We start from the raw sequence: 72089 nt of genomic DNA on the forward strand, positions 1-72089 counted from the left end.
TCTGTTTAAACAGATGTTGTAGACTCCGGTGATCGGTGTAGACCTCACAATGGACACCGTACAAATAATGCCGCCAAATCTTCAAGGCATGAACAATAGCTGCTAACTCAAGGTCATGGACCGGATAATTCTTCTCATGTACCTTTAACTGTCGGGACGCGTAGGCAATCACCCTACCGTCTTACATCAACACTGCGCTGAGACCAATACGCGATGCATCACAATACACAGTATGAGACCATGAACCTGTAGGTAATACCAACATTGGAGCTGTAGTCAAAGCTGTCTTGAGCTTTTGGAAGCTCTCCTCACATTCCTCGGCCCATATGAACGGAGCACCCTTCTGGGTCAATCTGGTCTTAATAGTTGTTCATAATCAATTACAAAATCGTCAATTATCTTCATGTTAACAAAAATCTCGTTTTAAACCTTCATAATACTGATAACGAGATACGAGGCATGAAGACCTCATAATTATTTACCCGAGTTAATGAGTCACATTTAACGTCGCCTGGGCGGGAACCTATCTCGTAGGTTAAAACTCCATAATTACAACACAAAATTGGCAAGTATGCACAGAGAATTTCATATAGAATTTTCAAATAAGCCTAACAGGAATGACTCCCTATTAGTACTATAGTACAAATTTAATTTCACAAGGGAGAACTTAAACACAAGAATTTTCCTTATAAGGATCTCGTCCTTATATAACTTTCACCGCAGCTCGTAGCCCGGTTTAACCATATCAGTTTATTTTAAAATACAAGGATCTCATCCTCAGTTCTGAATCACAAGTAATATGCACATTGTTCCAATCGAAGCTTTCCATTTGCTCCTTCTAAATAATTTCCGTTAAACAAAATCACAACACATAATGAACCCCACACAATATGAGCAGCTTAACCCGCAAAGGGGTTGTTATGAATACGGTGATACTAGGCATATCATGAGAAAAAAATTATCAAAAAATTAGGAGAGACTTATTTCATCAAAGCACTCAGGCTGCGTACCCCATTGCAGTTACTACACCACCCACACGACCAGTTAGGGGTGGAGGACAGGCGGGTAGAAGGCCTCCTAGAGGTGGAGACCTAGCCGTTGATATATATATTTTATGGTATGGCGGAGGTCGCTACATCAGTTGGTTTCGTTACAGATACGACCTTGATATAATATAAAGGAATAATTTTCTTAACTTGATTCGGTTCTCAGTATCGAAACGAGTCCTTCTATGGTGCTCCACTTATGAGTGAGCTTCGTAATTCTATAATCTACTTATGTGTTTACTCCTGTTGGGAGATTCTATGGGGTTCGATCCTGGACCTCGATCATGGGAGTCCGATCATGGGGAGTCCGATTAAGGGGAGTCCGATCATGCTCCTCGGTCATGGCCTTCGATCACGGCCCTCGACCCTGGGGCTCGATCACAGCCATCAATCCTGGTTATCGATCATGGCTTCGATCTTTATGGCCTTCGATCGCTGGCCTTGGTCATAGCTCTCGATCCTGGGCCTTCGATCAGTGGCCTTCGATCATGTCTCTCGAGCCTGCCATCGATCATGGATTTCGAGCCTGCCATCGATCACGGATCTCGAGCCTACCTTCGATTCTCAGGAAGTTCGATTATGACAGCATTTCCAACAGAAAATTGCAGCAGCTTTTGCAACAGCTGTTTAAGTCCCGTTTTTGATCCGTTAACCATCCGAAACTCACCCGAGGCCCTCGGAACCTTAACCCAATACACCAACAAGTCCTAAAACATCATACGAACTTATTTGAAACCTCAAATCACATCAAACAACGCTAAAATCACGAATCACACATAGATTCAAGCCTAATGAACTTTGAAACTTTTAATTTCTACAAACAATACCGGAACCTATCAAATCAAGTCCGATTGACCTCAAATTTTGCACGCAAGTCATAAATGACATAACTGAGCTATGAAAATTTTCAGAATCGGATTTTGACCCCGATATCAAAAAGTCAACCCCTCGGTCAAACTTTCCAAAAATTTAACTTTCGGCATTTCAAGCCTAATTTCACTACCGACTTCCAAATAAAATTCCGATCACGCTCCTAAGTCCAAAATCACCATACGGAGCTGTTGGAATCATCAAAATTCTATTCTGGGGTCATTTGCACATAATTCGACATCCGGTCACTATTCGAACTTAAACTTTAAATTTTTCATCAAAATTCCATATCTCGGGCTAGGGACCTCGGAATTTGGTTTCGGGCGTACGCCAAGTCCCAATTCACGATACGGACCTATCGGAACTGTCAAAATACTGATCCGAGTCCGTTTGCTCAAAATGTTAACCAGAGTCAACTCAGTTGTGTTTTAAACATCTAATTCACATTTTAATCCATTCTTCACCTGAAAACTTTCCGGAAAATTTTTACGGACTGCACACGCAAGTCGAGTAATGATAAATAGTGCTTAGATCACATAATTAATTATTAAATTTAAAGATGATATTTTGGGTCATCACAGCTCCACATCCTTCAAAACTTCCATCTGTTTCTATAATTAAGTAGCCTGTTTAGGTCAGGAATATTTTTTATTTTTTCTTTAATTTTTTATACTATTTTTATATCTTCTGAATTAAAATATTTTTGTGTTGTAGATCTTGTCTTAACATATAAAGGTCCTGCTATTTTTCCTAAATCTTTTATGAAATTTCTTGCATAATTTACTATTCCTAAAAACTTCTGTAATTCTTTAATATTATCTAATTTATCTGGCATTTTTAAAGCTTTTTTTTAGATATGTGGGGTTATAATTTAATTTTTTCATCCCCTAATACTACTCCTAAAAAATTTATATAATTCTTACATAGTTTCATTTTCTTTTTACTAATTATTATTCCATTATCGACAAATAATCTAAAGACTGTTTGTAAATGTCCTAAATGTTCTTTAATATCTTTGCTAAATACTAATATATCGTCTACGTATACTAAAATAAATCTTTTATATTCTCCAAATATACTATCCATTTTTCTTTGAAAAATAGGTGGTGCTGTCTTTAGTCTAAATGGCATTACTAGCCATTCAAAATGCCCTTCAGGACAAGTGAATGATGTCCATTCTATACTCTCTTCATGCATTTTTATTTGCCAATATCCTGATTTACAATTAAATTTACTAAATATCTTTTTTTCTTGTATTCTATTTATTAGTTCTATTTTATCGGGTAATTTATATCCATCTGTTTTGGTATTATCATTAAGTCTTTTATAATTTATTACCATTCTTGCTTTTCCTCTTACTATTTCGCTATGATTTCTTACCATAAAAACGGCTGACCTATGTTTAGATGTAGATCGTCTAATTACACCTAAATTCATAAGTTCTTTTATTTGGATTTTAAAGTCTTCTAGATCTTGGTTTGTGGCTTCTATTGAGGCTGTTTTAATTATATATTCTGGGTTTATTATATCTAATTTACACATAACTTTATTATTTTTTCAATATTTTAAGGGTTTTTCTCCTATTATTTCTATTTCGTCTAATATTTTTATTATGTTATCTAAATCTTTTTGATTTTTTATTATTCTTATTTTTCTCTATTCCTGATCTAAAATTATATAAATCTGTTTCAACATCTATTAAATTATAATCTTTTTCTAATATATCTTGATTATCTTCTAATATTAGGTCTTTAGATTCTTCTTCTATCTTACAACATGTATTTTTGTCTCTACTTCTTTGCAACATTCTTTTTGCTTTTCTTGTAGATTTTTCTGATCTGTTTTTAGTCTTGTTCTTATATTAGTTCTTGTATTTATTGTTTGTAATGGGGTATGGGTAATATTCTTAAAAACTATTACACCATCTCTACTAATTAAACAATTACCATTATTTTGTAGTATAAAACTTAATCCTAATACAAAGTCTACATTTATATTTAAGTCTCTTACCCATATTTTATCTAACTTATAGCTAGGCTTATAGAAATCTAAACATGTATTTTCAAAACTAATTTGTGATTTATCTATATAATATTTATATATATTATGTGTCCCATCCATTTGCATTGCTGCGACTGGTTTATGTAAAGTTTTAATTAATTCTTGTGGAACTATTCTTTTATTTATTATACATCTCGTACATCCAGAATCTACTATTGCCATTGTTTCTATCTCATAGTCTTCTATTTTAATTCGTGCAACTATTTTTATCGTACTTAATTTTTTATCTTCATTATATATTAATACACCGTGATCTTCTACACTCATTAGTTCTTGATCTTCTTGATCCTGTTCTTTAGTTTCTTCTAGTATTTTTTTCTCTTTTTCTAATCTTTGTATTCTTTTTTCTAATTCATTTATCCTTATTTCTAATGTCATTATTCTTAGATTGAATGTAGAATCTAAGTTTGGATTACCTATTTATTTATCTTTTTTTATAATTTTATTTTATATTCTTTTTCTATGCATATGATACATCCTTCTAGATAACATAATTTACACTTAGCCCTTTTACTTTTACTGGGGTACCATTTACATATACAACATTGAATACTATCTAATCCTTTATTCCGTTCAAACTCATGATTACACTCTTCAGATATATTTACTAATGTACTTGCTTGTATTTCTTCTAAATCCAAATTTTTCATTCCTATTTCATTTATTAATTCTTCTTCCTCTGAATCGGATGAATCTATATTATTTTGTTCTTCTATATCAATGCTTACTATAGAATATATACTTTCATTATCTGACATATATTCGTCTACATGTATTAATGTTTCTTGAAAATCTTCTATTAATTGTGAATTTCTTATCTTGCTATTAATCCTTTTTGGATAAGTATTTGCCAAATGTTCTATACTTCCACAAATGAAACATTCTAGTTTATTTTTATAATTTCTTTCCGTTCTATATTTTCTAACATGTCTATTTTTATCTAGATAAGGTTTCCAAGCTGATAATTTTCTAAGATAATAGCCCTTTCTATTATATCCTTTATTGTAATGAGGCCTATATTTTTTATATTTCTTCCTTTTATATTTGTCTTTATCATAACTTTGAGTTGTATATATAACATTTTTACAAAAATCCATGTCATTTTGTTTTAATTGTTTTTGTTTTTGTATATGTGTACATTTTTCTTGTAATATTTCCATTATATGTTGTATTTTATGTCCAATTGACCATTTTGAATTTGGATTTTGTATTACTCCATCTCTTTTATACCATCTATCTTCTATTTCTCTACCTAAAACTCTTGGTAATTTATTGAATAATTTTTTACCTAAGTCTTGGTCAAACGCATCTTCACTAATAGTACAATAATAAAAATACTCATTTAAAAATTTATTTATATGATGCCAACTACTTATACTTAATTGTTCTAGTTTTATTAATGCATTCTTTTGTAATATAACTAATCCACTATTTGGATCTTCTCCTATTATTAAACTATGTATTTTATTTGTAAAATTATAAGGGTTTGGTCCCATTGCTATTAAAGCTTGGAATTCTTGTTGAAATTCTGACTTATATGCTTCCCATAATCCTTTTGTTAATTCTCCTAAGAAAGTTCCCATGTATTTATATATTATTTCTGCATCTGTCTCATTATATATTTTTAGATAGTCGGCTACTACTATCCCCTTCTAAAGATCTAATACTGAATTCCACATTTGTGGATCATGAGCTACTATATTTAAAAATTTTCCTTTATTACCTCTTTCTTATAATTGGATAGGTTCTTCTATAGGCATTCTTTTTCCTACTAGTTTTACGTTTTCTGTTTCTATTTCTTGTGCTATTCTGTATACTCTTTTTCTAGGTACATTTCCTGTACTATTGTCTATATTATATTGTTGAGTTGTTCTTTGAAAAGGACTAGGGCTAGAACTGGTTGATTCAATTAATTCATTTTGACTTATAAAGGAGTCTATTTCTTCAGTGTCATAACTATCCTGCAATTCTTCTAAAAAAAATTAAAATTTTCTAGTTTCTTTTCTGCTATTACTTCATCTTTATATCCTTTATTATATGTTCTTAATTTACATTTTTTAAAATGTTCTTCAGTCTCTTTTAAAGTTAATTTTCCTAATTTACATCCTTTACATTGGAAAGTTTTATTTTTATTCTTCTTTGTGAGTTCTCTTGCTTTTTCTAATGCTAAATCTACATCAAAATCATTTTGTGTTATTTCTACATTCATAAGTTCATTATTTTCTATTGTACTTTCTGTTTCATCATCTAATTCTTTTTTATTAGTATAATTGTAGTCTGTAAATCTAATTGACGTTTCTCTTTTAGCATTTGTATACATTAAGTGGGATTCTGATTTTAGTATTCTGGGTTTTGTAAATTTTTTTAATTTCCACTCTAGTCCTACATATTCTTCTGGGTCTATTTTTATAGGTTTGATTAATTTTATTCCTTTATTTCCCATTACTTCTAGTACATCATCTACCTTAATTTTAAATCTTGTATTGCGATTTGTTGCCATTTTTTCTATAAATCCTATGCATATTAATAAATTATTTTCATTATTCATTTCTTCATATCCTTTAGTTTGTATTACTATCTTAATATTTTTTCCAAATTCTGCTAAATTTATCATATAATCTGGACTTATATAAAATATTCCTCCATTATTTGTCATGTCTACTTCGGTTAAACCTATTATAGATTTTTTCAAATCTAACCATCTATCATCATATACTACTATTAATACCTTAGTTCCTAATTTTTTTCTAGTTAAACCTTTTAATCTTATTACTATTAATCTCATATGCATTAAATTTCTTTTATAATTTCTCATTTGTCGTATTGATTCAGGATGAATTAAATTTATAGTTGCAACATTGTCTCCTATAGCTGATAATTGTTCTTCTCTATAATGTCTATATAATTGTGAGTTATTTGAGAAATATCCTATATTATAAAAAGTTTTTGGATTGAGTAATCTTAATTGATTTTGCTGAAAAATTTGTATATCTTTATCTATATCTATTATTTCATCTAGCTGTTGATTTTCTTCTTGTCTTCTTCTATTTATTATTCGTGATAACATATTATTACCTATTCTATTATCTGAGAAACTTATTCTTGGTCTTTCTTCGGTTGTTCTGGTCCTACTTGGAAAAAGGTCCATTTTTGAGGTTTTCTTACTAATTTTTATCTTTGAGGTGTTATTTCTACTCTTTTTAGTTGTTCGATTAAATCTTCTACTTTTGGGATTTCTATTTCTGATTTTACTGATTTGTCTTTAATAATTATATCTAACTTTTTATTAACTTCTAGAAGTAATGCTATTATAGTATTATTTTGTTTAATTTTTATCTGATCAGTTTTTCCGTGAGGAATATGATCTGTGAATTCTTCTGGGTTAGGCTGAAATTTTATTGTAAAATTTAAGGCTTTATCATATATTGGGTATATATCTAAATTGTTCATGAAAGAGAGATTTCTTTTAGTGTCTCTATCGTGTCTTTTAATGTACCTATATCACTTGTCAATGATTCTAGTTTATGAATTATCTTTTCTATTAACTTAGTAGTTTGAATTTCTAGTTCTTTAGGTTTTTCTGTAATAGTTTTGACTGATTTTCCTATCTCGGTTTTTGTAGGTATCTTTTCTAGGTTGAATTTATTATTTAAGAACTATATTTTTCTATCTATCTCTAGTTCTTGTGACTTTAAAAAATTAAAATTATGTTCTAATTTTTCTAAAACTCTTCTTTGTTTACTTTGTAACGCTTCTATTATATCTAAAGTTCTTGTTATGTTTTTATTATTTTCTTGTGATTTTTCACTAAAATTAATTATTAGATCTACTATAGTATTATATTGTTTATCTTCTGTGTGTAATATATGTTCTCCGTTACTAAAATTACACTTTATAACCGAATTGTCTTTTAATATTCTATATTTCTTTTCTGGATATATTCTTAAGTCTAAATATTCTAGATTCTTTAATTTATCTATTGTCGTTAATTATCCAAGTGGTATCCAAATTTTTCTATGTTTGAAGAATTTTATCCTTTGTTCTTGATAATTTATATCACCTTCTAATCCTTGTATTTCCCAATCTAATGCAGATATGTTTTCTTCACTAATAATATTTGCTACTATTTGACTTGATGTTATCTGAAATCTAGATTCGGATTCTTTTCTTTGTTTAGCTAATTCTAAAGTTGCGTTTAAGAGTTTTTTAACCTTTTGTACTAATTTTATCAGTTCTATTTTTTTTTTGCTATTTTTCTATTTAAAATTCAATAATTATTAGATATTTGTTTAGTCAAAGGATGTTGTCTCATGTATATATTTTTATCCTAACGGAATATGTGCTATTTTTCTTTTAATTTCTTTTATATATTCTCTTTCTTGTTTTATTCTTTTATTAACTCTAAGAATTTCTTGTATAATAAAAGTTCTATAATCTACTCCTCTTAAACTATTTGCTATCCCTAAATCAACTTCTTCTAGACTATTTAAATATTCTAATAACTCTTCTTTATATGCTATTATGCCTTGAATTATATCAAAAGTAGAATAGATTATCTGCTGGTGAATACTTATATATTTCGCAAAATTTTGTTGTCTCATAAATTTTTGTGGTCCTAAAATCTTCTAGCTCTGATACCAAATAGAAATTATTATTAAACAAACATTGAAGAAGTTTTTTCAAGACAAAGATAAGCAAGACAAACATATTATTAAAAATCCTAGCCCAGAAAGAAACAGTCCAAGAAACAGTCCAAGTCTCAGTCCAAAAATATCCCAAAGATCAGGAGAAGATAGTAATTACGAAGACGAAAACTATTATCAAGATGCGCAAGATCCAAACGAACATTCAGAGATGAGCTTTGATTCAAGCACTACACAATCTTGACACATAAAAATACAAGAAGTGCTATCTGATATAAGAATACCATAATACAACTAGCAAAACGAGAAATGACAAAAAGTAAGTAATACAGAGACATGTGAAAAAGAAGACTGAAAATAGCTTAAGAAGACTTGACTTGCAACAAAGCTGAAAGAGACTTGCAACAAACTTTGAAAATAATCAGCGAATGGAAAAAATAATTGCAATATATATGATGTAAATAAGTTGTTACATGTAAATAGTTTAAATTGCACCCTTTATACTGAGAATATGGTTCACTGATTGTTGTATCATATATTGTTGTGATTCTAATTTTAGTTGTTAATCCTATCAGTTATTTACTCTGACATATTCCAAGGGGTGTGGTGGGATGGCAGAGATCCTGCTCCCTTGACCAAAAGTCTCGAGTTTTATGTTAGGATATGGAAAATTTTTGGGGTGGACCCCCCTTCTTAATGTATTTTTCTCCAGCTTCCTTGGCTAGAAGTCTTGGGTTTTAATAGTTTGTTTAGTCAAGCTTCTCCAAAAAATATTTTTTTCCCAAAGTTGAAGTATTTGACAAGTTTTTAGAAGAAAAAAAGTGCTTTTGAGTAGAAGGAGAATCAGTTTTGGAGAAATATAAAAGAGTAGCTTCTTTCCAGAAGCACTTTTTGAGAAACACTATTGAGAAAAATACACTTAGAATCACTTTTTAAAAGTTTGATCAAACACTTATTGCTGCTTAAAAATATTTTTCAAATTAATTAGCCAAACACAAACTGGTTCTTATCAAAAGTACTTTTAAAAAAAATACTTCTCAAAATAAGCTGATTGTTCCAGCTTGGCCAAATATGCTATAAGTCTAGGATATGAAAAACCTTTAGGGAGGGAGCAAACCCCCCCCCCCCCCCTCCAGTGAGCTTTTCCCTATGAATCTGGATTAGTTACACCAGTAGTTTCGGATACTAGATACTTGGAGCGAAAAAAAAGTTTGACATGCTGTGAATCTAGCTCTTCAGGTCTTATCATGCACTTCTTATGCGTCATTGATTGGTTAATTTACTATTGTTTTTCATCAATCATTTTGGTGCCCCTTTTTTCTTTTCTGAAGAAGTCCGCAGTCTAGATCTAGGGTGTTTTTGGTATGGCTCGGAGATATTTCCCTTGATGAGATAAATTCCATGTGTTTGGTTACCTTAAGTTACGGATAACATTTTTCACGAAAAGGGGAGGAAATTGACTTCCATCACTTACGGACGAATTCATCTTTCTATACAAATATAAGATAGCTATTCCTCAATCCCAAACTAGTTGGGATCGGTTGTATGAATCTTTATTATCATAAATGCTATGCTTGGGTCCGTAGTATCTCAATATTCCGTACATAAGGATTATCTAACACTAGGGGTTCTCAAATATAATCTAGTGCTTATAGTTTTCCCCGTACCAAATGCACCCCCTATAGTTTGAAGCAAGTATAGTTGCCTGGCTAAATGCCATAGTACCTGGATGTGCTTTGACAGTGCGAAATTCTAAACAATCTCATGGATCTCAGTGCAGCTGTGTTGTTCATAAGAAATGACATGAATTAATTGCCAGTTGGAATTGTGATCCGCAAATAATCTTAAGATACTCCAGAAAAAAATATCTGTAAGATATACTAACTTAAATCTTGGAACATTGTCAAGAGAGACTTTACATGCCTATGGTCCAGTAATCCTCTGTACTACTCCATTTTTTGTTACAGATTTTACTTTGTTCCTTCAACAGTTACAAAATAGGAATCTGGCAGTTGTAATGGCACCAAGATGGAAAGGAAAGGGTGCTGCAGCCAAAGCTCTTGCGGATCCGATTTCAGATATAGTTTCCCAGCTTCAATCTTCTCTAATCCAATCAAATTCTCGAGGGCTGCTTTCCGGTATGAGTATACTTCTTAAAGCAGATGTTGTACAAACTGACCTCCTGAATCGCGCATGTTTTGGTAGGCCAAGGGTAACAGCATAAAATAATGAACAATGGTTTCAACTCTGTATGGAGGAAGCTTTTTACCTATACTATTCTCTAAACTGCATCAAGATTGTAGACGACAACAACCGTGAACAAAACAGTGATGAGTTATGGAATTATATGACATCCAAGAGGGAAAATTTTCCTGTTTTATATAAAGCTTATTCTCACTTAAGAAGTAAAAATTGGGTGGTCAGATTGGGATCTCAGTATGGAGTGGACTTTGTCGCGTATCGTCATCATCCAGCTTTAGTTCATTCTGAGTATGCTGTGCTTGTTTTATCAGCACAAAATGGTAATACCAATGGTCGTTTGAGGGTTTGGTCTGGCTTCAAGTGCACTCTTCGACTATGTGGAAGTGTAGCGAAAACGTTGCTTGTTTTTAATATTGTCGAAACAAAAGTCCTGCAGCTTCTCCATCTTGCTTGGATAGTTATGGTGTTGAAGAGAGAACAATCACAAGATGGAGTCCAGAGCAATGTCGTGAAGGTAAGACAATTTAAATCTGACCCAACTTCACAATAGATTGACTGACACAATATAATGTAGAATTATAGATTGAGTAAGAGAACGACACGGGACAATGAGGATTCATATAGCTGACTCTTGCTTGGAACTGAGCGCAGTTGTTGTTTGTAGTTGATAAGTATCAAGAATTTTAAGTTTTACTTAAAATTGAAGTCGAAAAGATTATCTCGACAGTATTATAATTTTGACTCTCAAAATTTGGCACGGATATGCTAATCTTTTTTGCCCTTCTTTTGTCCTTTCTCTTTTACATGTCCATTATCAGAAAGTTTAAACTACTATTATAGACGTTAGTTTTAGTCTGGTGTTAGTTTTAATCTGGTATGTGAATCAGTTAGTGCTCACCTCAACTATTTCATTGAATACATGTTACTTCCTACCGGTACATGTATCGGGCCGGGGTAACTTTATCATCCAACGCTTTGGTAGTTAGAAAAAAATCACTCCTAATATGAATTTTGGTCTCCCGTGATTTTTCACCCATTTCATTGACCAACATGCGGACCAAGCAACACTCTTGGATGCAAGATGTTAGTTTTAACTTAATTAATTTGATCTTTTTCATTATTTATTTAGGTATTAGTTATTTGTAGACTAAATGACCCAGTTTGCAAACTTGAAGGAGCGTTAGTGTCCAAGATTATTTATTATGGATCAAAATGGATGTACACCTATACTTCAGGGACTATTGTAGTGTTTTTCTCCTGTACTGATTAAAATCCTCACCCTTTTAGCCAATTCCTCCATAAAAGACTTGTTGAAAAGTGCTAGATTTCATTCTTGAGTGCTGAAATGACCAAAACGGCTATATTTTTCCAGAGCTTTTTTGTTAAAGGTAATTTAGTAGGCGTTTGGATATAAAAATTAGTATAATTTTTTAAAAAAATAGTATTTGGAGTTGTTTACCCGAAAAATCGGATAACGTTAAATTTAGATATGGTTTTAAGTGTATGCAAATTTCTTTGATACAAAATGACGATACAGGTATTTTTGCTATGAAAATGGAAAATGATGGAAGGGAAGACTGAAAAATATTAGAAGAACAAGCACAATGAAATCTTCATCTTTTTTTTCCCTATTGCAGTCTATCTCTCTTTTTATGGTAGAGGGTCACTACTTTATTTGTAATAACATAAAATAATACATATAGTAGAGAACCCATGATGGTTTGTCTCTCCCTTGATTCTCGCCAAGATTCTCTCCCTTGGTGTGGTTGTAACGGTTCTTGTCTGCGAGCTTGGCACTGACTCGAGCTTGGTGCTAGATCGAATCCCCAGTCTTAGTTCGAGCTCGGTTCTGCCTTGGAGCACCGATATTCGGGGTCTATATCGGTCGTCGTTAACCCGTAGTCTGATTCAGACGCGGGCTCGATAATGATATCGAGTTTTGCGGTTGATTGGTCTTATAGCTCGAAACTCGATATCCCTACTTCGGAATTCGTCCGAGCTCGCCATGTGGATACCCTTCGATTGAAACGTCATTGTCTCGACCGGTCTTTATGACTGAGAACCGGTTTTGACCGTACACAGATAGTCCCCTCGTTTCTCGGAAAGGATGTGGTGAGGAACGATATGATTTCCCTGCGGCTCAATCGAATTTATGCCGACATTTCTATCGAACTCGATCTCGACGTATGTGATGGCTGTCCCATCAGCTCGGTTTTACCGAGGCATTTAATGTGTTTCAGACGGTGGTCGGCCACCGCTGATACCGAACCATCATGCCTTAGTCTATAAATAATCTTTCCACACAACTTTAACCATTTTTGCGCCTTCTCTTCTTCCAGACTTTCCTATTTATCCTTTCTACTTTGCTGCTACGGGGCCGTTCATACCAGAATTTTGGTGCTGTCTATTTCTTCCTTTGCACTCTTTGCTTTCATATCAATGGTGAAAACTTCTAAAACTATTCCTCAGAAGGAAAAAGCCTTTACCTCACGGCCGTCTGATGATAAGGCGCCGATGGAGCCGTCAGTTCATGACTATGTTCCTGGCCCGTGCATTTTGAAAACCGATTTTAAGGTGGAGAACCCTTCCTCCGTTCCGGGTCGATGTGAACACGTATCGATGTATACATGCTCTATAACGGAGGATCACCTCGAGGCCGTCCGAAAAGACTGGAACTGGGGTTCCGAGGTCGTACTGCAAATTCCGTCTTCCGATGAGGACGTTACTACTTACGTGGAGGGGTTTTTAAGTGTTTACACTTATCCCTTCACACTGGGATCCGTCGACCCGGTGATTATTGATTTCTGCAAAAGGTATCAAGTCACCCTTGGCCAAATCCATCCCTCTTTATGGCGTATAGTGATCTTATTGCGCTTTTTCTCTATCAAAGCCGGAGGGTTGGATTTTTCTCTGAACCACTTCATTCGACTGTTTCGGCCTCAGATCTTTCGAGGACTAATCAGACTTCATCATCGGGCATCGAAGGTATTGATGTCGAGCATCGATGAAGACAAGGATCGAGATTGGATGGGTCGTTATATCCGAGTAAGGACCCGTGACCTCATTCCGGAGGAGAAGATGTCGTTCACTGAAGAATGGAATTTTGACCGTAAGTGATTTTTGTTCACTTTTCAGGTGCTTTTTTGATTTTTTCTGATGTCCTTCCTTGATGTTCAACTGCCCATTGGATGCCACAAGCGGTGCCCGACCTCGAGGACTGGGTTCGGAAGCTAGCCTCGATCTCCTCTTATGCCGAGCGTACTTGGCGTGATTTGGCAAAAGGCAGATGGGAGGCCAAGAACCATGGTGAGGTTTTCTTTCTGTTTCCTTCGAAGTATTCTTTGCGTTCTATTCGTTACCGATTTCCTCTTGTGCAGGTGTAACCAAGGATGCCGCTTTGAGGCCTTCAAGCGGCGAGGAAAGAAACAAGTCCCTGGTCCCCAAACAGGGGGAAAATAAGAAACGAAAAAGCTTCCTCTCGGTCAGAGGACCCCAAGCCCAAAACTCGCAGGGTGAAGAGAAAAACAATTGCCCTTTTGATTGACTCGGTCCAACGACTGAGAGAAGAAGAAGAAGAAGAAGAAGAAAAAGAAGAAAAAGAAGAAAATAGCTCCTTGGCTTTGGTAGTCCGGTCTACGGAGGCCATCGAGGTTGCCCGAGCTCCCGAGCCGATGGCGGCTGTACCTGTCGGGTTATTCCCGAATCGGCATATGATATGATCCCAAATAAAATCTATGACTTCTTTCTCTCTTATTTTCTCGAACGCCTGCGCTTCAACCCACTTAAAAAAATAGTCAATCATAAATAAAATAAATTTGGCTTTACCTAGGGTCGACGGCAGAGGGTCGACGATGTCCATCCCCCATTTCATGAATGGCCACGAGGATAGGACCGAGTGAAGTTGCTCCCCGGTTTGATGGATCATTGGCGCAAACCTCTGACATTTATCACATTTACGAACAAATTCTTTTGTATCTTTGCCCATATCGATCCAATAACACCCCGCTCTGATCACTTTTCGGACTAATGTGTTGACGCCGGAGCGATTGCCACAAGTGCCCTTGTGTACTTCCCGGAGGATATAATTGGTATCTCCCGGACCCACACATACCGCCATCGGTCCATCGAATATTCTTCGATATAGTGTTCCGTCTGCAGCCAACGTAAATCGAGCAGCTTTAGTCCGTAGGGCCCTAAAATCTTTAGGGTCTGAAGGGAGCTTTCCGTTTTTAAGTACTCAATATACTTGTTTCTCCAATCCCAGGTTAAGCTAGTAGAATTTATTTCGGCGTGCCCTTCTTTGATTACCGATCTTGAAAGTTGGACGACAATCCCCGAGCTCAAATTACCTACCTCGACCGACGATCCCAAATTTGCTAGAGCATCAGCCTCATTATTCCGTTCTCGTGGGACATGCCGTAGGGTCCATTGTTTGAAATGGTTTAAGGTGATAAGCAATTTGTCCAGATACCTTTGCATCCTACCTTCTCGGACTTCGAAGGTTTTGTTTACTTGACTCACCACCAGCAAAGAGTCACAGTGCGCCTCAATGACTTCTGCTCCCAAGTTTCTAGCTAGTTCGAGACCTGCAATCATGGCTTCATACTCGGCCTCGTTGTTAGTTAACCTGATAGTTTTAATAGCTTGCCTAATAATGTTACCCGTGGGGGGGTTTTAAAACTATGCCTAACCCGGGCCCCTTTGTATTTGAAGCACCGTCCGTAAAAAGGATCCATACCCCAAACGATATATCTGATTTCAAAAGGAGTTCCCTTTCGACTTCGGGTATGAGGGTTGGCGTGAAGTCGGCCACGAAGTCGGCCAAAATTTGAGACTTGACGGCCGTGCGGAATTGATATTCGATATCGTATCCACTGAGTTCGATGGCCCATTTGGCCAATCGGCCTGATAGTTCGGGCCTATGTAAGATATTTCGGAGTGGGTAGGTGGTTAATATGCTTATGGGGTGACATTGGAAATACGGCCTTAACTTTCTAGATGCGCTTACCAGGGCAAGTGCCAATTTACCTAAGTACGGATATCTAGTTTCTGCTTCTCTTAAGGTCTGACTCACGTAATAAATGGAAAATTGTGTACCTTGCTCTTCTCGAACTAGGACGCTGCTTACGGCGACTTTCGATACCGCCAAGTACAGGTAGAGCTGCTCGTTCGCTTTCGGAGTATGAAGCAGTGGCGGGCTCGAGAGGTATCTTTTCAATTCCTGTAACGCTTGCTGGCATTTCGGCGTCCAGGCGAAGTTGTTCTTCTTTTTTAGCAAGGAGAAAAATTTGTGACTTTGATCCGATGATCTTGAAATGAACCGGCCTAAGGCTGCAATTCTTCCCGTTAACCTTTGTACAGCTTTCACGTTGTCCATGATGGTGATGTCTTCGATGGCCTTGATTTTGTCAGGGTTGATCTCAATTCCCCAAGTTGAGACCATGAAGCCGAGGAACTTGCCCGAACCGACCTCGAAAGCACAGTTTTCGGGGTTGAGCTTCATGTTGAATTTCCTCAAAATCTTGAACGTTTCCTGCAAATAGGCCAAATGGTCCTCTGCGTGCAGGGACTGAACTAGCATGTCATCAATATAAACTTCCATCGTTTTACCTATTTGTTCTTCGAACATTTTGTTTACTAGGCGTTGATAAGTAGCTCCTGCAGCTTTTAGCCCGAAGGGCATTACGTTATAACAATATGTTCTATATCGGGTCATAAATGAAGTCTTTTCCCGGTCGTCCGGATTCATCTGAATTTGATTATACCCGGAATAGGTGTCGAGAAAGGTGAGAATCTCATGGCCGGCCGTGGCATCGATCATACGATCGATGTTGGGCAGTGGAAAGGAATCTTTGGGGCATGCTTTGTTCAAATCCTTATAGTCCACACACATTCTAAGTTTGTTTCCTTTTTTAGGTACAACAACCACATTGGCTAACCATTCGGGGTATTTTACTTCCCGAATGGACCCTATCTTGAGAAGTTTGGTTACCTCGTCCTTTATGAATGCGTGCTTTTCCTCGGACTGGGGCCTTCTTTTTTGCTTCACCGGTCTGAACATAGGGTTCAAGCTTAACTGGTGCGCCGTTATGTCCGGCGGGATCCCTGTTATATCTAGATGGGACCAGGAAAAACAATCGATGTTATTGATAAGAAATTGAATGAGTTTCTTCCTGAGTTCGGGGCTCAAACCTGTTCCCAGGTATACCTTTTGTTCGGGCCAGTGTTCGATCAGTACGATTTGCTCTAGTTCCTCAATTGTTGATTTGGTGGCATCAAAATCATCGGGGGTTATGAAGGATCGAGGGATCCATCGATCATCATCGTCCTCTTCAACGTTTTGTTTACCTGGCCGGGTCGAAGCCGATGTCTGTGATTGCTATTTGGCACTCTGCTTTGAACCTGATCCTTTCATTGGTGAAGGTGAGGATATTGATTTTGCTTCTTCGAAGGAGAACATTTCCTTTACGGCCGGTTGTTCCCCGTACACTATTTTGATACCTTCCGGTGTTGGGAATTTGAGGTCCTGGTGTAGGGTCGAGGGTACGGCTCTCATGCTGTGGATCCATGGCCTTCCGAAGAGGGCATTATATCTCATATCACCTTCGATCACATAAAACTTTGTTTGCTGGATGGTTCCGACTACATTTATCGGTAGGGTAATCTCGCCTTTAGTGGTTTCACATGCCATATTAAATCCGTTTAGAACCAGAGTTACGGGTACGACCTGATCCTGCAGGCCGAGCTGTTCTATGACCCTCGTTATGGGGTTGGATGATTCCCTCTGTATCTTCATCACTGAAGGATAAAGTCCCTGTGGGTGCATGATCTTGGGTTCAAGATCGCTTCAGAATCGACGTTTTAGCATGTTTAAGCATCGGTCCCTGGGAGCATTGTTGCCGCCGACGATCATGTAAATGACGTGTTGCGGTTCTTCTGGCTCGTTTCGCTTACCGAATTCCTTGTCTCTAAAATGGTTCTTCGCCCTATCGCTCAGAAATTCCCGAAGGTGCCCTTTATTAAATAAGCAGGCCATTTCATCTCTTAGTTGCCTGCAATCTTCCGTTTTGTGACCATGGGTGCCATGATATTCGCACATTTGATTGGGATTCCTTTGGGCAGGATCGGTTTGCATGGGTCGAGGCCATCTGGTGTCTTTGATGCATCCGATGGCCGATACGATGGCGGATGTACCAATGTTGAAATTATACTCCGATAGTCGAGGGGTTTCTATAGGATCTGTATATTTATCAAAGCCGCTCTTGCTCATAAGTCCCCGAGAATTTTGCCCCCGATCAATCCTTCGGTTGTTCCGAACCGTGTCACGTGCTGAACCGTTGTTCATCCGATCTGTGTAGTACGGTTGGTATCGATCTCTGTTCGACCTTTGTTCTCTGTTGGTTTCCCTTTGATTTTTAGTGGTTGTGTGGTTCTGACGTACGGGCCCATACGGAGCTCCCAATTGATCATCTTCGACCCTGATTTTTGATTGGTACCGGTTGTGTACATCTGCCCAAGTTATTGTTGGGTACTCGATCAAATTTTGTTTCAGCCGACGTGACGCTGTCGAGCTTAGCCCGTTCAGTCCTTGGGTGAAAGCTTGTACGGCCCAATCGTCTATGACCGGTGGCAAGTCCATACGCTCTATTTGAAATCGGGAAACGAATTTCCTCAGCATCTCGTTACCCATTTGCTTTACTTTGAAGAGGTCCGATTTTCTTGTTGCAACCTTTATGACACCAACATGTGCTTTTATGAATGAGTCTGCTAACATGGCGAAAGAATCAATGGAAATCAGCGGTAAATTGTGATACCAGATCATCGCTCCTTTTGCGAGGGTCTCTCCGAACTTTTTCAACAACACGGATTCGATTTCATCATCCTCCAAATCGTTGCCTTTGATGGCGCATGTGTAGGAGGTGATGTGTTCGTTAGGATCGGTCGTACCATTATATTTGGGAATTTCGGGCATACAGAATTTTTTGGGGATTGGTTTTGGGCCGCGCTCGAGGGAAAAGGCTTTTGTATGAATTTTTTCGAATCGAGCCCTTTTATCATTGGCGGAGCCCCCAGAATTTGATCGACCCTAGCGTTATACGTTTCCACTTTTTTGTCGTTGGCTTCGACTTGCTTCGTGAGTTCCTCGAGCAATTTAGCAATTTCAGGAGAAGTCCCTGATTCCTGCTCATTTGATTTCACTACGGCGGGTTCCGTTCTAGGTGTGACTTCTCGAAGAAATAGATTGGAGTTCGGCCCGCTTTACGTATGGGTTCGGCTCTGCAACTGAGCTATCGCTGCTGCTTGTTGGGCTTGCAGCATTTCGAAAATCATACGCAAGCTGACCCCCGATTTCCCTCGTGTTGTAGGTGTCTCGGGCTATGGATCGAGCACCGCCCTGAACGCTCCTCTCTGGTTCAGAACGCTGATTCGCTTCTAGAGCTATTTGCGAATTGATATCCAGTGGTACTTCGGCTCGAATTTCGGGCTCTTCGATTCGAGCCTCGTTGCCGTTGTTAGGTAGCCTTCCGGCCCCGGGCACCAAGTTGTTGGTTTCATCTTGAAGGCCGGCTTCGAAGACGATAGGTAGAGCCATGGCTGATTTGAAGTTGTAAGCTGGAGTGTACTGTAGATTTATATTAAACAATCACCGTTACCCTTAGCCCCACGGTGGGCGCCAAACTGTTTACCCGAAAAATCGAATAACGTTAAATTTAGATATGGTTCTAAGGGTATGTAAATTTCTTTGATATAAAATGAACAATAAAGGTATTTTTGCTATAAAAATGGAAAATGATGGAAGGGAAGACTGAAAAATATTTGAAGAACAAGCACAATGAAATCTTAATCGTTCTTCCCTATTGCAGTCTATCTCTCTTTTTATGGTAGAGGGTCACTTACTTTATTTGTATCAACATAAAATAATACATATAGTGGAGAACTCATGATGGTTTGTCTCTCCCTTGATTCTCTCCAAGATTCTTTCCCTTGGTGCGGTTGTAACGGCTCTTGTCTGCGAGCTTGGCATTGACTCGAGCTTGGTACTAGATCGAATCCCCAGTCTTAGTTCGAGCTCGGTTCTGTCTTGGAGCACCGATATTCAGGGCCAGTGTCGGTCTTTGTTACCCCGTAGTCCGATTCGGATGCGGGCTTGATAATGATATCGAGTTTTGCGGTTGTTGGTCTTATAGCTCGAAGCTCGACTTCCCTATTTCGGAATTCGTCCGAGCTCTCCATGCGGATACCCTTCGATTAAAACGTCATTATCTCGACCGATTTTTATAACTGAGAACCGGTTTTGACCGTACACACTTGCCATTTTCAAAGAGTAAATTAACAAGATAAGCAATTTCCAAAGAACTTACTGTCAGATATATTGGCATTTGGAGTTGATTGATCAGGAAGGAGATTATCCGCCCAATCATAAGATTTGATGTGCATTTTACCAAAGAGAAGCTTGCTAAAAGCTGTCATTTCAGGATGGCGGCAAGCAAAAGATACCAATCTACCAAAAAAGAAACAAACTATGAATTAATTCAATGAAGAGGGAGAAATGAGAGATAGAATTCATTTCATTAAAATGTTACGTGTAACTTCTATAAACTTACGATACAAAAGAATTTTAACCTATCACCTAAAAGATAACCATAAACAACCGTTAATAATAAGTGAGATTAGTGACCTAAAAAATAAAGCAAGCAGCTGATTAAACAACACTGACTAGTGTAAAATTATCGGAAAAATCGGATAACGTTAGATTTATGGATGGTTCTAAGGATATGCAATACAATTTGATATAAATCGCGTAGATAAATAGAAATATGTGTATTGTTGACTGTAAGAACGAAAATAATAAGCAAATAAAATGAATAAGTAAAACAAGCACAAGGGGATTACTATCAATATAAGAAGTGATCTTTTTTTATGTTCAGCCCTCTCTAGCTTACAAGGATTCCCCCTTTTATAGAAGAGGGTCATTACCAAAAAAATAATAAAATAAAACATGTAGTGGAAGACCCATGATAACATGTCTCTTCCTTGATTCCCGCCAAGATTCTCTTCTTGGTATGGTTGCAACGGCTCTTGTCTGTGAGCTCGATACTAGCTCGAACTCGTTACTGGGTCGGGCCCTTCGGTCTTGGATCGAGTTTGACCTTTGAGATGGGCGTCGCACATTTCCGACCTCGAAGCAGTGCCTTGCAAATCGATTCGATCACAGGCTCGATAGGATTATCGATCTGCCTCCTCGAGCGACCTTCGGGCTTGAGGTTCGTTAGTACCGACCTCAGAGCTCACTCCCAAAATCTTATTCCGATTTCTTAACACTCGAACTCGATCGAACGTAGGAAGGCTGACATCTATTTCGACCGTATACAGATAGTCCCCTCATTTCTCGGAAAAGGATGTGGCGAGAAACGATATGATTTCCCAGCAGCTCGATCAGATATACACTGATATTTTTATCGATCCCGATCATGACGTACGTAATGCTCGATCATCTTATGTGTCTTTATAGTCCCCGACTTTATCGAGGATACCCGAATATTTTCTTCCCCGGTGGGAATTGCCAGTTACCTTCGGTATTTGGTGACCGGAGAAGATCAATCAGTGATGAATGCAGAGGGGCTTCCTGTCTTTTTAACGAGACCCAACATGTTTTGAATCGGATAACTTCTGATGGCGTTTTCGCCGCTTCTGTACAAAAATTTTGTAAACACAAATCTTTCTTCTTCTTCTTCTTTTTTTTTTTTGAAGAGAAATAGCCTTTCAAACTAAATAGACAGTTTGAATTTAAATCTCTGTTGCCTTCGGGCCTCGTGGGTAGTCCCCTTTTCTTTATCGGGCTCGAGCGTCCTTCAGCTGAAATAGTCAAGTGTTTGTTTTAATTCGAAGAAATGAGTAGTTTTGCTCGAAATAATGTTGCCCGTAGGCGTAACAGTCGAGCGAGTGATGGCTCGAACTCAAAATAAAGGTAGCCCGTAGGCTTAACAGTCGAGTGAATGATTCGAACTTGATGCAATGTAGCCCGCATGCGTAATAGTCAAAGTAGCCCGTACGCTTAATGGTCGAGTGAGTGATGGCTCGAACTCGAAATAAAGGTAGCCCGTAGGCTTGGCAGTCGAATGAATGATTCGAACTCGATGCAATGTAGCCCATAGGCGTAATAGTCAAAGTAGCCCGTAGGCTTAATGGTCGAGTGAGTGATTGCTCGAACTTAAAATAAAGGTGGCCCGTAGGCTTGGCAATCGAGTGAATGATTCAAACTCGATACAATGTAGCTCGTAGGCGTAATAGTCAAAGTAGCCCATAGGCTTATTGGTCGAGTGAGTGATTGCTCGAACTCGAAATAAAGGTGGCCCGTAAGCTTGGCAATCGAGCGAATGATTCGAACTCGATGCAATGTAGCCCGTAGGCATAATAGTCAAAGTAGCCCGTAGGCTTAATGGTCGAGTGAGTGATTGCTCGAACTCGAAATAAAGGTGGCCCGTAGGCTTGGCAATCGAGTGAATGATTCGAACTCGATGCAATGTAGCTCGTAGGCGTAATAGTCAAAGTAGCCCGTAGGCTTAATGGTCGAGTGAGTGATTGCTCGAACTCAAAATAAATGTGGCCCGTAGGCTTGGCAATCGAGCGAATGATTCGAACTTGATGTAATGTAGCCCGTAGGCGTAATAGTCAAAGTAGCCCGTAGGCTCAATGGTCGAGTGAGTGATTACTCGAACTCGAAATAAAGGTAGCCCGTAGGCTTGGCAGTCAAATGAATGATTCGAACTCGATGCAATGTAGCCCATAGGCATAATAGTCAAAGTAGCCCATAGGCTTAATGGTCGAGTGAGTGATTGCTCGAGCTCGAAATAAAGGTGGCCTGTAGGCTTGGCAATCTAGTGAATGATTCGAACTCGATCCTGTTTGCATAATAAATCTTGAACATAGAATATCGGTAAGGAGGAGAGCTTTCTTTGCAGGTCATTATACATGGGTTCATGTTTTGCGTCAGGGCTCGGGTCAACTATATAAGCATGGTTCGTTTTGACCGTTTGGCCCTTACAACGTTTCCCGTTGAGACATTGTTTGTCATGAAATAACGAAGTAACTTCCTTTGCACCGAACTTGATAATCATCACAGATGCGTTCAATGATAAAGCCCCCCTATGTACGAGGTTGATTTTAAAGAGGCCTCGGATACTCAGCAGTAGTATCGTTTCCGCTATATGGCTGGTATCGATCTCTGGTCGACTTTTGCTTTTTCGTAATGGTCCTAGAAGTCAACTGGTCATCTTCGACTCTTATTTTGGATTGATATCGATTATGCACGTCGGTCCAAGTAATAGCTGGGTACTCGATCAGATTTTGCTTCAACCGCCGCGAAGCCCTCGAGCTCCGCTCATTTAGACCTTGAGTGAAAGCTTGAACAACCCAATCGTCTGTGACTGGTGGCAGATCCATTCGTTTCATTTGAAAACGAGCTACGAACTCCCTTAGCATCTCGTTATCCTTTTGCATTACCTTGAACAGGTCCGACTTTCTGGTTTCGACCTTTATGGCTCTGGCATGAGCTTTTATGAAGCAATCTACAAGCATAGCAAAAGAATCAATGGAATTATATGGTAAATTATGATACCATATCATTGCCCCTTTTGATAGGGTTTCACCGAATATTTTTAATAATATAGATTCGATCTCATCATCTTCCAAATCATTGCCCTTAATGGCACATGTGTAAGAAGTGATGTGCTCGTTGGGGTCGGTCGTTCCGTTATATTGGGTATTTCGGGCATACGGAATTTTTTGGGAATTGATTTTGGGGCTGCACTCGAGGGAAAAGGATTTTGAATGAATTTTTTCGAATCTAACCCTTTTATCACTGGTGGAGCCCCCGGGATCTGGTCGACCCTAGAATTATATATTTCTACTTTTTTATTGTTGGTTTCGACTCGTTTTATGAGTTCCTCGAGCAATTTAGTAATTTCGGGAGTAGTCCCCGATTCTTGCTCATTTGGCTTCCCTATGGCTGGTTCTGTTCTGTGGGTGACTTCTCGAACCAGATTGGGCTCCGGCCTACTTTGTACCTGAGTTTGGCTCTGCAACTGAGCTATCGCTATTTGCTGGGCTTGCAACATCTCGAAGATCATCCGTAAGCTGACTCCGATCTCCTCCACGTTATGGGTGTCTCAAGCTACGGATCGAGTACCACCCTGAATGCTTCTTTCCGGTTCGGAATGCCGATCTCGCAAAACTCGATATCATTATCGAGCCCGCGTCCGAATCGGACTACGGGGTAACGACGACCGACACAGGCCCCGAATATCGGTGCTCCAAGGCAGAACCGAGCTCGAACTAAGACTGGGGATTCGATCTAGCACCAAGCTCGAGTTAGTGCCAAGCTCACAGACAAGAGCCGTTACAACCGCACCAAGGGAGAGAATCTTGGTGAGAATCAAGGGAGAGACAAACCATCATTGGTTCTCCACTATATGTATTATTTTATATTATTACAAATAAAGTAAGTGACCCTCTACCATAAAAAGGGAGATAGACTGCAATAGGGAAGAACAATTAAGATTTCATTGTGCTTGTTCTTCTAATATTTTTCAGTCTTCCCTTCCATCATTTTCCATTTTCATAGCAAAAATATCTGCATCGTCATTTTGTATCAAAGAAATTTGCATACCCTTAGAACCATATCTAAATTTAACGTTATCTGATTTTTCGGGTAAACAGGAGTTAAGTTAAAAAATAGTATTTAGAATTTGAAATTATGTTTGGACATGCATTTCACTTGAAAAATTATTGCAGTTTTGTGAGTGGGGAAAAAGAAATTCTAAAAATTTTGAATAAGTGGTCAAAATTACTTTTTGATTTTTAAAAAATTCATTTTCGAAAAATTTTAAAAAACTTGGAAAATTTCATGGACAAACACATTTTTAAAAAATTATTTGAAAAAAAAGGGAAAAAAAGTATGGACAAACGGGCCTTAATTTCTTTTCATGAATACTCTATTTCGGCTATATTTTTTCCAGATCTTTTTTAATTTGTGCATACCAGTAACATTCCCAAAGCAACTATTGTAATCAGTAGCTAAGATTCTCAAACAACTGTAATAATTAATGATCGCAAATCGAAATGAAGGAAAGCTGTTTGAATCAATTTTTCTTCCAATGTGAGCGATCACGTTTAAACACCTAAAAGCAATTTCTATCCAATTTCCTAGATTTGACCTCTCTTTAGATTTTGAAATCATCACGTGCACTTGAGCATGTCAATTACTCCTATATAACATGCTTTACTATAATTACTCCCTCCGTTTCAAGAGAAATTATTTCTTTTTTAGCTTATGTCAAAAAGAATTACCTCTTTCCTTATTTGGAAATAATTTATCTTTATCCAATGATTTATAGTCATACAAAATATATGTGCCTCATTTTACATCACAAGTTCAAAAGTCTTCTCTCTTTTCTTAAATTTTGTATCCAGTCAAATGAATTCACATATATTGAAACTGGGTAGTATTAGCTAATTTAAGTACGATTATCGAAAAGGAATTCTGTTTATGTCGGCCTGATGATGTCTGCTGGCGCAGAGGCATCGCTCCGCATAACGTGGCATTTCTTTTCACGTATTAGATCAAAATCATATGTTGAGTATGATATTCTTTTTTCTTTTTTTTTAAATAATGGTTTTCGAATCAACTTGCATGTTTTTTTATCTATGTACATGGTGCATACTATCTCCCTCGACACAATTACCGAATAACTTTACTCATTAACGCTTAACCGATTACTGCTTGTTGTTTCTGCTTTTTTTCAATTTTTTTGAGCCGATGGTTTATCAGAAATAATTTCTATATCTTCACAAGGTAGGGATAAGGTCTACGTACACACTACCTTCCTCAGACCTCACATTATGGATTACATTGGGTTTTTTGTTGTTGTATTAACACTTAACCGAACAGAAAGAAACCTCACAATCTGAACCCTTGAACCCCGGTCTCTCATAATTTTCACCTACTTCATTGACCAAGACCACATCTTAAACTCCTATTTGACCATAGATTTTGACTTCACTTTTTCAAAAAAATTGAAAATATTATTTATTTATGAAATATGATCATGTTTTGGGGGAGGGGGGGGGAGAGGGGGGGAATTCAAAAAATTTCAAGTTCCCAAAAACTAGTTTATGGCAGTTTTTAGATGAAAATTTTTCTTCCACTTACAAAACTTCAACTTTTCTTCAATAAAATGCATGTTCAAACACAACTTCAACTTTTAAAAATTATTTTTTAACACAACTTCAAACACTATTTTTTTCAAGTTTCAATCAAATATATGTCCGAGCTAAGTTTCTATCTTAAGCGTGAACAATTCTGGTAATATTAAACAATTGAGAGGAAAAGCTGCTTTCCTTGTAATCTCAGTCTTGGTGCTCTATTTGAATATTGAATAAGTTAAAGTCAATAGTTTACTTAATCTCATAGCTTGCTGCACTAGGAAGGGACGAAACAGCCTCAGAAATACTAAGATAGTTTTGGAATTTAATTAAAGGAAAAGATACCACACTTAATACAAGATTTACAGTCAAGTTTTCTTGGGAAGAAAATTGAATGTAGAAGTATAAACAAAGCATTTTGTTCTAACAAGACTACTAGACTTACCAAACATAAAAAATACATTTCAAGCTTTACTCTGATGTTGTGTGGAAACTGATCTTAGAAGTGTATCCTGCTAGGTTGAGACTTCTCCATCCTAGTTTCTCCGTAAGGCTCATCGTTATCGATCCGTTTGTTGTGCCTAAACGCAGCGATAGCGACCATATACATGATCACGAGAATGATCAATATCACAATATTGATGACAGACACCTTTCTCCAACTCTTTCTAATGCTAGCCAGTACGCCAGCTTTGCAAGAGTTACAATTGTAGCAAAGCTGCCCTTGATCATTGTTCCAATTAACACAATCTGGATCAGCTCCAACTAGCCCTCCTCCTGGAATCCAAACTGTCTCATTCTGATAAACATAGCCACATTCTGTAGGAGGCTTGCAGCAACCAGACTGCATACAAATTAAGTTTGAGATTTTGTTAGACCTATTGTCTTTCTGCTCTAACAGTAAAGCTAGTTAGAGGTAGATATCTAGGAGGGGATCACTGAACCAATTGCTTTCAGCTCGATTATCCATTTATGTATAGAAAAAAGTATTCAATACAATATAGTAAGATCATACTCATTCTAAACTCACTAACTCTGGTCTTTGGATTCGCCCCTATGCGCATGAATCATTTTACGTATGTAGTAACTCGACACATGATGTGAACTCGGAGACTCATAAACTCTATTGCTAAAGAATGTGGTTCAATCCAGTATCTTGGATAAGTTTTGCTCCACATGCATGATTGTTTATACTTTCCGGCGATCAGATATAAATTGCCCTAGCATTACCATGCCTTTGGTAATTTACGAGGGACAAGCTCCACCAGAAGAGGTTCTCTACTTTTGGTATACTTCTTGTATATGGGCATTTTTTGCCCAAACATCAACAAAATTTATTATAAAAAAGAGGTCTAATTCAAGAAATATTGGAAAGGAAAGAGATATGTCAGGGTACGTAGGTTAGGTTGCCTATAGTAGATCCTTAGTGGAGTAGAAAAATATCTAGAAATATCAAAGACACCACATGGCCACACTTGCCCATCAAGATGTAAATAATTGGGGTCCTATAATTGGAGCTTTTGGGGCATGTTAGTTTCCCATCTTTTCCAATCAACATAGTCACTCAATCATCATCTAAACGGTGAACACTTTTCTTGATTCACAATAGCAGTAAAGGATACTTGTTGAACCATAAAATACTAGGAATTGATTGAAGAATTAATCAAAAGCAAGGCAGGCTGGTGTAAAGGCGTCTCGCATTCACGCAGGGTCCGCGGAAAAGTCGCACCCTAAGGTATGTGATGTAGACAGCCTAACCTAATGCAAGTATTAGTAGCTGCTTCTACGGCTCGAACCCGTGACCTATTGGTCACACAGGAACAACTTTATCGTTGCTCGAAGAATTAATCTGCTGAAAAGAATATCCCTTTATGACAACTGTATGACTTGCAACAAACATGCACTACAAATACATTTGTTGACATGTCGATCCTTGTTACATCAGGAAGATATTTTGTTTGTACAATTCTAAGTTGCATACAAGATACAGTAAAGTTCAATTGGGTAGGACCACTTAAAATATATGACCCATTATACAAACCATTACTCTTTCTGAATAACCAAATTAGTATAATTTAAAGTGACCACCTACCAAGTTTTTTGTCCTGAATTAAAAACTTATCCAAGAAGTGATCACAAACTTTTTAAAAATGGAGTAATTAATTTCCTTGAATGGTCCATATATGAAAGAAGGACCCATCTACCTGTTTCATATGCATATTTAAATTTAGTAATTAATTTAGTTATGGGATAATATGGACCCATGCATAAACATGGAATGTGATTGTTGACCATCACGCTAACATGCCAACATGCTATGACCCGAACATGCACCCAAAAGTCATTTTAGTAGGAAAAAGCAAAGGAACGTGGCGTAACATGATTTCCTTCTATTTGTCTAAATTTGGATGTGTAGAGTTATCAGATACATGTACTGATAGAAGATAACAGGTATCTGATTGAATTAAGGTGCACAATTTTGGTGTGTTGAGTTATCCTGTATACATATTGTACATGGTGGTTACTTGAGGTATGCAACCTAGGCCGGAACTAAAAAGAAAAAGAAAAGGAAACAAAGGAAAAGGAAGAAAAAGAAGAAATCTAAGTTGAATCAGAAGAAACTAGAAAGGAACAGCAAAAGCTAGTCAAAACAAAAGGCAAAAGGGGCAAAAAAGTTTTTCTTTTCATCAGTTGCTGGTAATGGAAAACCCAGAAAATAATTAAGGATATTACAAATAAAAAGCATTAAAGCAAAATGATAATCTGAACCAGTCCAAAAGAAGCCAACCTCCAAAAGTTGTACCTCACATAAAACATGCATAGCTATTAGCAAAATTATTGTTGATTTGTCACCATTCTTCTATTCATTACAGGCCAAAAATATCACTTAATAGCAGCTATGATAATAGCTTTTAAAAGTGTGGATGAGGTACCATTTCATTAAACGACAATTAATAAGTCGGTAAATTGTCTTTATCACTATATAAATGGGTATTTCCACCCAACAGAAATATTAAAAGAGGAAAAGAAAAAACCCATTTTGCCCTAATGCACAAAAAGTATGATTATTCACACTGTCACAATTGACAGGTAAGCGTAGAACCTTGTAATAACCGGTAAATTTGTTGTCATGTAATCAGCAGATTACGGGTTCGAATCATAAAAATAATCTTTTATGCAGGGTAAGATTCCGTACAATAAATTTTTGTGATCCAACATTCCCCAAACTTCGCACATAGTAGGAGCTTAGGGTAACGTACTGCCTTTGTTTCACAATTGATCAGTACAAACTCACAATGAATCTATCAGTAGAAGTTGATTAATTGTCCTTTTTTATGTTTCTTTTTCTCTCTCTCATTGTCCTTCTCTCTTATATCAGTGGTGTCCTGATTAATTTGCCCGATTATGTCGCCCGCTATTCACTGCCTACTATCAGCATAGATATTAGATGACTAGCTCTTACGCTTAGGTAGATGAGTATGAAATTATCTATTATTTCACAATTTATGTGAATATATTTTTTTTTAGCCCGTGCTAAAAAAATATTCTCTTTTCTTAATTGGAAACAATTTACCTTTATGCAATGATTTATAGTCACACAAAATATATGTGCCTAATTTTACACCACAAGTTCAAAAGTCTCTCTTTTTTTAAACTATGTGCTCAGTCAAATGGGTTCACATAAATTAAAACGGATGGAATATAAGCTTATCTCTACTAGATTAATTTTCGGTGATTTTCGCTCACTTTATTAAACGTCATACCACAATTTTGGACCACTTGATGCAACTCACATATCAATAAATTAAAATATTATTTTTAAAAACATAGAAAACTGAAACATTTCCTGCACTATTATTGTGGCACCAACGTTTATTTCCGTAAAAACAGATCTAGCACTGGCTTCTAATTACTGTTCCTAATCTTGTTTCAAAAATCAAATGTCAGGTGAAAGAAAATGCTTTACAGGTGTCTTATAATTTCAAATTAAAAAATGATTACTTTCACAAAATAAGTTCCTCTTTTAATCTCTAATAATAAAATAAAATAAAAAGCAGTTTGGTGTACTAAATTACTATTATGTAGAGTCCGGAAAAGAGTCGGGCCACAAGAATCTATCGTACACAACCTTAATCTGCATTTTTTCAAGAGGCTATTTTCACAACTTGAACTGAACATCGTCACGTGATAATAATTTTACCGGTTACACTAACGGTACCCTTCCTTTTTTAATCTCTAATAACACATTAAATTTCATTTCCCACTATAAATTGTTCATATTATCTATTTTTATTGCTTTAGGCATCAATATCATAAATTTACTGGTTAAACTAATTCAGATTTAAACCAAATAAATTCTATACGGGGTAAAGTATTATCTACCAAAAAAAATTTTAATTTTCAGAACTCGAACCCGAGCGCGAAAAAGCCCATAACATAAACATTTTCTTTTCAAGAAAAATGGTTAAACAGGTTTTGACAGAACTTACCTCAACAGGACTAAGTTTTCTGAGGTAAAACATCTCAGCACTCTCAGGAATACTATTGTAAGTCCTTCTTGTCTTAGCACAAACATGTGAATCTCTAATACAAGAACTGATCTTCATCCAATAACTCTGACTTGTAACCCTTTCCTCAAGCCAACCCGAATAATCCTGCAAGTGATACTCCAAGTAAACCCGGTTCAAGACGGGTCGACCCGACCCTTTATCAGTGACAGCATAAGCAAAGATGACAAATCCAATCAAAGCAGCTATGATAAAGAACATAGCCCATAGATAAAGGTACATAAGGAAAGTGTTTCTATAACAAGCACCAGCAAATCCAGCTAAAGAAACAACCATAATTGAAACTCCAATTACTATTAATGGCCATTGAAGGAATTTCAAGCAGTCTGTGTTGTTTGCTCTGCTGCTTAGCCATATTCCACCACCTAATATTGGGATTGAGGCCAAGAAAGTGAAGAAGTTTAGTAAACCTATTAAATGGTTGCTAGTTCTCATTTTTTTTTTTCTGTGGCTAATAATGCAATCTTCCTGAAATGGACTTTTTTGTAACAATTTTTGGGTTGGGGAAAGCAGAGCAAAGAGTGTTTCTTAAGAAGGGGGAGTTGAGGGGTTAATGTAAGAGTAAGGAAAGAGAGGGGTCTCTCTATTTCCTTAACTTGTAGACAACTGTATAGTGGAGTGACAGAATCACCCCCTATATATTTGGTAGTATTGACTTGGTACAGTTGGGAATCTTGAGATGAGGAATGAGAATATTTTACTTATTTATTATTTTTATTTTCTTAGGAATAAGAAATAATTTAAACAAAAAAAAAATGTGAATCTCTAGCAACTTAAGGGTCATTTGGTTATTTTCTCTACCTTATGAAAGTAGAGATGTTGTTTTCGATAGACACTCGGCTCAAGTAACAATGAAAATAAAGTAACAAACAGTAGCAACAACAATATAATATGAACAAATGGCAACATGTAATATAAAGAATCAGGAATAAAAAAAAACAAAAATAGTAGTAGTACTACTTATAAGACTAAGAGACTAACGATTACATGTCAACCTTACACTCTAATTCTCTACTTCCACAATTTACTATTGAGGGCCATATCCTTGATAAGTTATAGCAATGACATATCATGCCTAAAAAGAAATATTTTAAACAAAAAAGGTGAATCTCTCACAACTTAGTAAATGAGGTGAAAAAATTATTTTGAACTTTGGTTCCATACCGTATAACAACAACAAAAATAGCATACCCAGTATAATTTCACAAATAGAATGTGAAAGGGTAGTGTGTATGAAAACCTTATCCTTATCTTTTGAAGGTAGAGAGATTATTTCCGAAGACCCTCAACTCAAAATCAAAGGATAAAAGGAGTAGCAATCAGTAATAAACAATAATATAATAAAATAATTTAAACGAAAGAAATAACAAGTAGAAATATAACTCTATGAACAAGAAAATACTTAGGTTACATTAATAGTATATAAAAATTTAATACAGTACAATTTATTTGATTACATCCAGGGCCGGCTAGAGAGTAAGGATGCTCAAGTCATTGCCTTGTGTCCCAAATTCTAGAGGACCCAAAATATTATACTATATTATTATGTAGAAAAATTAACCCAAATAGCCGTCCACCCAACTACTTAAATCAAAAATAGCCGATTAAAGTATAACATATGCATAATTTATGTGTTATATATGAATAATTGTGTATAATAAATGTATAATCTATGTATATGACTAGAAAAAGTAAATAGTGAATATGACCGACTATTTGTGTAAAGATCCCTATTATGTATTAGTATATATCTTATGCGATTACTCTTAAGAGTCCAAATTTTAATATTTGGTTAAGAATGCACAAATGAGTGAGTAAAGAGCGATAAATCTTCGTCTTGTTAGTAGTATATTTATTTTCCTCTTCCGTTCTAATTTGTCCTCCTTCTTTCACATGATTTTGAGATTTCACTTTCCAATTTCAAGCTTTGTTTCTTTGATTTAGCTATTTTCTAATGTTTAATTGACCCATTGATTAGAACATGAGATCTTTTGTGTCTCGTTGTTACATGAATTTTGTGAAATATACCTCTTAATACAATTTGGCTTTAGGCCACCAACTTCGTTGAGCCGCCCCTCAAGTAATTCCTCTATTTTCCAGGTACATTCTTAATGACAATAATCTATCTCCTCGGAGTTGTGGGGGCGAAAAATATTTGAAATGCCTTACGAACCATTATATGACTTGTTATAAAATGTTAACCTATTTTTGCATGTTAAGTTAATTAGATGATATAAAGAATTAATACATTGGCATTGCACTAAAAACTTATTTCTTTTACATTAGTTTGGTAAATCAGTTTTAGAAAAAATATATAAAGAATTTAAGTTATATATATTGACGGTATAAAAAATTTATACTCCCTCTGTTCCAATTTATGTGAACATGTTTGACTGGGCACGGAGTTTAAGAAAAAATGAAGACTTTTGGAATTTGTGGTCCTAAATAAGTCAAAAATGGGCCCAGAGTATTTGTGCGGTTATAAAAGTTTCTCATTAATGATAGAATTGTAAGTTCAAACAAAATTGTTTCCAAATTTAGTAAATGATCATTCTTTTTGGAACGGACCAAAAAGGAAATAGGTTCACATAAACCGGAACGGAAAGAGTATTATTTTTGTAATTTAATCAACTAGAGAAAGTTATTAATCTATTTTTAGAAATTACTATATCATGGTTAAGATGGAAAGTAACAATTTGTTATAGCTCGACCTAATATGATAGTTTAAAAATTATTTATAATCAGTATATAGAACATGAACTCTAACAACAAATATTTACTTCAGACACAAAGGGTAATTGAGGACAATGGCGATTTCTCCCTTCTCCTTTTGTTAAATTTCAGCTGTAGATTATATTTCGTAGAGATATTGATATTTTCCTTTATTTGACGTTTAAGGCGAACTTGTTTGATTGAGTGACGTTAAATGATTAAATCAAAGAAAGACCTGGATTGATATGATATCACTTAGTCAACAATTAATGATGCCTAGACTTATTTTGGCAGAAACACATTGGAGTAGTTTCTCAGAAAGTCATATAAAACATATAGTAAAAAATAAATTTAAAAAGTGTTAAGTTACATAGCGACAAATTAGAAAAAGAAGTAGGACATAAAATAAAATAAAATGGGTTTAAAAACAACAACGAGTTTTCGTCACTTTTCGACGACTTTGGCTTTTTTTGCTTTTGGATCTCGACTAGTTTTCCGCTTTTTTGCTCCTCACTAAAATATTTGACAAATATTGCCAAGGGAAAAAATCGTTATTTCTCATGGGGAAAAAAAGGAAAGTATTGCTCTCAAATTTCAAAACATTAAGATATTACCAATAATTAATTAATCAAACGTATTCAGAATTGTAACAACTATAGGGGTATCATGAAAGTTAGGGGAGGGTGATAGAATTGAGGGTGAGGAGGAAGGTGTCTATTTCAGACAACTAGTTCGGGGCGTTCTAGAACGGAAGCTATCGGAGGTTGGTGGAATAGTATATGGATAGGAAGAAGGATTTGCACATGGTGTTTATTTATATAGAGAAAGCGTATGACAAGGTTCCTATAGAGATTCTAAGGAGATGCCCGGAGGCAAAACGTGCGTTGGCTGCTTACATTAGGGTGAATAAGGACATGTATGATGGAGCTAAGACGCGGGTTAGGAAAGTGGGAGGTGACTCAGAATATTTTTCGGTTGTTATGGGGTTACACCAAGGGTCTGCGCTCAGCCCATTCCTATTTGCCCTGGTAATGGATGCACTGGCACACCATATTCAAGGGGAGGTGCCGCGGTGTATGTTATTTGCTGATGACATATTACTGATTGATGAGACGCAAGGCGGCGTCAACAAGAGGCTGGAGGTTTGGAGACAGGCACCTGAGTTTAAGGGTTTCAAGTTGATTGGACGTGAGGCTTGAATCTCAGGTCATCCCCAAGAGGGGCAGTTTCAAGTACCTTGGGTTGGTTATATAGGGGATGAAGAGATAGACGAGAATGTCACACACCATAGAGGGGTGGGATGGATGAAGCGGAGGTTAGTGCCTGGAGTCTAGTATGACAAGAAAGTGCCACCGATTCTCAAAGGTAAATTTTATAGAGCGGTGGTTAGACCGGCCATGTTGTATGGGGTTGAGTGTTGGCCAGTTAACTCGCATATCCACAAGATGAAAGTAGATGAAATGAGGATGTTGAGGTGGATGTGGGGGCACACTAAGATGAATAAGATTAGGAATGAATATATTCGGGAGAAGGTGGGCGTGGCCCCCATGGATGACAAGTTGCGGGAAGCAAGGCTCAAATGGTTCGTGCACGTTTAGAGGAGAAGCCCAGATGCGCCAGTGATGAAGTGTGAGCGGCTGACTTTAGTGGGTACGGGGAGAGGTAGAGGGCGGCCTAAGAAGTATTGGGGAGAGGTGATCAGGCAGGACATGACGTGGCTTATGATTACCGAGGACATGACCCTAGACAGGAAGTTGTGGAGGTCGAGCATTAAGATTATAGGGTAGGAGGTAGTTGTGCATATTTCTACAGCGCACCAGAGTGAGGCTAGTCTGTTAGGACTTAGTCTTAGACTGTTGGTGGTTAATGTTGAGTCACACTACTCTTTCGTTCCTCTTAGTGCCGGGCCTTGTTATTGTTTTGCTTTTCATCGATTTTCTGGGTCTGGTGATGATGTTTTTTGTTTCATGATTTCTATTGATGATACTGATTTGTTGCCTCTTTTCGTCTTTTTTCGTATTCTTGAGCCGAGGGTCTTTCGGAAACAGCCTCTCTATCCCTCGAGATAAGAGTAAGGTCTGCGTACTTACTAATCTCCCCAGACCCCACTAATACAATTTCACTTGGTCGTTGTGGTAGTTGTTGTTGTTCCATTTAAGATGATTAAGACATGCAATACCATTTTAGTAGCCGGGTATTATTTCTATAATTTTCACGAGTATCAAACTTTTACTTTTATCGAATTGATTTTCAACTACTATTTCAATATTAGTTTACTACACTTATAAATAATAAGATTAGAGTCTTAAATGTCATACTACGATAGATGGTGAAGATTTTCCTTCTAGATACACTTGGGGTTAATAAAACTGCAAACTTGTGAGAGTTGAGGAGGTTAAGTGCGAATTGGCATAAAATAATTTTTTTTAAAATCAACTTATAAGCATTGAATAATTAAGAATTAGCAGAAAAGGAAATAATGCAGTTGACCGTCAGATATGTACGTGAAAGAGAGAAAAAACAGTGAACTCGGCAAAAAAATGAAGGAAGAAGCACATGGGAGAAGAAATGGAGGACATGGGCTGCAAAAATAAATAAAAAAATAATAATAATAAAGGACATGGGTTCCAGTCTCTACTTATCAGGGCAAATCTATTCTTCTGATCAAAATACCAGTAATGAGTATTAACTATGTCCAACTAACACACTGCAAATAGATAATAATTGAAATATTTAAAAAAAAAAAAGGTTTCGAATAAGTGTTTGTCTTACAATCTTGTTTCTATTATTTTAATTTCAACTTAAAATAGAGAATTTGAAGTTTGATAATTTTGTTTGAGGAGTTTTAAGCTTTATAGTAATAATTTTGGGAATCCCATAAAGATTATGACCTGGATTATACCGATTTTTTTTTTTGAATCTCTATAAAAATGCTTTTACTAATTTTAAATTTTTTTCAAGTGAAATTTGTGTTCAAATTTGTAAGTGTAATGTTTTACAATTTGATCCAGTATTTTAATCTTAATTTGAAATATTTTCTTTTTCAAGTAAAATTCATGCCTTGCATATTTTCTCCACGTCACTTAGCTTGTGCCTCGGAAATCTGAATAATTATACCACGAAAAGTACTTTACGTATAAAGATGACAATGTAAATTTGTAGATTTCAGTTATTTTGTTTCAGCTAATATTTTTTTTTTCAAAGTTCTTAAAAGAAGTGCTACTAGAAAAAATAGACACTTCAAAGTTCAAAAATGGAAACGAAGTTGACGAATTAACGAACAAGAAAGTGCAATTATTCATTGGCAAAATAAGTACCAATACAGTTGGTGAACAAAATATGAACGAACGAAAGAACGTGCATCATTTCATGTGTATGAACACTTTTAAATAATTCCTATAACAGCTTAGAAAAAGTTAAAAAACTATTAAAATGCCAAGTATTGAGGACTCGGGAGTAATTAAATGATAAGTTATTGTCCAGCGAATATTGGATTAAATATCTAAAATTAGTCTGGTATAAAGACAGATTTTGGGAGGCCGAGTATGTGAAACAATAAACTTACTTTATACCAAATTATATAAGTTAAAATATATAATCATGATCAAGTTGTCGATACAAATAAATTTTTACCGTAGGGGAGTGAGGTTGTTTCCATGCGGATTAAATGAGGAAAATGATGGGTTTTGGCGTGTGCGGAGAGGGGCGGATGTAGTGTTCAATTGACGGGTTAAATTGAACTCATAATTTGTATACGGTAAAAATCGGTTAGTCCTTCGTACGAACTGGTTTAAATGGTAATATATTGGATCGGAGAAGCGGCTTCGTAATCCCAGGTCGAGATCCGAAGTTAGGTCATCAAGGTTCGAGTTCTAGGACCGATCAATGACAAGCTCGGTACCATTATCAAGCTCGAATCCAAGTCGAACTATGATGCAAAGTAAAATTATCGAGCTTATGATTCAGAGAACGACCAACACTGACCCTGAATCAATACAGGGATCCGAGTCAGAATCGAGCTCGAGTAAAGATCGAGAGCTCGAGTCAAGACCGAAAACTCGAGTCAATATCGAGCTCATAGACAAGAGCCGTTGCAATCTCACTAGAGGAGAGAATCCTGACAGGAATTATGGAAAAACTAATTTATTATGGGTCTCCCACTATGTATTTTTAATTATATCTAAAAGTAGGATCCTCCACTATAAAGAGGATGACTACATTCCTGTAAAGCGATAGTTCTTTGCTTACATTATAACTCAAACACCATATACTTCTATATTGAAGAATTATTCTTTTGAACTTCATAAATTGATTCATCTTGCTTAGTCCTAAAACTCACCTTCTTTTCCAATCTTATTTATTTTGCATTCCGTATTTGACATTTCTATTTATCCTTACGATTTGTATTAAGCTATACCACATATCCTTAGAACTAAGTACAAATTCAACTCTATCCGTTTTTTGGGTAAACAGTTTGGCGCCCACCGTGGGGCTGAGGATAACAGTGGTTGTTTGATAAGAACCTGCAACACACACCGTTTAACGCTTGTCTTTTGAGGGTATCTAAAACTTCAGATTAGCAATGACAAAACCTCGATTAATGGCTTTACCTATCGATAATGAAGTCGGCCTTCAAGATGAAACCAACAACTTGATAGCCAGGGCCGGAAGGCCGCTTGTCGACGTCGTTGAAGCTCGAGTCGAAGTACAACTAGACGTTAATTCGCATGTGGCCCTTGAGGCAAACCAATGTTCTAAACCTGAACATAGCATTCATGGTGGTAATCGATCTATAGCTCAAGACACCCATAACATGGAGGAAAAACAGCGTCAGCTTGCGTATGATTTTTGAAATGTTGCAAGCCCAACAAGTAGCGATAGCCCAGTTGCAGAGCCAAACCCAGCTACCGAGCAAGCCGAAGCCTAGTCCACCTCGAGAAATTTCCCACAGAACGGAGCCAGCCATAGTGAGGTCAAATGAGCAAGAATCGGGGACTACTCCCGAAATTGCTAAAATACTCGAGGAGCTCACAAAGCGAGTCGAAGCCAACGATAAAAAAGTAGAAACATATAACTCAATGGTCGATCAGATCCCGGGGGATCCACCAATAATAAAAGGGTTGGATTCCAAAAAATTCGTGCAAAAGCCTTATCCCTCGAGTGCAGCCCCAAAAACCAATCCCCAAAAAATTTTGTATGCCCAAAATTCCCAAATATAACGGAATGACCGACCCCAACGAACACGTTACCGCTTACGCATGTGCCACCAAGGGTAACGATTTGGAAGACGATGAAATCGAATCTGTGTTGTTAAAAAAATTCGGAGAGACCCTCTTGAAGGGAGCAATGATTTGGTATCACAACCTACCACCGAATTCCATCGACTCATTTGCCATGTTAGCAAATTCTTTTGTAAAGTCACACGCCGGTGCCATAAAATTCGCAACAAGGAAATGAGAGCTTTACAAAGTAAAGTAAAGGGATAATGAAATGCTGAGGGAGTTCGTGTCTCCATTTTAAATGGAACGCACGGAATTGCCACCGGTCATAGACGATTGGCCGTTCAAGCTTTCACCCAAGGTTTGAACGAGCGAAGTTCGATAGCATCACGTCGGTTGAAACAGAATTTGATCGAATATCCAGCAATAACTTGGGCAGATGTACACAATCGATACCAATCAAAAATCAGGGTCGAAGACGACCAATTAGGAGCTCATCCCGGATTAGTACATCCAAACAGGTCGGCTATGTTGGCTATTAAAAACCAAAGGGACATAGACAGAGATCCAAGTTCAAACAGAGACCGATATCAACCATACGTCGCAGATCGAAAGAACAATGGTTCGGGATGCAATTCCGCCCGGAGCAGTCGATGAAGTGATCGAGGGCAGAATTCTCGGGGACTTATGAGCAAGAATGGATTTGACAAATATGTCGATCCTATAGAGGCACATCGGTTATCAAAATATAACTTCAGCATCGATGCATTATATCGGCAATCAAAAGAATCAAAGATACTAGGTGGCCCAGACCCACGCAAATCGATCCTTCCTAAAGAAACCCAAATTCGATGTGCAAATATCATGGTACGCACGGCCACAGGACCGAGGATTGCAGACAATTAAGGGAGGAGGCAGCCCGTCTATTCAATGAGGGCCACTTTCAAGAGTTCCTCAGCGATCGAGCCAAAAATCACTTTAGGGAAAGGGACGCCAACAGAAAAAATGAACAAGAGGAACCTCAGCATATCATTCATATGATCATCGGTGGGGTCGACACTCCACAGGGACCCGTATTCAAACGCAATAAGGTGCCAACCACTAGGGTAAAACTAACCCGAGATTATGTGCCCAAAGACACTTTATCATTCGATAAGGAAGAAGCAAAAGGCTTTTCTCAGCCCCACAACTACGCTCTGGTAATTTCTATCCTATTAAATAAAGTTCAAGTTAAGCGTATTTTAGTGGATCCAGGCAGCTCTGCGAACATCATCCGATCGAGGGTCGTGGAGCAGCTCGGTCTGCAAAATCAGGTTGTGCCCGCAGCTTGGGTCTTAAACAGCTTCAATATGGCCAGTAAAACAACTAAAGGGGAAATTATTATACCGGTGAACGTGGCTAGGACCATCCAAAATACCAAGTTCCACGTAATCGAGGGCGACATGAGGTATACTGCCCTACTTGGAAGGCCTTGGATGCACAACATGAGGGCAGTACCTTCGACTCTCCACCAAGTAATGAAATTCCCGATGTCGGATGGCGTGAAAATGGTATACGGGGAGCAGCATGCTGCAAAGGAAGTGTTTGAGGTCGATGAGGTAACACCGATATCAACACTCTCAACCTCGAAAAGATCGAGCATTAAATGTAAACGAGAAGTCAAATAGCAATCACAGCCGCCAGTCTCGACGGAATCGGGGAAGCAGGAAATGGAAGAAGATGAGGAGGATTTTTCGACCCCTCGAACTTGTCACGACCCAAAATCCCACCACAGGCGTCGTGATGGCACCTAGTCTCTAAGACTAGGTAAGCCCAATTACATTTTGAAGCCATTTGTTTTTAAAAGTAATCAAAACTAACAACAGAAATAATTACGATTTACAACCTCCCAAGAGTGGTAGTACTAAGTCACGAACTCTAACTGAATACATAGAATGATCACGAGGACCGAATATACAATACTGTTTGATTACAAGTTAACAGTACAATGAAATGAAAAGACTCCAAGGGACTGCGACGACCAAGCAGCTCTACCTTAAATCCTTACGATCCCGCTTTAACTCTGCTCATGTCCGTTGTCTTCAATACCTGGATCTGCACAAAAATGTGCAGAAGTGTAGTATGAGTACGCCACGGTCGGTACCCAGTAAGTATCAAGACTAACCTCAATGGAGTAGAGATGAGGTACAGTCAAGACACTCACTAGCCTAATAATCTGTGCAATATAATATATAAAATAATAGAAAATAAATAATAATAAGGGCAGCATAAAGCAACCAGTTATATGCACAACAAACAACAAGAATACCATTAATATCACTCAACAATTAATAAACACAATTACACCCAATTAAATCAAGTCTTTCAAATAAATGTCTTTCACATATAATTCTTCCAGATAACTCTCTTTTAAATATAATTTTCTGAAATAATTATTTTTCAAATATAATTCTTTCAATAAATCTTTTCAAATATAATTTCCTCGAATAAATATCTTTCAAATACAATTCTTTGATATAATACTTTGAATATAATTCTTTCAATTAAAAAAATCACCATGTGACACCTCATTTCATAATCATAAAAATACGGGTCTCAACCCTTTTTCATATTTTTCGTAAACACAGGTCTCAGCCCATTTTCATATTTTCACGGCACCTCGTGCCCATAATTAAATCATCATATTTTTTCGGCACCTCGTGCCCTCATTTCATCTCACAACTGCATGGACAATTCACGTGCCAAATATCTTTACCATTTCATCACAGCACCTCGTGCCCATATTTCAATTTATAATCCGCCTGGCAATAGCCACAGGTTCTCAATTTCAACATAAAACAGTTTGTTATCAATTTACTATCAACAAGACCAATTGCACAAAGCATAAAAATAAATACAAAAAAAATCACAACATCACATAAAAATCATCAACACCACAACCCCACATCATCACACATCGTCCCCGACAATAGCCACCCTTATTGCTCCTATTGCCATCCTTATCACTCCTATAGCCACCCTTATCACTCCGCCCAGACAATATCAATAGCCACTCTTATTGCTCCTATTTCTACCCTTATCGCTCCTATAGCCACCCTTATCGCTCCGCCCAGACAATATTCTAACAAACACAACAACAGTGAAATGTCACCCTTATAACCACATAATATCAACGGTGAAATGCCACCTTTATAACCACATAATATCAACGGTGAAATGCCACCCTTATCTCCCCAAAATAATAACTCGCACGACACAATAATTTACACGAAAAATTATCACAGCAACATAACAAAAATTAATTCATATCACAATTTGTCCAATGGCCACAACCAAATTCCAAAGCTACAACCAAGTCAATTAATTTCACAACAAATAGCCAAAAGCTCTACACAATGTGTACAACACCCAAAAAAATTCAATAGAGATAGAAATTACTCAACATAAAGCAAAGTCTTCATGAAACTTAATTTTTGATAATTATATAAACACCTCTTCTTAAGCTCATTTAATTAATTATTTGCAGAGAAAAAATCCGTAATGAAATTAAATTCCAATAATTATCAAACCAACAAATTCACAGAATTACATAAATAATCAAGTAACAATCACATCAAATTATCATATAACGACAGATTCAACAACAACAAGGATTTAGGCACGACAATTAGATGATTAAATATATACCAACAATTATCCAATTTACCACACAATATGTTCAGGACTTTAACTCGATAAAATTTACACATATAAGCTGAGTACGTACTCGTCACCTTGCGTACACGGCTTTTCATATTTCACAAATGGCACATAAGACTCTATGCCTAAGGGGTAATTCCCCCACTCGAGGTTAAGCAAGACAGTTACCTCGACTTGCTCCAATTTAAATCAAGTAGTATGCCTTTTTTCTCGATTTTTCCAACTCCGATCGACTCAAATCTAGTCATAATTAATTCGATACAGTCAACAAAAATTTTAGAATCAATTCCATAAGAAAATACTATATTTTTCAATAAAAATCCGAAATTAACTCAAAAATTTACCTGCGAGGCCCACGTCTCGGAATCCGGTGAAAGTTACGAAATACGAACACCCATTCACTCACGAGTTCAACCATACAAAAATCATCAAATTTCGATATCATTTCATCCCTCAAATCGTGATTTTTCATTTTGAAAGCAATATTTTTCTCAACTCAAAACACAAATTAAATGATAAAAATGAAGATAAAATTCATGGAATATATTAAATACTAAGTGAAGAACACTTACCCAATTGAATTGCTTGAAAAACCCACCAAGAATCGCTCAAAATCGAGCTCTATAAGTCAAAATGTGATAAAAATGGCCTAACCCTCGATTTGAAAATCTTATATTCTGCCCAGGTGATTGTGCATCGCGAACGCGGAGAAAGGATCGCGTTCGCGAAGAAGAAAAATGAACTGCCCAGTTGTGCTTCGCGAACGCGAACTGCCCAGAAGAAAAATGAACTGCCCACGACTGACTTACGCGAACGTGAGCAAAGGGCCGCGAACGCGAAGAATAAGAACAGGAAACCTTCACGAACGCGAGATGCTCTTCGCGAACGTGAAGAAGAAACATGAGGCTGCCATGAAGAGCTTCGCGAACGCGAGTGTCTGATCGCGAACACGGTGGAGGAAAAGACAACCCTTCGCGAATGCGATGAGCTGAACGCGAAGAAGAAGTATAAGGTGGTCAGCAGTACCACTTCGCGAACGCGAGGTGATCTTCGCGAACGCGAAGAAGAACACCAGAAAACAGAAACATCAGTTCAAAAATAGAAGGAAATGGTCCGTAACCCATCCGAAACACACCCGAGGCCCCCGTGACCCCGTCTAAATATACCAACAAGTTCCACAACCTAACACGGACTCGCTCGAGGTCTCAAATCACATCAAATAACGTCAGAAATACAAATCGCACCACGAATCAAACTTATGAACTTCCAAAACTTCCAACTTCTAAAACTCGTGTCGAAACCTATCAAAGCAACCCGGAATAACGTCAAATTTTGCAGGCATGTCCCAAATGACATAACGGAGCTGTTCCAACTCTCAGAATCGCATTCCGACCCCGATGTCAAAAAGTCAACCCTCGATCAAACTTTCTAAAATTTTGAGTTTTTCTATTTCAAGCTTAATTCCACTACGGACCTCCAAATAATTTTTCGGACGCGCTCCTAAGTCCAAAATCATCATATGGAGCTAACGGAACTGACAAAACTCTATTCTGAAGTCGTCTTCACACATTTCTGACTACGATCAAAATCCTAAGACTTAAGTTTCCTTTTTAGGGACTAAGTGCCCAAATCACTCTGAATCATCCATAAATCAAACTCGACCACACACGAAGGTCATAATACATATTGCGAGGCTGCTCGAGACCTTAAGTCACTGAACGGGGCGTAAATTCTTAAAACGATAAGTCGGATCGTTATAGAACTTTTATCACCCCCCGAAGATTCTGACGCTACCAAATCTACGATCGAAGAACTGGAACATGTTATATTGATCGAGCATCTACCCAAGAAAAAGGTATACCTAGGGACGGGCCCCCGAGCTCAGGAAAAAACTTATTCAATTTCTTATTAATAACATAGATTGTTTTGCTTGGTCCCATTTAGACATGGCGGGAATCCTACCGTCGATAACAACGCATCGTCTAAGCTTGGACCCTAGGTTCAAATCAGTGAAGCAAAAAAGGAGACCTCAGTCCGAGATAAAGCACACATTTGTAAAGGACGAGGTAACTAAACTTCTCAAAATAGGGTCGATTCGGGAAGTAAAATATCCCGAATGGTTAGCCAATGTAGTTGTAGTCCCTAAAAAGGGGAACAAATTTAGAATGTGTGTAGATTATAAAGATCTGAATAAGGCGTTCCCCAAAGATTCTTTTCCACTGCCTAACATCGATAGCATGATCGATGCCACAGCCGGCCACGAGATACTTACTTTTTCGATGCCTATTCTGGGTACAATCATATTTAAATGAACCCGGAGGACCGAGAAAAGACCTCATTTATCACCAAATATGGAACATATTGTTATAATGTAATGTCTTTCGGGCTAAAAAATGCAGGAGCTACTTAACAACGTCTAGAGAATAAAATGTTCGAAGAACAGATAGGTAAGTCAATGGAAGTTTATATTGATGACATGCTAGTTAAGTCCCTGCGTGCAGAGGACCATTTGACTCATTTACAGGAGACATTCGAGATTTTAAAGAAATACAACATAAAGCTCAACCTCGAGAAATATGCTTTCGAGGTTGGTTCAGGCAAGTTCCTTGGCTTCATAGTATCAAATCGGGGAATAAAGATCAACCTCGATAAAATCAAGGCCATCGAAGACATCACCATCGTGGATAGTGTAAAAGCAGTGCAGAAGCTAACCAGACGGATAGCTGCCTTAGGCCGGTTCATTTAGAGGTCGTCGGATCAAAGCCACATATTCTTCCCTCTACTCAAAAAGAAGAACGATTTTGCCTGGACTCCGGAATGCCAACAGGTATTAGAATAATTGAAGCGATACCTGTCGAGCCCCACACTGCTTTACACTCCGAAGGTAGATGAGAAACTTTACTTATACTTGGCGGTATCGGAAATCGCGGTAAGTGGCGTCCTAGTTCGAGAAGAGCAAGGTACATAATTTCTTATTTATTATGTAAGTCGGACCTTAGGAGAAGCAGAAACTAGATATCCTCACTTAGATAGATTGGCACTTGCACTGATAAGCGCCTCTAGGAAGTTAAGACCATACTTTCAATGTCACCCCATATGCATTTTGACTACTTACCCACTTCGTAATATTTTGCACAAGCCCGAACTATCGGGCCGATTGGACAAATGGGCCGTCAAACTCAGTGGGTACGATATCGAATATCAACCCCGTACGGCCATCAAGTCTCAAATTTTAGCAGACTTCGTGGCCAATTTCACGACAACCCTCGTACCCGAAGTTGAAAAAGAACTCTTGTCAAAATCGGGTACAACATCGAGGGTTTGGACCCTCTTCACATATGGTGCTTCGAATGTGAAGGGGTCCGAACTCGCCATCGTGTTGAAACCCCCACGGGTGGCATTATTAGGCAATCTATCAAAACTTCTAGGTTGACTAACAATAAGGCCAAGTACGAGGCCATGATTGCAGGTCTCGAGCTAGCTAAAAGATTGGGAGCAGAAGTCATTGAAGCAAAATGTGACTCTTTGCTAGTGGTAAACCAAGTAAACAAAACCTTTGAAGTTCAAGAAGATAGAATGCAAAGGTATTTGGACAAATTACAGATAACTTTGCACTGTTTCAAGGAATGGACTTTACAACATGTGCCTCGAGAACAAAACAGTGAGGCCGATGCATTCACAAATTTGGGGTCATCGGTCGAGGAAGGCGAGATAAGCTCGGGGACTGTCGTCTAACTCTCGAGATCCGTGATCGAAAAAAGTCATGCCGAGATAAATTCTACAATCTTAACTTGGGATTGGAGGAATAAGTATGTTGAATACTTGAAGAACGAAAAACTACCATCGAACCCTAAAGAATCAAGGGGCCTACGAACCAAAGCTGCTCGATTGACGTTGGTTGAAGATGGAACACTATACAGAAGGATGTTCAATGGATCATTAGCAGTATACTTAGGACCAGGAGACATCGATTAGGTTTTACGAGAGGTGCACGAGGGTACTTGTGGAAATCACTCCGGTGTCGATTCATTAGTCCGAAAAATAATCAGGGCGAGGTATTATTTTATCGATATGGACAAAGATGCAAAGGAGTTTGTTCGAAGATGTGACAAATGTCAAAGGTTTGCACCAATGATCCATCACCCCGGAGAGCAACTTCACTCAGTCCTATCCCCATGACCATTCATGAAATGGGAAACAGATATCGTCGGCCCTCTGCCATCGGCCCCAGGTAAAGCTAAGTTCATTTTATTTATGACTGACTATTTCTCTAAATGGGTTGAAGCACAGGTGTTCGTGAAAGTAAAAGAGAAGGAGGATGTAGACTTTATCTAGGATCATATCATATGTCGATTCGGGATACCCGCCGAAATAGTGTGTGACAATGGGAAACAATTTGTCGGCAGCAAAGTGACAAAAATCCTCAAAGATCACAAAATAAAAATGATATTATCAACACCGTATCACCCCCAGTAGGAACGAACATGCTGAATCAATGAACAAAACTATCATTCAAAACCTAAAGAAGAGGTTGAACGACGCTAAGGAAAAATGGAGAGAAATCCTACCCGAAGTTCTTTGCCCATATCGAACAACATCAAAATCTAGTACGGGGGTAACCCCATTCTCCTTAGCATATGGCTCTGAAGCCTTGATTCCAGTCGAAGCCGGGGAACCCAATGCCAAGTTTTGATATACAACAGAAGAGTCAAATAACGAGGCTATGAACACTAGCCTTGAATTATCGGATGAAAAACAAGAAGCTGCTCTCGTCCAATTGGCCGCCCAAAAGCAGTGAATCGAAAGATACTATAAACGAAGAACCAAGCTTCGCCATTTTAAACTCGAGGACTTAGTGCTAAGGAAAGTCACCCTCAATACCTGAAATCTAAACTAATGAAAACTAGGACTAAACTGGGAAGGACCGTATCAGGTTCTCAAAAACATCGGAAAAGGATCATACAAGCTCAATATTATAAACGGCAAACAACTATAAACAATTGAAATGTGTCACACCTAAAACGATACTAATGCTAAGGTACGACCCTCCCATATTCGTTTATATTTCGAAACTAACCCCTGCAGGAGTCCGATCAGGAGCTAGGACAGATCCTTCAATACAAAGCCCTAGGTCTGAAAGCACGCGTTGCACTCTTTTTTTCTTAAACCGGTTTTTATCCCAAATGGGTTTTACGGCAAGGTTTTTAATGAGGCAACCATTGATCGTGCTAACTTAGAAACAATTCGACAGTATCCGAGGCCTCTTTACAATCAACCTCGAATACTGGGGGGCATTAGCCCCTCAAATATATCAAGTTCGATGCAAGAAAGTTACTTCATAATAACAGGGTTCCGATAGGAAAAATTATAAGAGCCAAATGGTCAAAATGAACCATGCTCATGTAGTTAGCCTGAGCCTTGACACAAAACATGGACACATGTATAATGACTTGCAAAGAAAAATTTCTTCTTTACCAATATCTTATATCCAAGAAAGATTTCCCTATTTCGAGATTTATTATGCAAATAGGCTTAAGGCGAATCAACGAGTTCGAGCAACACTCACTCAACTATAAATCCCAAGGGCTGCACCAACTTGAGTTCGAGCAACCATTCTCACTCGGGGACTATCTACAAAGCCTACGGGATACATTACTTCGAGTTCGAAATCGCTCACTCGAGTATTAAGCCTACGGGCTACATTACTTCGAGTTCGCAATCACTCACTCGACTATTAAGTCTATGGGTTACATTACTTCGAGTTCTAAATTACTCACTCGACTATTAAGCCTACGGGCCACATTACTTCGAGTTCGAAATCACTCACTCGACTATTAAGCCAACGGGCCACATTACTTCGAGTTCGAAATCACTCACTCGACTATTAAGCCTACGGGCTACATTACTTTGAGATCGAAATCACTCATTCGACTATTAAGCCTACGGGCTACATTACTTCGAGTTCGAAATCACTTACTCGACTATTAAGCCTACGGACTACATTACTTCGAGTTCGAAATCACTCACTCAACTATTAAGCCTACGGACTACATTACTTCGAGTTCGAAATCACTCACTAGACTATTAAGCCTACGGGCTACATTATTTTGAGTTCGAAATCACTCACTCGACTATTAAGCCTACGGGCTACATTACTTCGATTTAGAAATCACTCACTTGACTATTAAGCCTACGGGCTACATTACTTCAAGTTCAAAATCACTCACTCGACTACTAAGCCTACAGGCTACATTACTTCGAGTTCGAAAATGCTCACTCGAATATAAAGACTACGAAGTCCGAATTCGATCAAATTGCCTAAAACCTTATAAAAACATTCATAAGACATGAATAAAACGAAACCTTCACAAGACAGAAAATAAAACAGAGGCAAGACAGGAGAAGAAAAGATATTTGTATATATTTACGGGATTGTTTACATGATTGTTTGCAACATCCGAAATAGAAACTAAGGGACTAAGTGTCTTGGTTATCCCCGGGGGTGGTCTCTTCTCCATCGGGCTCCTCCCCGCTCTCGGACCCGCTCTTGCTCTCATCATCTTCATCATCATCATTGGAAACCAAGGCTGCAGCATTGGCTTCAAGCTCCTTATCCCCTTTTATCTCTTCAGTGAGGTTGAAACCTCGAGCGTGGATCTCCTCGAGGGTCTCCCTCCGAGATCGGCACTTAGCAAGCTCAACAACCCAATGTGCTCGAGTGTTGGCGGTCTCAGATGCCTCTCTTGCTTGTACCTGAGCAGCTTTAGCATCGGCCCGATAAACGGCCACGAATGCATCTGCATCGGCCTTTGCCTTTTCGGTGTCAGATTCGGCCTTAGCAAGTTCATAGGCCAACCGAGCCTCGAGCTTCTCTATTCTTCTTACTTGAACCGAGCTTTTCTCCTTTATACTTTGAAGATGGTTTTCGGCCGATGACAATTGGGCTCGAGCAGCCTCTTTCTCTGTAGCAAAGCGGTCCATACCCTCTTTCCACTTCAAGGACTCTGCTTTTATAACATCAACCTTCTCGCGGAGTTTCCCGATCATCTCAATTTTTTGCTGGAGCTGTGAGACCGAACAATTAGCCATCGTTCTGATATCGAGCCCATAGGCTTTTAAAAGTATCATTACCTGCTCAGACAGATCAGTCTGATCTTGGTGAGCTTTGGCCAACTCAGCTCGAAGGTCTTTGATTTCCTCTCCCCTTTGCCCTAAGAAGAGTTTAAGGGAGTTCTACTCCTCTGTGACCCATTGAAGATCGGTCTCGAACCGATGCAGCTTAGCTCGAGACCTAGAACATGCTTCTCGATAAACCGCCATGGCCTGCGAAGAAGGAAGAAAAGAAGTTAGGAAAGAATAGCAAAACACGAAAAATAATATCAACAAAGGGAGTTAAGAGCTTACCCGATTTAGAGCTAACTGCACTTCACACAGAAGGCCTGACACATCACTAGGGCCAGCAGCATCCTCGACCCCAGTAAACAGATCATGGAAAGGGTCCTCCCCTTCATGAGACCGACTCATCTCGAGGGCCCCCAAATCTTGGGCTTCCCGAATAGACCCTTCGGAAAAAGCAGGAAGAATTGGCGAATCTCCGATTACTATTGCCCCAAGCGACTTCGGTAGGAAGTATCCTCGATCTCTAATGACTCGGGGACTTTGCCTGAACCCTCCTCTGATATCTCCTCGGTTCGGGGCGGAGCCTTATGAATCATCGTCGATTCCGCCGCTGTCACGACCTAATTTTCCCTCCGTTGGGTATCGTGATGGCACCTAATCTTAGGGACTAGGTAAGCCTAACAATAATTAAAACAACAACATTATTAAATAGAATCTCTTAAAATTCCCAAAACCGGTAGTACGAGTCATAAGCTCTACAGAGTGTGTGCTAGAAAACTTCTAAATACAACTGTCCAGAAATAAGAATAAATAGTGCAAAACGAAAACTAGAAGGTGACTCCGAAGCCTGCAAACGCAGCAGTAGGTTTACCTTGAGTCTCCACAGCAACAGTCCACCTAGCTAGCTAACGAACAAGTACCTGAATCTGCACAAAAATGTGCAGAAGAGTAGCATGAGCACACCACAGCGGTGCCCAGTAAGTATCAAGACTAACCTCGGTGGAGTAGTGACGAGGAACAGTCAAGACAGCCACTAGTCTAATAAACTGAACAGATATAAGTACATGAATAACAGAAGTATGATGTCTACATAAAGACTATGCAATATGACTCACAATACAGTAATGGCATTAAAGCAAGAAACAATAAGTATCAGCGGAATATCATGAAAATGACGCAGACAAAATGAATGGAATACAACCTAAATACGGAATCACGAATACAGCAAGGACAAGTAATAACTCAGTAATTACAACCGCTTTTACATCAGGTTTTAGTCAACAACTCCACGAGGTACCGAACCTCGGACAATTCACAACTCACGGGTCTCAATACCTGAACCCTGACACTTGTGCAAGTGTCCTAACATAGTCCATACCAGCAAATAAGTATAAGGAAGAAAAAGAACGGACAACACGTAGAATATTTTCTCACAGCTTTCACAAGATAAAGCTCACACAGGTACGTATATCACTACACAAATATCAACAACAAGAATGCCCCCAGGCCATAAATCATCACAAATCAATCTCTGACACAGCCCACCTTGTCTCGCCACATGTGCAATAGTAATATAAATGCCCGCCTTGTCTCGCCACACGTGCATAATAATGTTCCCACCTTATCTCGCTACACACACACACACACACACACACACACACACACACACACACATATATATATATATATATATATATATATATATATATATATATATATATATATATATATATATATATATATATATATATATATATATATATATATATATATCATGTGCAAATATAAATAGTAATAATAGCACGGTAGAAACCTCGTGCAACCTCATAACAACAACTGCACGGTAGAGACCTCATGCATCACAATAATAACAACCGCACGGCAGAAACCTCATGTATCACCACAACAAATACAACAACAACAATGGCAATAATACAAAGTACGACAAGTTAATCAACTCAAGAACTTTTAAATCACAGGAAAAATGTGGGACCAAATCACAAGGAATAACCACAGTAAAGAATGTTAGGCATAAAGAGAACAACTCAACAAAGGGAAACTAATGTGTATCAACGATCCCACAATATACATTTCAACAACAGGGAAACTAATACGAGTTAAATAATTCCAAATAAAATAAGTCGACTAAGACATAGGATATCTAAAACTTCTTTTTAAGGTTGAGAAATTACTAAGGATTTTTAACAATTTAATTAAGGATAAGCAGCGGAAAGATAATCATAACCTCAATTAAGACTGAACAAATTATAAGATGATATAATAATAATTTCAAATAAAGATAAGCAGTTATGAAAAGATAGCATGACAATAGAGGAGGTAAAATCATCAGTTAAGTCAAATAAGAATACAATAGGCAATAAGAGTGAATCCTAAAAGCAATTAATTCTAATTAAAGCATGTAGAGGGGAAACTAGTAAATAGGAACTTAATCATATCAAGAACAACTTCATACTCAGTGAATATAAGGACCTAAGAATCCTAAAAGGCCAACTCTTCACAAATAAGTCGGAGCACGCACTCGTCACCTCGCGTGCATGGACTACAATCAACATAGAAGACTCAAATCCTAAGGGGAAAATCCCCCACACAAGGTTAGGCCAGATACTTACCTCAAACCAAGCTCAATCAGTCTATAAGAATGCCTTTTTTTTAATTAATCGACTCCAAATGGCCCAAATCTATCCAAACACAATTGCATAACATAAATACAACCATAATAGACTCATCTAATTAATAAAATCAATACTTTAATAAAAATCCCGAAATTCGCCCTAAAGGTCGACCCGGGCCCATGTCTCGGAATCGGGTAAAAGTCATAAAATACGAACACTCATTCACTCACGAGTCTAACCATATAAAAATCATCAAATTTCGATACCATTTCGTCCCTCAAATCGTGATTTTTCATTTTGAAAATTTTCTTCAAAATCCACCATTTTTCTTAAGTCAAAACACAAATTAAATGATAAAAATAAAGATAGAATCATGAAAATAAATAAATTCTAGTTGAAGAATACTTACCCAATTGATTTTCTTGGAAAAACCCACAAGAAAGCTCCCAAAACCGAAGTCTAAAACTCAAAATATGAAGAAAATGGCCAAACCCTAGACTTAATGTTTCTGCCAGGACTTCCGCATCTGCGGACTAGGAGAAGCACCTGCGCACTCGCATTTGCGAGAAAGAGTCCGCATCTGCGAACTCAGCTGGCCAGGACTGGAACCGCATCTGCGGATTTACAACCGCACCAGCGGCACCGCAGAAGCGAAAGGGGGGAACGCAGAAGCGAGCTTCTTCACAGATGCGATCGAGGGACCGCAGAAGCGGCCTTCGCACCTGCGTGCAAACTTCCACAGAAGCGAGCAAGCTCCCAGGCCTCAAGGATCGCAAAAGCGACCAGGCTCACGCAGAAGCGAAGCCGCACCTGCGCTCCAAGCGTCGCAGGTGCGAAAACACCAGAACTACACCTGTTCAAAACCATGAAAAACATCTAAAACTCGTCTGAAACACACCCGAGGCCCCCGGGACCTCGTTTAAGCATACCAACAAGTTCCATACCCTAATACGGACTCGCTCGAGGTCTCAAATCACACCAAACAATGTTGAACTTATGAATCGCACCATGAATCGAACTTATAAATTTTTAAATCTTTCAACTTCTAAAACTTGTGTCGAAACCTATCAAATCAACCCGGAATGACGTCAAATTTTGCAGGCAAGTCCCAAATAACATAACGGAGCTGTTCCAACTCTCGGAATCGCATTCCGACCCCGATATCAAAAAGTTCACTTCCGGTCCAAATCTCTAAAAATTTGACTTTCACCATTTCAAGCCTAAATCAGCTATAGACCTCGGATTTACAGTCCGGACACGCTCCTAAGTCCAAAATAACCCAACGGAGCTAATGGAACCGACGGAACTCCATTCCAGAGTCGTCTTCACATAGTTCCGACTACGGTCAAAATCCTAAGGCTTAAGCTTCCGTTTTAGGGACTAAGTGTCACAAGTCACTCTGAATCATCCGGTAACTGAATTCAACCACGCACGCAAGTCAATACACATAATATGAAGCTGCTCAGGGCCTTATGCCGCCAAACAAGACTTAACTTCTCAAAACGACCGGTCGGGTCGTTACATCCTTCCCATCTTAAACAAACATTCGTCCTCGAACATGCTAAGAATTGCCTCGAAGTCTTCAAATCACTGAAGGTACATATCCAACACACACCCGCGGGCGACTCCACGTCACCCCAATCCACATAAGCCTGACGACACCATCCCAACTGTAATTCATCCTTTCCGCCAATATCGATGAGCCTTAGAGTCAAAATTCTCACCTTCCATTTGTCTTCAAAAGACCCGATTCTAAATCCATAACCGATAACAGCCTCAACCATCTATAACAACTCATGCCTACACCCACAAGGTACGACCACACAACAAAACACCACACATAGGCCCATAATAATATTTCTGATCACAATAGTTGCCTGAAATCAAAACCAGCACCGACAAATAGACCCATATCCGTTAGCAACCTGTTTCAAACCTCCACAACGCTGATAATGATGCAAGAAACACGAAGATCTCATAACTTTACACCCAATTCAACAAGTCACAACTAACACCATCGGGCACATACCCCGTAAGCCAAAACTCAAGAAGCACATAATGAAATGGACTAAGTATGTAAAGGGAAACACATAAGATAAATATCAAACAAGCCCAACAGGCACAACTCTCTAACAATACCCTACTACGAATCAATTCAAAAGGAAAAATCAAAGTACATGAACAAATCATAAGGATCTCATCCTGGTATCACCCTCCACCGCGGCACGCAGCCTGGCTCAAACATAACAAATCACATGAAAATCGCGAGGGTCTCTCCCTCAACTCTGAATCACGAGTCGAATATATATCATACCAATGGAAATCTTCCACTAACTCAATTCTGCCAATAAAATCTCAACACTTGCTAAATTCTCACCCCCGGTATAGTATCACATCACAATTTATAACCAAATTTACTCAGGAATCACATCAAACCTACCATAATGGACAATAAGAATTCACTTATAGTCAAATTTCAATAATTAATAGAAATAAACGATAGACACGGCTATCACTCATAGAAACTCCCAACGGGGTAAACATCTAAACATAATACTAAGTCATGAACTCACCCATAGGTGGGACAAAAGTAGGGGAACTCGCCCCGATAAGCAGGACCGAATCAAATACGAATAGTGACCCTTTGTAACATATTAAAAGCATACTTGTATGATATCATCTGCAGCAATGACCTCAAGCCTACTATATGAAACACATCAACGAGCCGGTCCTTCCCCCCTTGGGCGCCCGAATACTCCGCTGTGACACGCTTGTCCAGAGTCTAGGACAATCTCTCGCCCTATGGTTGGTATCTCCACACTCGAAGCAACCTCTTTGCTGATGTGGCTGTGGGAACTGTGCGGTACGGGTACTCTGAGACCCATGAGCACCTGAAGCACTGTGCGAAGCCTGAAGTGCAAACTGAACTGGCTGACCCACAAAACCTATACCATATCGTACCCTGCCTCCAAAATAAGGAACAGTAGATCTCTCCGGTCTACGAGGCCTCCTCACCTCCCTGTCCTCTCTCTCCTAATCTTGCCTGTACTCTCTCTCGTGGCCTCGCCTATCCTCTTCCTCCTGATCCCACATGCCCTTTACACGGTGAGCGATCCCTACCACCTGCTAAAACGAAACATCTGACTCTAACTCCCGAGCCATGCTAAACCGAATATCATGCCTCAGTCCCTCAATGAATCTATGGACACGCTATCTAACTGTGGCAACCAAAGCAGGTGTATGCCTGGCCAAATCACTGAATCTCACGGCATACTCTAACACTGACATAGTGCCCTGGCGCAGCTGCTCAAACTCCGCGCGCCATGCATCTCGAAGGGACTGAGGTACAAACTCTCTCAGGAACATCTCTAAAAACTAAATCCATGTAAGTGAAGCTAACTCGGCTGGGCTACCCAACTCATATTCCCGCCACCACTGATAAGCTGCTCCCCTGAGCTGGAACGTAGTAAAAGCAACCCCGCTCGTCTCCACAATACCCATAGTACGGAGAATGCGGTGACACTCCTCCAGAAAACCCTATGCACTCTCTGAAGCCAAACTACTAAATGTAGGAGGGTCATATTTCTTGAACCTTGCAAGTCTAAGCTGCTCTTCCTCAGATATTGTTGCCCTGATCACGGGCTGAACTGGGACCACAGGTTGTGTCGCCATGACACCTGGAACCTGACCAACATGAACTCCCTACTCTGGGGTGTGGGCGGTGGGAGTCTGGGCCTCTCCCCCGGTCTGTGAAATAGCTGGTGCAACCAGAATCAACCCCGCCTGAGCCAATGTACCAAACATGCTCAGGAACTGGCTAAGGTCTCTTGAAGTCCGGGGGTAACAGCAGGCGCCTCCGGTACCTGCTCCCCAACTGGAACTACTGGCAGCTCCTCAACTGCTGCCCTGGTAGGTGCTCTGGCTGTGGCACTTACTCCTCGTTGGCCTCTGCCTCTACCTCTGCCTCTAGCGATACCTGCTCCGGGAGCAGCATCGTCGATAACTGCAGCTCGTGTCCTCACCATCTGTGAGAGAATGAAATGATAAAAGTTCAAACTCCGAGATCAATAAGCTCGCACGATAGGAATGAAAGAAGTGAAATTGTCCTAATAGTTCTGTAGCCTTTCAAAGATAAGTGCAGACATCTCCGTACCGATCCACAAGACTCTACTAAACTCGCTTATGACTTGTAGCACATATGAACCTAGAGCTCTGATACCAACTTGTCACGACCCAATTTTTTTTCCGTTGGGTATCGTGATGGCACCTAGTCTTAGGGACTAGGTAAGCCTAATAATAATTAAAACAACAACATTATTTAAATAAAATCTCTTAAAATTTCCAAAACCGGTAGTACGAGTCATAAGCTCTACAGAGTGTTTGCTAGAAAATTTCTAAATACAACTGTCCAGAAATAAGAATAAACAGTGCAAAACGAAAACTAGAAGGTGACTCCGAAGCCTGCGAACACAGCAGCAGGTTTACTTTGAGTCTCCACAGCAACAGTCCACCCAGCTAGCTAATGAACAAGTACCTGGATCTGCACAAAAATGTGCAGAAGAGTAGCATGAGCACACCACAGCGGTGCCCAGTAAGTATCAAGACTAACCTCGGTGGAGTAGTAACGAGGAACAGTCAAGACAGTCACTGGTCTAATAAACTGAACAGATATAAGTACATGAATAACAAAAGTATGATGTCTACATAAAGACTATGCAATATGACTCATAATACAGTAATGGCATTAAAGCAAGAAACAACAAGTATCAACGGAATATCATGAAAATGATACAGACAAAGTGAATGGAACACAACCTAAATACGGAATCACGAATACAGCAAGGACAAGTAATAACTCAGTAATTACAACCGCTTTTACATCAGGTTTTAGTCAACAACTCCACGAGGTACCGAACCTCGGACAATTCACAACTCACGGGTCTCAATACCTGAACCCTAACACTTGGCATCCTGTGCCCTCATAACACCTCATAACCACACTGACGACTCACGTTCCAATAGAGCCATTCTCACATAGAAGGAAAGTAAACAAGGGTGAGCATCTATGCTCAACAATATCAAGAACACCTCTTATCCGATAAGAGTGCTTAACTACGTGTATGCTTGTGCAAGTGTCCTAACATAGTCCATACCAGCAAATAAGCATAAGAAAGAAAATGAACGGACAACACGTAGAATATTTTCTGACAGCTTTCACAAGATAAAGCTCACACAGGTACGTATACCACTACACAAATATCAACAACAAGAATGCCCCCAGGCCATAAATCATCACAAATCAATCCCTGACACAGCCCACCTTGTCTCGCCACATGTGCAATAGTAACATAAATGCCCGCCTTGTCTCGCCACACGTGCATAATAATGTTCCCACCTTGTCTCGCCACATGCGCAACCCATACATATATATATATCCCACCTTGTCACGTAGCATGTGCAAATATCAATACTAACAATAGCACGGCAGAAACCTCGTGCAACCCCATAACAACAACCGCACGGCAGAGACCTCATGCATTACAATAATAACAACCGCACGGCAGAAATCTCGTGCATCACCACAACAAATACAACAACATAAATGACAATAATACAAAGTATGACAAGTAAATCAACTCAAGAACTTTTAAATCACAGGAAAAATGTGGGACCAAATCACAAGGAATAACCACAGTAAAGAATGCTAGGCATAAAGAGAACAACTCAACAAAGGGAAACTAATGTGTATCAACGATCCCACAATATATATTTCAACAACAGGGAAACTAACACGAGTTAAATAATTCCAAATAAAACAAGTCAACTAAGACATAGGATATCTAAAACTTCTTTTAAGGTTGAGAAATTACTAAGGATTTTTAACAATTTAATTAAGGATAAGCAGCGGAAAGATAATCATAACCTCAATTAAAACTGAACAAATTATAAGATGATATAATAATAATTTCAAATAAAGATAAGCAGTTATGAAAGATAGCATGACAATAGAGGAGGTAAAATCTTCCGTTAAGTCAAATAAGAATACAATAGGCAATAAGAGTGAATCCTAAAAGCAATTAATTCTAATTAAAGCATGTAGAGGTGAAACTAGTAAATAGGAACTTAATCATATCAAGAACAACTTCATACTCAGTGAATATAAGGACCTAAGAATCCTAAAAGGCCAACTCTTCACAAATAAGTCCGAGCACGCACTCGTCACCTCGCGTGCATGGACTACAATCAACATAGAAGACTCAAATCCTAAGGGGAAAATCCCCCACACAAGGTTAGGCCAGATACTTACCTCAAACCAAGCTCAATCAGTCTATAAGAATGCCTTTTTTTTAATTAATCGACTCCAAATGGCCCAAATCTATCCAAACACAATTGCATAACATAAATACAACCATAATAGACTCATCTAATTAATAAAATTAATACTTTAATAAAAATCCCGAAATCCGCCCTAAAGGTCGACCCGGGCCCACGTCTCGGAATTGGGTAAAAGTCACAAAATATGAACACGCATTCACTCACGAGTCTAACCATATAAAAATCATCAAATTCCGATACCATTTCGTCCCTCAAATCGTGATTTTTCATTTTGAAAGTTTTCTTCAAAATCCACCATTTTCCTCAACTCAAAATATAAATTAAATGATAAAAATAAAGATAGAATCATGAAAATAAATAAATTCTAGTTGAAAAACACTTACCCAATCGATTTTCTTGAAAAACCCACAAGAAAGCTCCCAAAACCGAAGTCTAAAACTCAAAATATGAAGAAAATGGCCAAACCCTCGACTTAATGTTTCTGCCAGGACTTCCGTATCTACGGACTAGGAGACGCACCTGCGCACTCGCATTTGCGAGAAAGAGTCCGCATCTGCGAACTCAGCTGGCCAGGCCTAGAACCGCATCTGCGGATTAACAACCGCACTAGCGGCACCGTATAAGCGAAAGGGGGGAACGCAGAAGAGAGCTTCTTCGCAGATGCGATCGAGGGACCGCAGAAGCGGCCTTCGCACCTGCGTGCAAACTTCCGCAGAAGCGAGCAAGCTCCCAGGCCTCAAGGATCGTAGAAGTGACCAGGCTCACGCAGAAGCGGAGCCGCACCTTCGCTCCAAGCATCACAGGTGCGAAAACACCAGAACTACACCTGTTCAAAACCATGAAAAACATCTGAAACTCGTCCGAAATATACCCGAGGCCCCCGGGACCTCGTCCAAGCATATCAGAAAGTTTCATACCCTAATATGGACTCGCTCGAGGTCTCAAATCACACCAAACAATGTTGAACTTACGAATCGCACCATGAATTGAACTCATAAATTTTCAAATCTTTCAACTTCTAAAACTCGTGCCGAAACCTATCAAATCAACCCGGAATGATGTCAAATTTTGCAGGTAAGTCCCAAATAACATAACGAAGCTGTTCCAACTCTCGAAATCATATTCCGACCCCAATATCAAAAAGTCCACTTCCGGTCTAAATCTCCAAAAATTTGACTTTCGCCATTTCTAGCCTAAATCAGCTACAGACCTCAGATTTACAGTCCGGACACGCTCCTAAGTCCAAAATCACCCAACGGAGCTAATGGAACCAACGAAACTCCATTCCGAAGTCGTCTTCATATAGTTCCGACTACAGTCAAAATCCTAAGGCTTAAGCTTCCGTTTTAGGGACTAAGTGTCCCAAATCACTCTAAATCATCTGGTAACTGAATTCAACCACGCACGCAAGTCAATACACATAACATGAAGCTGCTTAGGGCCTTATGCCACCAAACGAGGCTTGACTTCTCAAAATGACTGGCCAGGTCATTACATCCGCCTTTGGGACATCAGTGCTTTTCTTCATTCGGGCCGCCACCGCGGACCCGTCATTTTCTTCTTCTTCTTATATATCTTCATCACTTAGATGCATAACTCATTATACGGTCAAGGGAATGGTATTCTTCTTCGACTTACGAGCCGTCCTCTTCTTCAGTTTTGGATCTTAGGCAATAGAGGCACTATTCCTCTTATTATCTTTCACCGGCTTTGGATCGGACGCCGAAGCCTCTTATTCGACGGACGAGGGCCTCAAAACTGCATATTTGCTCACACCTACATACGGAAAAATTTATTGAAGTATATGGAAAGCATCTCGTTTGAACTACCAAAAAATACGATAAATAGGCTTACCATAATTTTTGGCCTCCCATCGGCCCTTTGACAAATCACGCCATGAGCGCTCGGCGTATGTGGAGGTTGAAGCCAGAGCTCGTACCCAGTTCTTAAGATCGGGAACTGCATCGGGCATCCAGGGAAGCGTTGCATCATAAAAGGGGGGATATCGGTGAGAAAAGAAATGAAAGGGCAAAATAGAAGGAAATAACAGCAGAATTACACTTACGCTTCATGTTCCACTCCTCGAGAAAAGGCATTTTTTCAATCGGAATCAGATCTGAAGTCCTTACTCGAATGAACTTGCCCATCCAGCCTCGATCCATGTCCTCGTCTATGCTCGAGAACAGAGCCTTGGTAGCCCAACGCTGAAGTTTTATTAACCCTTCTTGAAAAAGGTGAGGCCGATACAATCGGATGAGATGGTCGAGGGTAAACGGCATCCCCTCGATTTTGTTCACAAAATATCAGATCAAAATAACGATCAGCCAAAAAGAAGGATGGACCTGGCCTAGGGTTATTAGGTATTGATGGTAGAAGTCAATAATAACAGAGTCGAGGGGACCTAACGTGAAAGGTTAAGTATACACACTTAAAAACCCTTTCACGTAAATGGTGATATATTCGCCAGAAGAAGGGATTATTATTCCTTTGTTCTCCCAATTGTAATCTTTCTTTAGCTGTTTGAGGTACCTCTCGGTTATCGAACACATGTACCTCGATACTGGCTCACATCGGCCGGGAACCGACGAGCCTTTATCGACCTTAAAATCAGAGGTAAGAACACACAACCCAGGAACACACTCCTCAGGACGTGGTGACACGGCCAATGTGTATAGGATATTTTTTGCTCGTGCTTTGTCAAATTCTAGTATAGTTTAAGATATCATCCCATAGAGATTGAAAAATCTATACTACAAACTTGTAATATTTTAGCTACTATTTGAGAGAACCAAATTGATGGAAAGAGAGTAGGATTTTTAATTTGTAAATTACTTAAACAAAAATAACTTTTGAAAAATTTAAATTTAAAAAGAGTTGGGAATCATTGAATTCACTTGACAATATTTTTATAATGAAATCTCAAATTCTACACATATATCACTAATGGATAATTGCTTATTGCTAATACAATTATGCTCTGCTTACTAGAAAGTAAACAATTAATAATACTCGTTGAGGTTATATTATTAACTGACTTACAACTAGTGACGATAAGACCGAAATATATATCTTGCCTGAATTGTACCAAGAAGTAGTAAAAACCTCTTGAGATTATCTTTACGAAAAAATTAATGATATTGCTTATAAAAATTCCTTCGTAAGAATTAGAATTGAAGTAAGCAAAAATCAAGATTTGGAATGCTAGATTGCTGAAAATTACCCTCTATCTATTTATTCACGCTAGTCAATATGTATCAATTTTGCTCCGTGAGAATTACAAAATCAATACAAGTAACTTTAGGAATAAATAGATAGATGTGACTAATTAAAATCTGATATCACACAACATAATAGTGGAGCTAGAGAATCTCAGGCCAAGTATGTAATAAGATTGAGAAAACTATTATAGATATATATCAAGCTTCATTAACTATCCCAACAAAAAGATACTACTCCATTATAGAGTATTTGAAAACAAAAAAAGGACTCTTATAATATGACCTATATTGCCAACACTACCAGGAAATTTGAAAATTACAAGAAGTAAAGAAAGAAGAACAAGAAAGATTAAGAGATCAAAGCTTTAGAAAATAAAGTGGCTCTTTTGTTCCTTTTTTCCTCCATGCCTACTACATATAGAGTTGCCTTCTATTTATAGAAGTGCATTTCTTATTGAAATGTTGTGATCTTAACTGAAGGAGATGCATAGTGAGGAAGATGTGTCTTGAAGAAGATGCGTCTCGAAGAAAATGCGCCATAAACTTCTTGCATTGTGAATTGAATCTGTTATAACCTTCTCGCTTCTTTCATTTTCTTACTTTATTAATAGTATTCTTATCTCCTGCAAAACATTGTTAGAAAATACAGAGAATCTACATATTATATAAATACTCTTTTAAAATAGTATTTTTTAAGTATATAATATATGAATAATTTATATTCATCAAACTCCCCCATACTTGAATCATTGCTCGTCCTCGAGGAGAATTATTTTATTAGTAATTATTATTTCTTGTAGAATAGAAAAGTAAGAAAATAAAAATTCACATAACATTCAAAACCTATACGTTATTCAAGTCACCAGATCTTTACCTTGTTTCTACTTCTGCTTTTGTTTGACAAAAACTTTCATCTTCTCCTTTTGACAAACCTTTTGAGATTGATAACATTATGATCACAATCCTTTAGTTTCTCAAACTTTATCCATAAGCTTGCCCATTATGCCAGTCTACACTAATGTAGAATTAATATTGAGTTTTAAAATCCTTTTAGGACTTTTTCGGGCTTTTATTGTTAGGCTTAGTGCTGGTAAGGGTAAATGATATATTTATAGTGACTGTGTTCCTTCCAGCTTTATAATGTAAGCCAATTATTTTACCAAAGGAATTAGTACAGCTTAATACAAAGAAGATGAACTCTAGAGATGTCTCAAGTTCAATTATTAACAACAATTAAGTCAACATTCCTTTCAACTGAAACATCCTCTATAAGTTCGAACTTCTTACACCAAGAATTTATTCCATAAGTATATTTACTTTTTTTAGATAGATATATACACGAATCCACCTTTCTCTAAACACAAACTTTACTCCAAAAAGCATTCCTTTATCCCTTGCTTACATAGCCAATTCTGCTCAATTATAGCTGGAAGGAATCTTCTTTCTTTGGTTAAACCAATATGGTGTAACAAGAAGAATTGGTTTATCCAAAATCACCTAACAGAGCTAATGGAACCAACGGAACTCCATTCCGAAGTCGTCTTCATATAGTTCCGACTACGGTCAAAATCCTAAGGCTTAAGCTTCCGTTTTAGGGACTAAGTGTCCCAAATCACTCTAAATCATCCGGTAACTGAATTCAACCACGCACGCAAGTCAATACACATAACATGAAGCTGCTCAGGGCCTTATGCCACCAAACGAGATTTGACTTCTCAAAACGATCAGCCAGGTCGTTACATCCGCCTTTGGGACATCGGTGCTTTTCTTCATTCGGGCCGCCATCGCGGACCCGTCATTTTCTTCTTCTTCTTATATATCTTCATCACTTAGATGCATAACTCATTATACGGTCAAGGGAATGGTATTCTTCTTCGACTTACGAGCCGTCCTCTTCTTCAATTTTGGATCTTAGGCAATGGAGGCACTATTCCTCTTATTATCCTTCACCGGCTTTGGATCGGACGCCGAAGCCTCTTATTCGACGGACGAGGGCCTCAAAACTGCATATTTGCTCACACCTACATACGGAAAATTTTATTGAAGTATATGGAAAGCATCTCGTTTGAACTACCAAAAAATACGATAAATGGGCTTACCATAATTTTTGGCCTCCCATCGGCCCTTTGACAAATCACGCCATGAGCACTCGGCGTATGTGGAGATCGAAGCCAGAGCTCGTACCCAGTTCTTAAGATCGGGAACTGCATCGGGCATCCAGGGAAGCGTTGCATCATAAAAGGGGGGATATCGGTGAGAAAAGAAATGAAAGGGCAAAATAGAAGGAAATAACAGCAGAATTACACTTACGCTTCATGTTCCACTCCTCGAGAAAAGGCATTTTTTCAATCGGAATCAGGTCTGAAGTCCTTACTCGAATGAACTTGCCCATCCAGCCTCGATCCATGTCCTCGTCTATGCTCGAGAATAGAGCCTTGGTAGCCCAACGCTGAAGTTTTATTAACCCTTCTTGAAAAAGGTGAGGCCGATACAATCGGATGAGATGGTCGAGGGTAAACGGCATTCCCTCGAATTTGTTCACAAAATATCAGATCAAAATAACGATCAGCCAAAAAGAAGGATGGACCTGGCCTAGGGTTATTTGGTATTGATGGTAGAAGTCAATAATAATAGAGTCGAGGGGACCTAACATGAAAGGTTAAGTATACACACTTAAAAACCCTTTCACGTAAATGGTGATATATTCGCCAGAAGAAGGGATTATTATTCCTTTGTTCTCCCAATTGTAATCTTTCTTTAGCTGTTTGAGGTGCCTCTCGGTTATCGAACACATGTACCTCGATACTGGCTCACATCGGCCGGGAACCGACGAGCCTTTATCGACCTTAAAATCAGAGGTAAGAACACACGCCCCAGGAACACACTCCTCAGGACGTGGTGACACGGCCAATGTGTATAGGATATTTTCTGCTCGTGCTTTGTCAAATTCTAGTATAGTTTAAGATATCATCCCACAGAGATTGAAAAATCTAAACTACAAACTTGTAATATTTTAGCTACTATTTGAGAGAACCAAATTGATGGAAAGAGAGTAGGATTTTTAATTTGTAAATTACTTAAACAAAAATAACTTTTGAAAAATTTAAATTTAAAAAGAGTTGGGAATCATTGAATTCACTTGACAATATTTTTATAATGAAATCTCAAATTCTACACATATTTCACTAATGGATAATTGCTTATTGCTAATACAATTATGCTCTGCTCACTAGAAAGTAAACAATTAATAATACTCGTTGAGGTTATATTATTAACTGACTTACAACTAGTGACGATAAGACCGAAATATATATCTTGCCTGAATTGTACCAAGAAGTAGTAAAAACCTCTTGAGATTATCTTTACGAAAAAATTAATGATATTGCTTATAAAAATTCCTTCGTAAGAATTAGAATTGAAGTAAGCAAAAATCAAGATTTGGAATGCTAGATTGCTGAAAATTACCCTCTATCTATTTATTCACGCTAGTCAATATGTATCAATTTTGTTCCGTGAGAATTACAAAATCAATACAAGTAACTTTAGGAATAAATATATAGATGTGACTAATTAAAATCTAACATCCCAACACAATATAAAAGTGGAGCTAGAGAATCTCAGGCCAAGTATGTAATAAGATTGAGAAAACTATTATAAATATATATATATCAAGCTTCATATATATATATATATCAAGCTTCATTAACTATCACAACAAAAAGACACTACTCCATTATAGAGTATTTGAAAGAAAAAAAAGGACTCTTATAATATGACCTATATTGCCAACACTACCAGAAAATCTGAAAATTACAAGAAGTAAAGAAAGAAGAACAAGAAAGATTAAGAGACCAAAGCTTTAGAAAATAAAGTGGCTCTTTTGTTCCTTTTTTTCTCCATGCCTACTACACATAGAGTTGCCTTCTATTTATAGAAATGCATTTCTTCTTGAAATATTGTGATCTTAACTGAAAGAGATACATAGTGAGGAAGATTCATATTGAGGAAGATGTGTCTTGAAGAAGATGCGTCTTGAAGAAAATGCGCCATAAACTTCTTGCGTTGTGAATTGAATTTGTTATAACCTTCTCGTTTCTTTCATTTTCTTGCTTTATTAATGGTATTCTTATCTCCTGCAAAACATTGTTAGAAAATACAGAGAATCTACATATTATATAAATACTTTTTAAAAATAGTATATTTTTAAGTATATTTTATATGAATATTTTATATTCATCACGTGGCTCTACCGCTGTTTCGTCGACGGCAGACTGTGAAGATGAAACTTTCTCTTTCTGAGGAATGGTTTGTGATGTTTTCGCCATTTTCGAATTTAAGGGTCGAGAATAGAAGAAAGTGACAAAGATTTGGTAGTTTTGAAGAAGGACTTTTGCAGAGAGGAATCACAGATTTGCGAATAAACTCAGAGGGTACGAAAAGAAACTTGGAAAATTTGGAAGATTGAAGATGTAAAAGTGGTAAATGGTAAAAGGAAGGGCTATTTATAGATTAAAGCTATGGTGGTTCAATATCAATGGTGGCCGACCACCGTCTGACATGCATTAAATGCCTTGAAAAATTAAACGATGGGACAACTATCACGTGCATTATGATCAAGCCCAATGTGAACGTCAGCTTAAATCTGATCGAGCCGTTGTGAAATCATGTCGTCTCTCGCTACATCCTTCTCGAGAAACGATGGGACTATCCGTATACGGTAAAAATCGGTTAGTCCTTCGTACGAATTGTTTTAAATGGTAATACATTGGATCGAAAAAGCGGCTTTGTAATACCAGGTCGAGGTCCGAAGTCAGGTCATCAAGTTTCGAGTTCTAGGACCGATCAATGACAAGCTCGGCACCATTATCGAGCTCGAATCCAAGTCGAACTATGATGCAAAATAAAGTTATCGAGCTTATGATTAAGAGACCGACCTACACTGACCCTGAATCAATACAGGGATCCGAGTCAGAATCGAGCTCGAGTCAAGACCGAAAACTCGAGTCAATATCGAGCTCATAGAAAAGAGCCGTTACAATCCCACTAGAGGAGAGAATCCTGACATGAATTATGGAAAAATTTATTTATCATGGGTTTTTTACTATGTATTTTTAATTATATCTAAAAGTATGATCCTCCACTATAAAGAGGATGGCTACATTCCTGTAAAGCGACAGTTCTTTGCTTACATTGTAACTCAAATACCATATACTCATATATTGAAGAGTTATTCTTTTGAGCTTCATAAATTGATTCATCTTGCTTAGTCCTAAAAATCACTTCTTTTCCAACCTTGTTTATTTTGCATTCTTTGCAATTCGTATTTGACATTTCTATTTATCCTTACGATTTATATTAAGCTATACCACATATCCTTAGAATTACGTACAAATTCAACTCTATCCGTTTGACGGGTAATTTTAACGCAGAGCAAAAATTTATGTGTAAAACATTATTAAAATTATATAAATAATAGATATGAACCCATAATTTTAAATATATACTCCGCATAATAATTCGTTAAATGCTAAAAGTTAAACCCATAAAATTTAATTTATTAATCCGCGTCGCAGCTTACCAAAGAAAAGATTCTGTTCGTGGTCGGCAGTTGAAATGTTGAATAGAGTATACATGGACCACCTCCTTTTCTTTATTTGGATTGTCCTTAACTACTTGGTTTTTTTTCTTCTAATTAATAAATGTCAAATGGCTTTAGCTTTCCTCTGTTCTTTTTTGTTACTATATAAATATTGCTAGTAGTTTGCTCTATTTAGTGGTTTATATATTAGTGACTATTGTAATTTGCTCTTTGGACTCATTGATGCAACAGTCTGGGGTGGGTATCTGTCGGTTCGATTCGGTTATGAATATTATCGGTTTAGCATATCGGTTATCGATTTATAAATTTGATAAACCGATAATCAAACTGATAAGATATCGATTATCGGGTATCGGTTATCGATCATTATCGGTTCGATTATCGGTTTACCCGATACGATAACTCAATCTAGAGTTAAGCAAAAAAGAGAAGACAATTTACTGGAGTTAAGCAAAAAAGAGAAGAATTCACATATAATATACTACCCATTTCTGCGTTCTGTCTAGTGGCCACAACTGGAATAGTACTAATTCTTCAACAATAATTGTCCAAATATATTTTAATAATAATACAAAGTAGTAGCAATTTCACCTTAAAATTAACAAGTCCAAACATATAGTACTAACAATTCAAATTTAAGTTAATCCTTATAGGCTTCACCAAATTGCGCTACAAACAACGCCCAACATGCCTCGTTAAGGACTTAGTACCACTTTGTTGTGCATTGTAATGAAAAATAAGATGACAATGACTACATCTTACTTTCCACCATCCATCATCACCTTCTTCAATCCCATGCAGGAGACCTTTTTTTTCTTTGCTTCCTTACTGTCGATTGAACTGATTGAGATTGTGTCATCGCATTTGAATTAGAAGCTCTACTTTCACCAATCACCTTATCAATTATGATATTTTCAGTTATGTGTTTGTGTCACTGTGAGTTTGAATTTAAAAGAAATCAAGCAGCGAGACAACAAAATCTTTAAAAACGAAATAGAAGAATCAATTGTAAATAATTATATACTCGTATATAAGAAGAATTAAACCCAAAAACAGTGACTTCAATATTATTGATTAGTAAACACTAAAAATATTGAAATGTCATAATTGCTAAAACTAATCAAAGCATAAAAGCAAACTCATAAAGAAACAGTAAATAAACAATTAAATTAAATATTATTACCTCCCATGTAAACTAAAATTAACCTAAATACAGTAAAAATTACAACTTTTTACAACTAAAAGCAAAGCACAACATTAATTAGCCACACAAAAACTTGAAAGTGAATGAATTTAAGCAAGAACTTGAACATCCACTCAAAAATTCTACAAATAAAAAGATTTAACTGACATAATAAATAATTAGTCCAACATTATTACCTCCAAATTATTCAAGATAAACTGTCCAAGATAAACTGAATATTGTTTGTCAAATGCCTAACCTGAAAAAAGAAACTGGTAGTAGGTATAAGCTGCACAACGTGAGCTCACAAAATTAAGAAACGAAAATAAAAAAATAAAGAATCTTTAACAATCAAAAATCCCTATATGAAGATGAATTTTGCTATAAAAATTAAAAGCCTAATGTATAAGACTAAAGACTTACACTAGGAGTACCTAGTAAGGTCTATGAAGAATAAAGATGAAGCAACTGAAGACTGAAGAATGCGGCTGAGAAAGAATAAGAAAGAATGAAGCGAAACCCTAGTATATGTATATACTTAAGGGTAAAGTAGTAATTTCATTAATTCTTATTAGGTTATCGGTTAACCCATTAACAAAATTGGTAAAACGAGGCCCGAACCGATAACCCAATAGTAAAACAATTCTAAACTGTTACAGAACCGTTAATCCAATAACACAATACCGATAACCCAATAAATAATTAACGGTTCAAGTTATCGATTATACCCGCTATATGCCCAGCCCTACAACAGTCCTATACTGTAAGGTCCAAATGATTTAGTTTACAGATGATATTCTTGCAAATCACTTTAAGATTGTGAAGACAAAATCTAAAAATTAAAGCCACAGTAAAGTTTTTATCTAATATACCTCGATAAAATTCTTTGTTTCGACATCTTCTAATATCATACTGGTTTTAAAAGGAAATCAGATTATTGTAACATCAATTAGAAAACATACATTATATCTATATTATTATAAAATCACGAATATTAAAACGCTAAATGTTAAACGACTAAAATATCCCTAAAATATTAATAGAATTTTCTTTCATACAAATAATTTTGTATTGGATAAAAGTGTAAAATTTAAAATTGAGAACTTTGCTTTGAAGAATCAGCGTTCACGAAGGAAACTTCTTGTCGAATTTCTCTCGATTTTAATAGAAATTTGTTGCATGTCTACTGTTCCAATTTTTTTTTGTATCTCATTTTTAATAGGAATCCATTGCATGTATTTACTTCCTATTTTCTTTTCAAAACACTATCTCCACCAATTCTTTTCAAAGCACCTGAATAAGAGATATGTTCTTTATCAAATTAGTTCTCTCTCTCTCTCTCTCTCTCTCTCTCTCTCTCTCTCTCTCTATATATATATATATATATATATATATATATATATATATATATATATATATGTTATTCCATCTCAATTATTATTATTTGTAATAAGATTATATTTGTTTTATGATGTTTTTTAAGTATTATTATATCGTATCCACTTAATACTTTTTTTAATTTGAAAATGTAATCTAGGGTACACTCTTTTATGTTTTAACCCATGCTAATATTAGGAATTGGGCAAGCATCTCTATATTGTATTTATTATCATTACACAAATAAAAAGTTTTGAAAACTCTAACTGAACAAATTAAAAGTATATCAATTATTTTTTTTTGTACACGTTTATTTTTTGGGATAATTTTTGAGATCTTCCTTCAAATTTTGCTTCATAAGATTAATCGTCCATATAGTTTTTAATATTATGCTTATCTCCCTTATAATTTTAATTTGTTTGAAGCGGTTCTTTTAGCTTATTTATTATTAAAATTAAAATAAAAAGTATAATTTGACTGATTTACCCTTACTATTATACTTTTTATTTAACTATATATTACAAACATCTTTTATGAATATCTACGTCTAATCATTAACGTGCAACGCACGTTCATAGAGACTAGTAGGAATAAATATACACAATCCACGTTTCATGTACCATATGTTGTTGTGTTTTTTTTGAATCATTCATGACTCATTTAACTTCATTTTTTCCTTCTCATTGTCTTTTCTTGAGCCGAGAGTCTATCGAAAATAATCTTTCTGTCAGATCTGCGCACATAATATCCTCCTCAGACATCACTTGTAAGAATTCACTGAGTTTATTGTTATTGTTGTTTTATCTCGTCCTTTCTTCTCCAAATTATGAGACGAGTACAACACTATTGTTAGTTGTTCTGTTTCCGATGTTAACATAAAATATTTAACAAAGTCAAAGTGCCCAAAAACCATATGGATCTGATATTTGATAAAAGAAAAAAGAAAAAAGAAAAAAGAAAAAAGGAGCAACTTATTGAAGATTAAAAATAATGGTTGAATCAATTGGATAACTCATCTCTTGACGGGAGCTTCCAATATTTGGGCCACTCGCTGAGGTTATTATGGGCCAGTGTGTCTGAATAGCCCAATTTAGAGGACGTAAAAGTTCCGACGGCCCGCACGTAGGTCATAGGAAGTTGGGTCCAAATGTGATGAGTACTATTCTCTTGGACTGAAATATATTGGGATTGTTACACAAATGGCCGTCGGCCGACCAGATTCAATATTTACTTTTTCTAATAGATATACATTGATTATACATAATTATACCTATATTATACATGAATTATACATATATTATACATTTATCGGCTATTTTTAGTTTACGAGATTAGATGGACGGTTATTTGGGTTAATTCTTCAAAAATAATCAGAGCAACAGTTACATTGCGTATTGCAGCACTCGACTAGTATAATTGTGTAACTAAATTCACATTAAGAATTATTATTGAAACTACCCTCTCAATGGGACGTCCCGCACGAATCCCACATTAGCAAAATACAAGAAAAATATTGAGTGTATAAATAAACAAGTCTAAGATCCTATTGACGTATTTTAAAGTCGTGCGGTCCTTGACCCAAAACAGACAATATCACTAATAGGTTGAGCTATTACATATAGTATTAGAGCCACTCCGCGTGCAACCTCGAATAATGGTGGGGCAAACCTCAGTTGTCAGTTGAATTTAGGCGAATCTCACATCTTTGAAAAGGTGGTGCGACAAACCTCAGCGAGGACGCTGAGTCCCTAAGTGGAGGTGCATGTGACACCCCCATGCGAAACGTTTTAAAGTCGTGCGGGTCTAGGCCCAAAGCGAATAATATTACTTAGAGGTGTACATAGGTCAGGTTGGTTCGAGTTTTTCAATTACCAAGCCAAATCAATTTTGACGGGTACTTAAATCTAAAGACCAAACCAAACCAATAAAAGTCATATTTTTTAATCTCGGGTTTTTCGGGCTTTCAGGTTTTTTCGGGATTTTTTTTCTTAAATTCTTCAAAACACAAACTATAAAATTTGTGCTCCAAATATTTTTTTAATCCAAGTAAGACAAAACTATATAAGGTATTTTTTTAATAAAATAACATAAAATATGAGATGAGTCATGACATTGTACTAAAATATTCAATAATAAAGATAATAAAATCTCATAAAAAATATTATTAATAAGCCATAATAAAAGTGAACATAGTCCAAAATTACTAAGTTGCTAAAATAAGTACAACTAGTAAGTACTAATTATTTACGTTACTAAACACTAAAAAAAGGTTATGCATTTTATCTAAACCATGAAAAAACTAAAAAATAGATATCCATGCACTATGTCATTTCTAGTACAATTGAATTGAATGCCTTTTGTTAGCTGTAATAAAGATTTAATTTTGGTTTGGACTTTATT

General features: G+C 37.6%; 1 protein-coding gene and 1 pseudogene across 1 annotated transcript; one reads left to right on the plus strand and one right to left on the minus strand.

Moving 5' to 3' along the window:
* Positions 1-10165: 10165 nt before the first annotated feature.
* On the plus strand, positions 10166-11576 carry LOC107811370 (tRNA-splicing endonuclease subunit Sen2-1-like; annotated as a pseudogene).
* A 14750-nt stretch (positions 11577-26326) lies between these two features.
* On the minus strand, positions 26327-31209 carry LOC107811372 (tetraspanin-3). The gene is made up of 2 exons (XM_016636284.2): positions 30517-31209; positions 26327-26870 (listed from the first exon to the last, which is right to left on the minus strand). The coding sequence occupies exons 1-2, from the start codon at positions 31027-31029 to the stop codon at positions 26526-26528; spliced, it is 858 nt and encodes a 285-aa protein (XP_016491770.1). The 5' UTR covers positions 31030-31209; the 3' UTR covers positions 26327-26525.
* Between the last annotated feature and the right edge of the window lie 40880 nt (positions 31210-72089).

Source organism: Nicotiana tabacum, chromosome 9, assembly GCF_000715075.1.
Source record: "Nicotiana tabacum cultivar K326 chromosome 9, ASM71507v2, whole genome shotgun sequence".
NCBI classification, from domain to species: domain Eukaryota; kingdom Viridiplantae; phylum Streptophyta; class Magnoliopsida; order Solanales; family Solanaceae; genus Nicotiana; species Nicotiana tabacum.

Bases quoted from the DNA above. Each gene is read 5' to 3' on its own strand.
- LOC107811372 (XM_016636284.2), bottom strand. From the start codon at position 31,029: ATGAGAACTAGCAACCATTTAATAGGTTTACTAAACTTCTTCACTTTC. The intron at 26,871-30,516 runs GTAAGTTCTGTC...ATTTGTATGCAG, and splicing joins GAAAACTTAGTCCTGTTGAG to TCTGGTTGCTGCAAGCCTCC.